Here is a 72,089-nt window from a genome sequence, read left to right on the forward strand (position 1 = left end):
ATGAAGATCCAAATTATGGGAAGACCCCTTATACAGAAAACCCCAGGTCCCGAGCATTCTAAAAAACAGGTCCCATACAGGTATCTGTATAGAATTTGTAGCTTACTTCTTGCTTGAATTTAGTTCCCTTTTTATTTAAACATTGTTACAAAATATTTTTTAGATTTTCTGGATAATAGATCCCATACCTGTCCTATCAAGTAGACTTATAAAGAAAATCCCAGAACCTTTTACAGTAGACTAAAATATGTTCATTAAAACTAAAGGCAGAGGGTGTTGGCGAGCTGGGCCAAATTTTGGATCTTGTATATGCACTTAAACCACTGCCATAGACTCAAAAACCAAAAATTCTGTTAAATGAAGGAAAACTAGTGCCCCTCTTACATTGCAAAATGCATTCAATCCTACAACAAATATATATTTTGTATGTGATTAAGAATATATAATGCCTAATATATATCACATTAATATCATTGTGTTCCTGCCACAGTTTGAGAACATCATGATAAAAAAAAAGTTTTTAAAACTTCAGTTTCTGAGATTAATCTTTTAAAAATAATCTTCAAAAAACTCAAATGCTAAACTCTGCCACCTAAAACATGCAAAAATGCTATAGCTTCAGCATTCAAGCAAGTTTGCCTTTTGTAGAGATTTATAAGCAGTTGAAATTTTACAGCCACATTAAAAATGAATGGGACAATGCCACGTTCATTTGCGATTGTGCAAGAAAAAAAGGGATTACAATTTTGTATGTACAAAGGAGCAATTCTTATTTACTTATTTTATGAAAAGAAAAAGGAACATTGTCTGTGGGTAAATATGGATTATATGATGTTTATGTTGGGAACCCTGCTGGGATTCATTGACATCATCATTATCTTTAAAAACATGAAACAGCCATACTCAAAGAAGAATTTGAAGAGGACATGGTTGTGGCCCATAGTAGTTTAGTTCTAAAAAGGACCCTGGTATCAAATTATTAATATATTATATGTAGTACAGGTACTACATGCATATAAAAAAACCAGGGATTGTATAGCACCATTCGCCCTGAGGGGAAAGAATGTATTATACTGGGTGTGCTGGTAGAAGAAAGAACAGAACCACATCAAAGATATATGTGATGTTGCTCTGCTCAGTTAAGACATAAGAAAGATCATATTAGGTTTCTGATCCTTTTCTTGAGCAACATCAGAAGAGTTCCCTGTTTTGCATCTGAACATGTTCCCAATGGTACAGAAGGTGGCGCTGTTGCTACAAAATTCATTATATAAGCAGTTTAAAAACAGCGTAATAGCTTTCAAACAAAACATAACAAAAACAACAACAAAATAATCATGTGAAAGGTAAAAGTGCTTTTAAGTACAATTTTGCCTTCATTGTTCAATTTATATTATTTTCTTTAACCAGCCTGTATATTTGTATGTTCATTCTCAAAGAAAGAAAATGCTAAAATACTAGTGGTTCTCTTATCTAACAGGAAGTCCCCATTAGTAGCATTTGACCAATTCATGATATTATCATTCAAATTCTTATAAGAGCCAAACTAAAGAACCACTGTCAAGATGTGGGCTTTTTTGACATTTGATTGTTGTGAAACTGTAATACTGCTGCTGCTTTCAGCAACCCCCAAATCACCAATACCTTTACTGTAAAGCATGCATTTTCATAATAGGTGCTCACTTTGCTATATTTCTTTAACTTAAAGGGGAAGGAAAGGCTAAATCACTTGGGGGTGGCAAAATGTTAGGTACCCCCAAGTGACTTAAATCGCTTACCTTGTACCCCGGGCTTGAGCCCAATAGGAGAGAATGGCACCAGCCCAGGGTACCTGCAGCGAGCGCTTCCTTCTTCCACGTTTCTTCTGCGGCAAATTCCCTGGGCCGGCGCCTGTGCATTAGAGCAAAAAGCCGACTTTGTTGGTGTCAAAGTTTGCATGCGCAGCGCGCCAACGGGGAAGAAGGAAGCACTTGCTACTACCCTGGGCTGGTGCAGTTTTTTTGGGGTGCATAACATTTTGGCAGCCCCAAGTGACTTTGGCTTTCCTTCTCCTTTAATGTAATTTTTGCTCAAGCTCTTGATCCATGTCATGCACCTCATAGAACCTGTGGGCTATGAGCCTGCAGGGTCATGGGAAAGTGACAGCCATTAAGAGGTTAAAGTAGTGTAGGTGCAGTACAGTCAGTTATTGGTTAAGTACAGTCCCAGGGGGACGCTATTTACATTAGATTGATTGGTCGTTAAGGAGGTCAGCTGTTAGTTACAGTCTAAGCCCGGGAAAACTAGGGGTATAAAAGCTGGAGATATTGTGGGATACTTACATTCGGCGTGGGACAGCTTCGTGAAGATCCAGTGAAGAGTCCGACCCGCCCGCCCACCCAGTTTTATTGTTAAGTTTTTATGAAAATGTTTAATAATAATAAAAAAAAAAAAATGGGTATTGTCGCAGCAATATGTTTTTTGTAACTGGAATCTTGTGCTTGGAGGGTAATTGTTACATGGATAAGGCGGCCTGCTGTGGATGTGGTTATCAGGGGCTGGCTGGTACAATGGGTTTGTTTGATGCGGTAACAATTTGCCAGTTATTTTCATTATTGTTATACATTAACATTAATAAAGCTGCTGCGGCCATTTATCCCCACCAATCAATGTGCATGTCTCATTTATTCTTTATTGAAAGGTGCTGTCTACGCTTCCCATAGAAAACAATATTCAACAATACTATTCATTTAAAGCTGTGCATTCTCCATTCATAGACACCTGGTAAGTTTCTACAAGGTCAGGCAGTTGTATAGTTTCTCCCTGTATGAATTCTCATTCATGTTTTTATATGGGAAAGAAATGTGGTAGTGCAGAGTGAGTGGGCATTTATTTCTATTGGTTGCCCATGCCCACCACTGCTAATTCAGTATTCTCCCTACCAAAGACTAGACTAGACTAGTGTTAAATACCTGTTATTCACTTACAGTCAATATGCTGTTTTATATTGGTTATTTTCAGTCAGTCAGGGTCTCCATTTCTTTTGTACTTGTGCTTTTACGTATTGTCTTTGCAGGAGGTTGTCAGCATCAATAAGTCAGTTTTGGGTCTTTGGTAAAAAAAATACATTATAAAATTATTTGAAACTGTAACAAGGATTACAAACCTGCAAGCCCAAAACATGAGAAGCACCCATCCCAGTTATGACATATAAATCTGCCCTGCAGTGGCCCAAACACACAATTGCTTGATTTTCTTTGACTGCTTAGAAATCTTCCCTAATTTCCTGACTGGTTCCTTTGTAGCAAACAATACACTTCCATGCAGCGATATCTGTACATTGCCATTTATTGTTTGCAACTGAAGCTAGGCCAAGGACAAATGTGATTTAGCCTGAATAAGGTAATAGATTGGCTGCCAGAACTTCCTGCTGTGCCAATTTTGAGAGGTTGATACTTTATATACAGCGCTATTTGCTGTTCAGATGAGCTTCAGACATTTCGAATTATTTATGATACAAGTTAGAGGATGCAGAGCAGAGGTCACCATTCCTGCTAAATGAGATCATAGCAGTGTAACAAAGACCTCAAAGTGATATACATCCCCTTTTATATTCACTTCTATTTCATGAACACATACACATATGTTCCTATCTGCCGTACAATGATAAATTACATTCTGAACCATCTGTTTAAACACCTCAGATAACTTTATTGTCTACAAATCTAGTACTGTATACATGTGCAAGTGTGGACAGGCTGACATAAGATCCAACAACTGGGGTCACACTTATAACAGGCAGCTACTTCATACACCAAACATCCTGCCTTTTGGAACATTTTGAAGTCCCATAGGTTATTAAGGAGAGTGCTGTGTATGATTCCTATGCAGAGTTTGTATTTCTGCTTGTCAATAACGTTATAATAACGTTACAGGTGTTTGCATCTTCTCTTGTTTGAGATAAAGTTGCTTAATTAATTATTTGCATAGAAAATGTAAGTTAAAAGTCTTGACAAATATAACCTCAATTCACACAAATATTGTGCCCAAGACAGCAACCAAAAACAGCAACAAAGTTACGGCGCACATCCATTGACTTAGCAGCCATGGGAGAGATGATCAAAATGAGAAAGATTGGGAGCTCCAGGTGACTACCATATTACCCAAATATGGTGAATACCATCCCTCCACGGGAATAATAACTGGGGGAGCAGATCTTGAATTGTGGGAGGGCCTGGTGGGCAACAGCAGAAGTGGTTTGTATGAAATGCCGGATTGCAGCAAATTATGTGCTCAAAGGGGGTTGGACTGAGGCCAGAAATTACTCTGTGTATAATTCATAACTGCGCTGGTACCTGGGGCTCATCACACTTGAGAAAGGGTCCATGTGACCCAAAACATATTGTGAACAGCTTAGAACTGCATTGCATGTTGCTCTCTCTCTCTATATTATATATATATAATATGCATATATATGCATATAATGTGAATCAGAATCAGAGAGGAATGTTTGCAAAATATTGGAGCAAATAGGAAAGTTAATGGTTTGAAACATCTAGAGGGCACAAATGCATATGAACCTAGTTTGGAGAATGTTAAGAGATCAAAATAAAGCAGTTGTTAATGGAACCAGACAAATGTATTTACAGAGCAGGTTTGCATAAAAAAAAAAAACAGTGGGTTGAAAGACCTGGCCACAATTATGCAGGAATTATGGGTAAAACACAGTAAATCGTATCCAAAATTGCACTTTGCACTTGTGTTCAAGACACCTCTGGCAGAACTGTAAATGGAATATACTAATTTTTGGCTGAAATATGCCTCTTTTGTGCAATGACAGGAGGTTCCTACACATTAAGGTCATAAAAATCAACTTTTGTTTCATTAGCCTTCATTATCCTCATGTCTTTAGTTGTTTGTTTATAAATTTATTTTTTATATGATACATAAATTCTATCTTTAAAAAAAATTAAATGGATTCTTGTTAGCTCCAACCATTTTATCAGACACGTCTTCTTTAATTCTAGTTTAACAATTGCTGACTGAAACAAATTTAAATTTTCATGCATACAATCAAATACAAATTGTATACTGCCTTTAAAGAATCATCAAAGCCACATAGAAGAATTCAAAATAACAAATCAGCAAGGAAGACCAAAATCAGTATTGATACTGTGGAATTTCACAACATGTAACCAAACCTAGACTTGTTTTGTTTTCTTCATAAACCTCTAATTGGGAACTATTCGCTGTGTAGTGTTCATTTAGTATAACTTGATATTTTGAAAAAGACAAATACAGGTATGGGAATTAATCCTTATTGAAGGCAAAACAATCCTATAGGGTTTATTTAATATTTAAATTATTTTTAGTAGAGTTAAGGAATCGAGATCTAAATGACAAAAAGATGCCTTATTCTGGATAACAGGTCCCACAACTGTATTTTATAACTTATAAAAAATGTTACTTTCAAAAATCCTGTGCCTTGTGAACCTTGTTTTCCTGACATGTACATGAGAGTGTATCCCTTATTGGACTTGGGTCTTCCTTTAACTGCATACTGGTCAAATGTCCATTGTTTAAAAATAATAATCATTAAATGTATTCAAGATGAGTCAAAGGAAGATTTAGGAAATGGTTTTAATGGAAAACCATCATAATAACTAAACTGGTTATTTTGTTCAACACAAAAAGGCAGACAGGAGGAAAGCAGGTGGACTTGCTCTGGTTGTTAAAATCAAATAAAGCAACATTAATCCAGGCGTGGAGGATGAGACTGAGAGCATCTGGTTAACTGTTGAAACTGGGAAGAAGGATATTTTTCAAACAGGCACCATCTATCCGCCCTGGGGCAAGATGAAAATTTAGATAGATTGTTAGTAGAGCAAATCATTATGATATCTATGAAGGCTGAGTAGATACTTATGAAAAGATGTTAATATGCCAGATGTGGACTAGAATGCTCTGCTTCCAAATCTGTCCATTAAGAATTCTAGACTTACATTGCAAGACATTTACAAGCATATAAAGGTATTCAGTCCCAATGAAGTAATACTACTGATGGAAATTATATGTACGTTGTACCTGCCCTCAAGTCTAGCAGCCAGTGAAGAGATGGCATTGCTGGTTCCCATAGAAACTCTGCTCTAGCTGTCTGCTCCTATTTTTTCTTTTAACATCTTCTCATGAGCTCAGCTTAACCATTACAGTGCTCAATCAAAGCAGAACTTTTTTTGATCGAAGTAAGTTCTGCCTGTGTAAACCTGCGTTCTTAATTGCATGAACTTTACAGTGCATATGTTTGCAGATGTAAACGTCACTGAAGATGTGTCAGAGGTAAAATGGGTGCAGGGTGAAACCTGCTATTTGGCACTGGCAAACGGAGGGGATATATGCAGTACAAATGATGTTGTGTGGGTTGGGGAGATGTGCCCATCTTATATGCATGGTAGGAAAATGTAGGTTTTACATGTCCTTTAAGGTATCAAAAGTCAGTAATAACAGCAGCAAATGTACTAGGTGTTTGAGATGTTGGACACTACACTTTTCTAGTTTTCAATTCAGTTGGCCAACACCTGACATTTGGCTGATTAAGCATTCCTCAAGACAAACAGCTATCCCTCCCTTACAGTAGTTCTACACAAAGAGAGAACACAATGTACAAGGGAGAAACAGCAAATATTGACACCCAAATTAAATAATAATGTCTGAGGGAACACAGACTTACAGTGGGATCATTATCATTTAGTTAGAGAAATACAGCAGATTTTTTTTTCTTAATTCTGATCTGATTCATTAATAAAAGTAATGATGTATAATTTAAAGCATGCATTGCTGGTACTGATTGTGGCTACAAATTTAAGGTAAGCATTGCTGCACATGATAAATGGGCAGAGCAGAGGATTTGTGTTCAGTCAATTTAAACATGGCACTTGCCAGAAAAGCTTAAGGGTTTTATATTAGATATATAGATACTTTGGAGGTAATACAATACATTTGGGCACATTCATCAAAGTACGACAGGTCAGAATACAAAAAAAATTGCATTTTTTTAAAGGTTACAACTTTTGCGTATTTTCTGTGACTTTGTGGTACATTTGCACAACTTTTTTGCCCTTTGCGACAAAATTGTATTGTTGCGCCGACTGCGAAAGTTTCAGATTCATTCAAGCTTCGGTATGGTGACTTTCCTTGGGCCAGGTTGGAGCTGCAGAGTGCCATTGAGTCCTATGGGAGACTTTCCTTGGGCCAGGTTGGAGCTGCAGAGTGCCATTGAGTCCTATGGGAGACTTTCCTTGGGCCAGGTTGGAGCTGCAGAGTGCCATTGAGCCCTATGGGAGACTTTCCTTGGGCCAGGTTGGAGCTGCAGAGTGCCATTGAGTCCTATGGGAGACTTTCCTTGGGCCGGGTTGGAGCAGCAGAGTGCCATTGAGCCCTATGGGAGACTTTCCTTGGGCCAGGTTGGAGCTGCAGAGTGCCATTGAGCCCTATGGGAGACTTTCCTTGGGCCAGGTTGGAGCTGCAGAGTGCCATTGAGCCCTATGGGAGACTTTCCTTGGGCCAGGTTGGAGCTGCAGAGTGCCATTGAGCCCTATGGGAGACTTTCCTTGGGCCAGGTTGGAGCTGCAGAGTGCCATTGAGCCCTATGGGAGACTTTCCTTGGGCCAGGTTGGAGCTGCAGAGTGCCATTGAGCCCTATGGGAGACTTTCCTTGGGCCAGGTTGGAGCTGCAGAGTGCCATTGAGTCCTATGGGAGACTTTCCTTGGGCCGGGTTGGAGCAGCAGAGTGCCATTGAGCCCTATGGGAGACTTTCCTTGGGCCGGGTTGGAGCTGCAGAGTGCCATTGATTCCTATGGGAGGCTTCCAAAATCATGCACAGAAGGATCAAAGTCAGCAAGGTTTTCCTGCATTTTACGATCGTTCAGATATATAAAAAATGGTTCTTTTGGTCATTATATGATCAGATATGATTTTTTTGGATTTTCAAATACAAACTTTTCGTACTTTAAAAAGCATGATACAAAAAAAATTGTATTTTATAATGCTTAATTACTGGGACAGAGATGTTCCAATACTATTCCATGATTGTCTTTGTTTAGACAACAAGTAAAAGATGGCTGAAAACTGCAATAAAACCCCAGACTGTGCTTTATAGAAAAGATGGTTACATGTACAAAATAATTCTTAATATTATGTAATATTAAACCTTTTTATTTGGTATTACCAAATAAACACCTGCCTCTTCCTGCTGCCCTATAACCCTCAAATTTATCTTCTGCAGCCCTCCAAAAGGGCCCACTCTGACACATGTGCGCTTATCTGGCCTTGGTTGCTCGGTGTGCATACTGTATGTACACGCACCATTAACTGCAGTGGTGCAGTATCCAGGAGATTCTATGTAAAAGGATCACAGATAGTAAATTTGTGGGGAATCTTGCTGTATCATTAAAGACCATATTTAACAACATAGCTATCTTCCCTTTTAAGATTTTTAGCACAAAATGTTTACAAGAAGAAATAGGGAAAATATTTATTATCAAGAAAGTCAATTCAATTATATGTGTGGCCTAGTTTCATGGTCCAGTGTCTTTTAGATGCAGTCATCCTGCCCTTGAAAAAATAAAAAAAATCTGGTTGTCCTGTAGGATAAAAGGTGGTATCTCATGTGAAGTACAAGAGAGATGTGACAAAGCTATCAAACTAGTTGACTTCCTTAATTCTCCTATGTGGCCACATATTTCCTGAGAACACTTTTTTTAAGGGATAAGAAACACTGCAGAATTAACAATGCAATTGAGCTCAGAACATTCAGCATAGGACATTGTAGTTTGCTGTTTTACAGAAGAACTCATACACAAACAACAATTGTATTAAATCTGCCTATAAGAGTTTACAGATGCGGTATCTAAAAAGAAGCAGACACACAATCTTGAAGTCTGGTCATTCGCTTTACTATCACCTGTAACCAGATTACATCATTAAACATCCCACTGCATTGCTAACAACAGTACTCATTTCATAAACACTGGCCAGAAGTCCGTAGTAACCAATCAGTGACTTGATTGTTTTGCCCATTGTTTTTTTGAATCATCCCTGTATGTTTAAAGTCAGATTCACAGATGGAGCAACATCAATAGAGAGAAACCACTGTAAAAACCCTTGCTACAAGCTGCTGCATCTGTATTACATATTTAGTTATATTTAGCCTGTGCCTGCTAAAATACTTGACCATATCCCAGGTCAGAGGATACAGCGACAGGGCTGGGAGCAAGGGATTTTAACTGAGCCACAACCACCTTTAATTGGATTGTTCACCTTGAGTTAACTTGTTATATGTTTTAGAATGCCCTTTTCTTAGCAACTTTTCAGCTGGTCTTCATTTTTTATTGCTACTTTGTATTACTTATCTTTTTATTCAGGCCTCTCCTATTCATCTTCCAGTCTCTCCACTACCTTATTTCCAGGAAAACTGTACCCTAGCAACTAGATAGCTGCTAAAAAATCTACAATGGAAAGCTGCTAAACAAAAAGCAATATAATTTAGAAACAGCAAAAAAAAAAAAAAAAAAATGAAAACCAATTGCAAATTGCCTCAGAATATTACTTTCTACATTAAACAACAGTTAATTTAAAGGTGAACCACCGTTTAAGACATCATAGCTTTCATTAGATATATTTTTATAGTATTACCAATCTTCCTCCATGTACAGTTAGGTCTCAGCACAAAAAAATGAATGCCAGCATGTAGAGTGTTTGGAAAAAAAAATCCTATCCATGATTTGATTGCAGTTGGTAGAGTGGGGTTTCTTTGTAAAACAAATATGATGCAAACTTACATACAGCGCCTGTTGGATTTACTTTAAGTAATACAATTTAATACATCTTAATACAATTTCTCAATTCAAAATATACAGCCAAAATTGGTCTCAAAACAATGATGTTAAACTTTGGGTGAATTAAAATCATTAAAAAAATGTAATAAAATGTAATGGTCCCTTCTGTGTGTACCTCTACACAGAGAGGACACAAGCCCAAAGTATAGAAGTCCACATGATATCACAATAAGCAAACTGTCCAAAATCAGAGAAGGGGTAGAATGGCTCCTTATGCTCTAAAAGAACAGTTTGTGCCCCTTAGCAGTAACAATCAGGCAATGTGCCTTCACCATCTCTATAGATTATCCATATTCCCTTTGGAAAAATATAATCATTTAATGATTGTTTTAATAATAATATTAAAAAGAAGCTTGAAAAAAAATATATAAAACCCAAAATATTTATACAGTCTGTGAGAACGTCCTTATTTTTCCTTCAGGGCCTTTCTTCAGAAGGCTGAGAATTTGGGAAAGTTTCATCTTATCCATGTTCTTGCTGTAGACATTTAAAAATATTCCAAGCACAACCAACAGTCCAGACCACACATACCTTTAAAAGCAAAAGGGTAATATAGTAAACATTAGCTTGTTTTGTAATCTTGTTGAAAACCTATTCACAAGCACCATTTGGCAATCTTGTGTGGTTTAACACAGACAATAAATGCAAAGTAGACCACTGGCTTTAGTCCAGCTGGAGAGGCTGATGGACTGATAATGTCAGAAAGGGGGTTCCTCAGAATCAATAATAATTCCAGAAATATAGGAAATACACTTGGTGGTGACATGCTGGGAAATGAACCTTAAAAGGAAGTGCTGGCATATCAAATATACAGGGAAGGTAGAGAACATAAGGGAGAGCTGACACAAACTCTGAGTGAGAACAAAAGTTGGATCAAGAAATTTGGAGGGAAGGTATAACTAGCACATGACCTAAGGAGGCAACGGAAGGGTAAGGGGAGCTGGCCCAGTCTTTTTATTTTAAACAGCAAGTACCCAACTAGATGAAAATGTGTTCATGTGTTTTTATGTGCTGCCTATTGTTCAGTTAGAGAAGCTTCCGGAATTCTGGAAGATGGCAACTTGAAAGGAAGACTAAGGGGCATATTTATTATGCTGTGTAAAAAACGGTGAGAAAATTCGCCACACATTGCCAGGCTTCGCCATGTAAAAACGGAGTAAAATCAGCGAATTTTTTTACGTGTTTTTTCTCCCACCAGAACTTATGGAAAATAACGGCGTAATATCCGGCGTTCAGATGGTGATCTTTTCCATTTATTTTACACAGCTTTTTACTCCATTTTTCGGCGAATTTGTTTTACACAGCATAATAAATATGCCCCTAAATGGTGACATGAAAGGAAGACCATGAGGAGCTGTAGCTGACATTTGTCACTCTTTCATGTCACAACCTAATATATAGTGGATGTAGCCAGCTGCTTTCACTTAAAGTTAATGTGACATTAGATTTTGTTTTTGGTATTTGGATTGGATTTTTTTTTATTTATCCAAATGTGGTTGTGCCTGCCCCTTGAATTCAGAAATGGCATGTTACCTTGGAGTTCCATGACCTTATGGAGTCACAGAATTTCAAGGTGATCTATAATATTCTTATATTTTGTTACTGGGGGGTACATTATTCATTATATATTTCAATGAATATTTGCTCTCCTTTGTAGATATACTTAAAATACATGCACACATATATACATAAACACACTTGAAATCTGAGGCACTTGAAACAAAAGAGAAGTAACTTACTGAAAAGTGAAGGGCTTAGCAAAAAACAAGAAGGAGAGAACAATTGTCATAGCTTTTCTTCCAGTGGTTACTGCAAGAAAAAAAATAAACAGCAAATTAAAAATAGAGAGCTACAGAAAACAATAGTATGGTTAACTGTTTACGTTACAGAATTTTTTAGTGCTCTATATGATTTTTGGCAATGAAATTCTAATCTAACAAAAATGGGCTAAGAGCTGCACCTCTTAAAATGCCATGCAAAAAGTGTTTGCACTTACTAGTAAGCAAATTTGCCAGTTGCACTACTTTGGTGCCTTGAGGCACTCTGACAGAGTTATGTTCTTAACAGCTGCCTTTATCAGGGATCTCTTTAAGTAATGCACTTGTAGGTGCAAGTGCATGTTTATTTCCCACCTGCACATTGCCTCTTCCCCCAAAGGTGATTATTTGTGTTGCAATTTACTGTATTAGTAAGATCTTTGCAGCTTTGGTACCGGGTGCAGTTTAGGCTGTCATTCAGGGAAAGAATAAAGGTAAAAATTACGTCAAATTGAGTTGATTGTTTGCACTTTAGCTCTAATATTTGTATTTTCCTGTAATACTACAAGTTTTACTCAGCATTGTGCACAGGATTTTGCATGGTAAGTCCTGCTGTAGCAATGACAAATTATGGACTAAACCAGACTATTTGGTTTCATTATTTGTGTCTAAAACCACAAATAAAAGCTTTGTATGTAACGTTATCTTATAGTGTATATATATATTAGGAATGCACCAAATTGAGGATTCGGCCTAGATTTGGCCTTTTAGCAGGATTCCTGGCCAAAATCACATGACTTGTTGAAAAGTTGTAAATTTTTCCCCTTCTTAGCCTAATTTGCAATCGCAAATTAGGATTTGGTTCAGTATTCAGCCAAATCTTTCACAAAGGATTCAGGGTTCAGCCGGATCCTAAAGTTGTGGATTCAGTGCATCCCTTATATATATTTGTGTGCTTAACATAATTTGTCACACAGAGTTATACACATACCTGTGACTGCAATCAGAGCACCAAAAATCTTAATCAAAGCAAGTACAAAGGAGATTCCAAAATAGCCAGTTAAAGAGAAAAAGAATGCATATCCGTAAGTCTGGAATGGATGCTGAAAGACAGAAAGGTGGGGTTACTGTACAGAGTACTGACAGTGAGCAGGATTTTTTTGTCTAACTCTTCTTTTAACAAATGAAATAAATTAGAAATAATATAATGGGATCTGTTATACATAGTTTATGATAGGTTTGCAGGAATACTATTATTTAAAAACAGATCAACTTATATATACAGTGCTTTATACTTAGGGGCAGATTTATTGTTGAATGAGCTCTGGAATCTTCAAGGTTCCCCAGTAGCTTGATCTATTTTGCAATATCAAAATGTTCTTAACTCTCATGGAAGTTTTTAAAAAATTGAGAAATATTTTTTGGATGCGTCAGTTTGTCAGAATGTGTTTAACTGCTTTAAACTGTTGATTGCTATTCTGCTCTATGGGGTGGTAATACACAGCTGATCAGCAGGAGCGCTGAGCATGTGCAAGTCAAAAGTGAGAGGCAGAAAAGATATCCTCAAGCATAGCTAATGTGTGATTCCTAAAGCCAGGTAGTCAACAGTAGTCGAGAGCTCCCACCTCTCTTTCTAATTATTTGTAAAATGACTTAGTCTAAACTAAAGGGGCCATTTACTAACGATCAGATTTTTTTTTCCAATTCGGATAATTCAGATTAAAAAGATAATTTGCCAGCTAAAACTTAAGTCAATGGCAGATGTCCCTTCCCTAGAAGATCTTTTTTGCTTTGAAACAATAGAATATTTCAGATTTTTGACACTGGTTTTTATGCAATCATTCGAAAAAGTTACAGTTTTCAAGCGACAAGTCAAAAAAAAAGTTTTTTTGCATCGTTTCCCCTTGTGCTTTTTTCGTTTTAGATTTTTTGATAAATGTCAGACATTCACTGAAATGAGTTTATTCAAACTTTCAAAAAGAAATAAATTAAAAAAAGTTAACTTTTTTGTAAATCTGCCCCTTAGCTCAAACATTAATAAAACACACACAATATATAAACTTGTGCAAATTGTTTACAATATGAATTGTTTAAATTGTGTTACATTTTTTTTACACACCTTAGCGCAGAATGCTACTGCAGAACCAAGTCCGCTAGTAATGCTCAATCCCAGCAAAATGTAAACAAATCCTATAGAATAGGAGTACAGGACCTGAAACCAATAAGAAAACACAGAACATGTAATACAATGCAAAAAGATGGCTACACAACATGCTTGCCTGTAGTCTGTTATGAATGGCAAAAAGCACACCATGCAGTTACCTGCACAGCCCTATAGATTCCCAGTATCAATAATATAATTATATTGGTTTACCATTTCTGAATTGGATCCATTGTGTAATTTCATTGCCTTTTCTTGAACATTTCCAATGACAGCATCAGCACAAAGAGCCAGCGATATTAGCAATACACCTTCAAAAAGAAAAGAAAAATAAGAGGTCACCTGGATATTTTATTATTGTTTTTAACAAAGCACTTAAGCTAAATACAACTGAGGGTTGGTTAAATTTACTGAATGATAAAAAAGCGTTCTGCTGAATTGCCCACAGCCACTTTTTCCTGAGCCAAACAGCCATGTCCTATGTTACATCCTTTAATTTTTGGGGAACATATTATTTAGTGAAACTTACTTTTTTAACACCTTGCTCATACAGGTATGAAATCCCTTATCTGGAAACCTGTTATCCAGAAAGCTGTAAATTATGGGAAGGCCATCTTCCATGAACTCCATTTTAATCAAAAAATTACATTTTTTTTTCTCTGTAATAATAAAAGAGTACCATGATCCTAACTAATATATAGTAATCCAATATATTGGATGCAAAACAATCCTATTGGGACTACTTCATGTTTAAATAATTTTGTAGTAGACTTAAAAATAGCCCAGGTCCGAGCATTCTGAATAACAAGTCCATTACCTGTACTGGTAATTCTGCCTCAACAATTTAGATGTTGAAGCATATCTGGTAGTGGAGATAACAGTATTTCATATCAGCTACAAAGAAGCAATATTATATAAGGGATATAGTTCACAGATCTATACAATGATTACTATGCTCCTCATGTAAATATAGGCACTCATTTTTACCAGAGTTACAGATACAGTGGCACTTGCTTGGTATATTTTATTTCTAAATATATGGAAAGAAGGAAATCAAAGTTCAGCCATGTTGCAGAGCACTCAAGGCAGCTTTTCACAATCACTGCTTTGTCACAATAAAGTATCAGTAGGTACATCGTACAATACCTGGGCTGAGCAAACAGACATCCCTATGAGGGCACCCAAACTAATCTCCATTTCAGACAAAGTACAGCCAGTGTGTATTCTATGTGCACAAGTCAGCCTGGCATGCCACTGTTAGCAGAAAGTATTTCCTAGGTAACTGGCACAACACTAATACACAATTTTCATTACTATTATTAAACTATTTATATATTTTAAAGATCTTTTAAAGTTCAAGTTCATATGACAGTTCCTCTTTAAAGGAAAACTAAAGCAGGCTAAAAATATTGTACATTATGTTTTGAGACTCTCAACCATTCTAAAGTGACCACAGCCATTTAGCACGGAAGATCTGTGCCTTCAAATATGCCATAGAAGCTCCTCATCTTTTTTTTCCTGCTGATTCACTGCACATGCTCTGTGCTGCATTCAGAGATCTGAGCTTAGGGACCAACCCACAATACACTGTATATATAGAATATAAATGTCACAATATGAGGCTGATTATTAGTAATTTATTCATGTTCATGTTACATGGCAGCCCTAAAACCAGTGCATTTCGCATTAGAGTATTTTTTTTATAGTCAACAAGAGATCCTCTGCACTCACACATTATGAATATATATATATGACATTAAGACATTCTGTGCATTAATTTACCAAGAAATGCCCTCACCTTTAAAGGAGAAGGAAAGGCTAAGTCACTCTGGGCTGGTGCTCCTGTTGTGGAAAACCGCACCAGCCCGAGGTAGCTGCGAGTGTGGGTCTCCTCTTCCTTCTTCGTGCGCTTGCGCATGCGCAGTAGAGTGATAAGCCAAACTTTAACAAAAAAAGTTGGATTTTCACTCTACTGCGCAGGGATTTTGACGACAGAAGGAAGTGCTCGCGGTAGGTACCCCGGGGTAAAAGGTAAGCGATTAAAGTCACTTGGGGGTGCCTAACATTTTGGCCTTTCCTTCTCCTTTAAGCAAAACAGGGATTGTTTGTCCATATATTGCAATATATATATTTTTTTTAATAATTGTCCCTGATGCATCCACTTATATTACAGGTCAACCTCATTTTCTGCTCGATAATTTGAGACCACTTCTAAGCTGAGCTTCTCAACAGCTGCCCAGAGCTCATTGACTGTGTGAGTGTCACTGACATTTTTGATAAAATCTAAGATGGGGTGCTCCTGTGACAACTGTAAAGACCTAGTTATAGAGCTGAAACTTTAGGCTTGTGCAGTAAGTTCAGTATATAAAATATGTCATTTCTAGCCATATTCATTTTTAGGGTTTATTTCTCCTTTAAGATGGGAGCACTTGCCTCACTGCAGAATAAAGAATATGCTCTGTGAATGAAAGACTTAATCCAACTTGATTTTTATGATAAGAATACTTGGCTGAGACAACATAAGATTATGTTTTGTTTATACTTGCTGAATACTTCAGGTTCCTTTAGGCAAAAATGTCATCTGAATAGATTTGTCCCTCACATTGTTCAAAGGAATCTGATTAAATTATGTAAGTAGAGCTTCAGCTGAAATCAGACTAGTTTATGTATCAATGTTTCTGAGAAATTTATGAGTAAAAGTCAAGTGAAGTCAATTTGGCATTTAGTAACTAGCATCCAAACTGCTACCCTAAGGCAACTGAATCCTTAAGAATTTTTCATTTGAAAGTTAATATAAAATAGAGAAAGTCCCATGTTTTCTGAAAGCCTCAATGCCTGAAGACTTTTCGCTGGTTTATGCATTTACCCATGCATATGCTAGTGTCAATATTCATTTAACATATGTTACCTTACATGCCGCCTCTGAAAAGAAAAATATGTGGCAATAAAGACAGCATTTGGGGTGTTTGGCCTTTATGACATTGTCTCTTTCATATTCTATATTAATAAGAATACAGTTAATATGCTTAAAAATTACATGATGAAGATAGTTAGCAAGTATATAGTGGTTCTTGAACCCTTCATTTCCTTAACAAATAAATGCACAAGCATTATGTTTTCGACTGGCTTTTACTTTTTTTTTTATCACAAAACATTTAGTTTATTTATACAAAATAAAGACTGCGATGCTGCCATCATGCAACAAAGGTTCACATGCAGTTATCAAAGAGGTTACTGACTTACTGTATAAATCACAGTATTTCTAATGTTTAATTGAATTATCTTTAAACATTAACACATCACATCATAGGGATGTGATTCATCCTTATCACTTTAGGACAAAAGTAAATAATATTTAAGCGTATTACAGGTATGGGAGCTATTATTCAGAATGCTTGGGACTTGAGGTTTTCTGGATAAGGGATCTTTCTGTAATTTGCATCTCTGTACTATAAATCTACTACAAAATGCCACATATTGCCCCAATTAACTGATTAATTATGGCCAACTGTTAGCCTTATGGCACAAATGAGTAACTACCATCCAAATACAAAGTGGTCTATGTTTTAAGGAAATAGGTTTTTGTGTGTGTCATAAGCACCATGTTTTCTGTAGCCTTAAAGGGGAGTAAAGGGCAGTGTTTTAAGATAATTCCTAAAGTTGCATTTACACTACCACTAACCATCTTAGACAAAATATAATGTGTGCCACAAACAGTATGTAAAGGCTACCAATTCCACCCTAACTCTGAGGATATAAATATAAAGTCAAAATGCCATTCTAGTAAAGAACAGAAATCATTTTGGCCACTGGGGCTACAGAGCGTGCATCTCTGTAAGTACAGTACTTTGGTTTTCAGATTCATACTTGTTTGCACGTCAGTTCTTACATACCTGTTAAGTTGAAATTGGGTGCAACTGTACTATCAGCTAGTGTAAACCATATAAGACCAACACTCATGCAGACAGCTGCAGCCACATCTGCAACATTATAGCGCTTTCCTGTTTAAGATACAAAAAAAAGTACATGATAGAAACTGGAGAGCATTAAAATCAAAGAGATTGTATGGTTTTAACTGTATTTACATTTTATTTGTACTTATTTTTAATTTAGGCTTTTAATTGTCTCTCTGCCATTCTACATACAAATTGCTGCCTGGTTTCTAGGGTACTTAGCCTGCAGTATTAACTACAAGCCTAAAAAAACAAAACAAAAAACCCTTCAATTCAAAATCCATAGAAAATAAAAAGAAGTCTAATTGAAACTCTATTAGTATACCAATTTATTTCAAAAGCTAATTTTAATGTAAAGTATTAATAACATGATTCATTATGGGAAATATGCCTGGGAAAATCAGAAATCAGTTCTTCTCAATGCAAGATACTAAACACACTCCAGTGCAGCAGCCAATGAAGAGATGCCACTGTCTGCTCTAGCTGTGTTGAAGAAACATGTTTTTTTCTCCTAGCCTATTCTTTGGAGCTCAGCTTAACCATCACAGTGCTCAATGCAAGCAGAACTTATCAAAGTATGTTATGCCTGTGTAAGCCTGCTTTCTTGACTGCATGAACTTTACAGCGTAAATGTGCTATTTGCAGATGTAATTGTCACTTGGGAAAAATGACCACCAGGTAGCAATGTAGGGTTTACATGTCCTTTACGTACTGTATTAAAGGGAACATATAGCTTTGATATTAAATTGCTACCTATGCATTTAACTCTTTTGCGTGGAAAATGTGCCAATAAATGTGTGTGCCAATTATGAGAGCTGTGGAGTTGGAAGCTATTTTGGGTACCTGGAGTTGGAGCTGGCAATAATGTACCGACTCCAACGCCTAATAAATTGAAATTGTAAAAAAAAAAAAAAATAGAATAGGTTACAATGTCCTATTTCACAGATAATAGCCATAATAAAGTACTTCTTTACAAGAATAAAGCCCATTGCGTACCTGTTTCACTAGTGGGAAGTCCAGCTGAGCTATTTTAAACGTTTTTTTTTGTCTTTTGTTTAAACTTTAGGTTTAAGGAATGTTTGTACTTTTTTTAAATAAATAAAATAAAAAGCCACAATGACATAGGCTTAGCTATAGATTTAGACCCAAACTTGAAAAGTATCTGCATTCATGTTGGCAGTGACAGGCTTGGAGGCAAATAGGGTAGTGCGTCAGTTTCCTAGCCAGTAGATCTTTGGTTTGTTCCCAACAGCAGACACCATCCTCATATAGCTTTAACATTGCTGAGCTTTGGCAGTTATGAAATGCCTTGTATGTTGTGTTCTTTCAATCAACTTGGAAAATACTTTAGTATATTTAAAACAGAGGAGTCGGAGTTGAAGGATTTACATACTGACTCCACAGCCCTGCCAATAACACTTGTATTAATGTGAAACACAAAAGGAACACTCCCAAATTCCATGGGAACAAGTGGAGCTGTGACTTTTGTGACCAACCTGCAACCCAACTTTTAAAAATGTATCTAATGGACAGGCTCGGGGAAAGGGGACAAGAACGTGATTACAGAGTTTGTAATTAAAACAACTAATTTTGGGCAATAGTATCACCAGATATTATTCATTCATTGCATACAAGATTGCAGGGCTTTTTAGTCATACAATTTATCTCCTTTGAATAAGTTCTAACACTATAGATATGAATTCCTAAAGCTAATGTGTAATGATTATGCAATAGTCCAACTAAAACCGCATGTTTTAAATCTTTATTATGTTATGCTTCTATGCTAATCAATCACATTGCACCACAAATATATTGTTTAAGAAATATTATGACAACTTCCAGAAATTGACCTACCTTGAATAAATATCCCTCCAATCATGACAGGGATCAGTTTACAGCATTTAAAAATAACCTGAGTAGGATAATTCAGATATCCCAGGGAAGTGTTTGACAGACCCATTGTAGCCACTGTTAGGAAAGCTATAATCATGTAGGTTTTTGCAGGTATTCTGTAAGGAAATATAAAAATCTAAAGACATCGAAAAATATCTAATAAAAGATGAGAAATGCACTTCTATGTTTGTGGTATGCATGATTATCTATTATAGATAAGATACACTTGTACTACAGTTATGCGGTGTCAGCTAATGATCGAGATCAGGGCAGTCTAACTGGAGGCCCATGGGCTGGATGTGGCCCTCCAAATGATTTTTATGGGCCCCAGTGTGCTCAGAGGCTCTATAGACTTCATTGTATGACATTATTCATTTTTAATTTAATCTTGCCCTTAAACATGCTCTATGAGAAATAACTGGCCCACTACATGTTGGACAGAACATATATAGATAATTACATATAACTGATTGACTTGGTTGATTAAGATACCTTCTTCGTTTATCCTGGGTCAGCTGCAGTTCTACTAATCCAAAGGCAGAGTAATATCCAAATTGCACTAATGTCAAGTACCAGCCAAAGGGTTTAAATCCTTCCACTGAAAAGATCAGCTCCTGAATAAGAAATATGAGCATAACAAGACATGTATGAATTCCAAAAACCCAGGAAGAAAGACTTCCCTTTACACAGTACTATATACACAAAAGCCAAGGCTACATTACATGAATAGTTAGCAAGGTGCTCAGGGCACACAACTTGTAGGTGCCCACCAGAGATTTTCCATGCTAAAAATACAATGTCAATTCTCCAGCACTCCTCCAGTTGCCCACCCCTGTAATCTATGGAAACTGTGTAAAGTTACCACCCTGGGCAATGCATACATTGACACGAATGTAAGCAATGTAAGATGGTGGCATGGCAATGTTTAAAAAAAAAAACCAAAAAACTGCAGACTGGTGCATTTTTCCTAAAGAGGACCACCAACCCAGGGAATAAAAAAACAATTACTTCACTGGGGAGTGCCTACCATATTGAAATATTTCCAGTGTGCATTAAATAATCTAATGTCATTTGTAAATGTAATTACAATTGAAAGAATATTTTCTAGTTTTGACTTTTGAAACAATGTAGCAGAAGTCAGTATTTCCGCTAGGTCTCTCAACCTGCTAATTTCTGTTCGATTGGAACCAGTAGTGCAGTAAATATAAACAGCCAGACAGAAACTTAGACCTACAAATAACTTAAAAACACTAAACATTTTTTACATTTTTTTATAAAATGTTGCATAGATTTACTTTTTTGTTATTATTTATAACCCATTTTTGTTTTAAAGAATTATTTACTTTATAAACAGACAACAATTCCTATATTCCTTGAGACCAGGAATGTATTGCAGTAGTAGTGGTAAACAGGAGTTAGCTCTATTCATTAGTGCTCTTAGAATAATGAAAGACAACTAAGGATTACTAGAACAGGCCAAATTTAGCCTAGATACATAGCACTCAACAAGGGGCTCATCCCTTCCAAAAACAAACAAATCAAATTTTTCTAAGTTTTTGTACTGTGCGTATTTTTGGCGACTTTTTCGTTAATTTGCGCAACTTTTTCGTACTTTGCAAAAAAAGCGCGACAATTTGTGCAACAAAATCATATTTGTAGCACCAAGTACGAAAGTTTCGGATTCATTCAAGCTTTGGTATCGTGACTTGAAACATGCACAGAAGGATCAAAGACAGAAAGGTTTTCCCGCTGTTTATGATCGTTCAGATACAAAAATTTCGTGACTTTTGGATCGCCAATACGATATTATCGTGACTAATACAATATTTTTGGAAGCATTTTCATGATATTTGCGATCATCAGAAATTATTGTATCTAATCCGAATTTTAACCATTTCGGGATTCAAACTTGTACTTTGATGCCCCTAAGTGTGTTTTTTTACACTGTCCAAAACAAAAAAAACCAAGGTAATGTTTCACCTATTGAACAAATGGATCACATTAGTCTAACACTATAGCCTGTAGCCAGTGCTTATTAAACACTTACTGTTCGTCAAACACAAATTGCAAGAAAAATCTTTAGAACAATTTGGAAATAGAAATCACATCTTACCTGTAAATATCCATATATTAAATAAAACACAAAAACACCGGTAACACAAATAAAAAATTGAACACTCTTTTGAAACTGGCTGAGATTGATTCCAAGCACCCGGATATCATCTACAGATTTAATATGTGGTGACATTGTGTCTGATTTCGAAGGGATGCTGATGGATATGTATTTTCTTGAGTTGCCAAATTTCAGATCCATGGTTTCCAATGGGTTTGTATCAGATCCTTTCAGTTCTACTGCCTCCTGCCCATCCAAGGCACTGGAAAAAAAAGAAAGAAAATATATTAGTGGAACCAATAAGACAGATCTCTTAAAGTTTTAAACTTGCAATGATTTCTCATCAACTTCTGTATACTGTATAATATTAAAAAAATAACAGTAACGGTCATCAATTATAATCAGTGCTTAATTACGTCGCTTGTGTGAGCTAATGCATTGGAACTTGAGTATTATAATGTAGCCCATTTGTAAAATATGAGGATGCGATCTGTATAAAATCACTTGACGTGTGGTCTTTTGCCTTTGTGTCAGTGATTCTTAACCTTTTTCACTTGGGACATATATTATTTTTCAGCATCAGCCTGGTAACCCAAAATGGGTTTACAATAAGTTAAGTACCTTATTTTAAATACTACTATGTATTGCAGGAAGTGCCTGTACTGTTTTTAAAGGTATCATAGAGACCAACCCTAAGCAGCACAAGGACAGATAGAGGCAGATTTACTAAAACTCAATTTTTTTTTTTTTTTTTAAAACCCACAAAAAACTCATTTGCACAAATAGCAGTCATTTATCAAAAGGTCTGAAATGAAAAAAAGTACAAACAAAAAGTAAAAAAAAAAGTACTCCGGAAAAGCCACAAAAACAATGACTTGTCACATGATAACTGAGACTTTGGTATTGTCACACAAAAGCCAGTGTCAAATAATCTGAAAACCTCTAAAAAAAAAGTATGAAGCAAAGAAAGAGCTTCCAGTTGTAAATGAGACATCTGCCATAGACTTCTACATAACCTCAACAGATTTAAGTTGAAGTATTTTTGGATTTGGAATTGTCGCAATTGTATAATCAATATGAGAAAAGTTGCGTTTTTTTTCCATGAAAAGAAAGAAAATATGAATGTTAGTAAATGCCACCCATAGTTTTGCTCTGACCCATAGGTTAAGAATCACTGCTTTATATCATCAAGGAATTTATAGGAACATTATCATCAGTATAAAAATATTTTCAGTTTTTGTTAATTCTGAAAAGAAAAAAATAATTATAATTTAAGAAATGGTAATGATTTTGTTTTTAGGGGAAAAAAAAACACATCTTGTTAATAATTGGACTTCTACCGAGCCTCAACTTCCACCCAATTAAAACAGCAAAGATGCAAAATAGTTTTATCATATGCAGTCATTTTTACTTAAAACGTAAAGGAAAAGCTATCATTGCTAGGTAGGTCTATGGAAGCTGTCTGTGCAAGAGTTTAAACGCATCTGATAAGTTCAAGGCACTTACAAACAAGCACATAGACAAAAGGCCAAACATGTAGATGCTGAAAACTATATTAGTGATACATTTTATTGTTCCACATAACTTCAAAACAAAAAAAGAACTAAGGTCTGACTCTTAAGGCAGTCATATAAGGACTGAAATAGAACGTATTTCACTGACTTTGGCTGTTGGGCAGAACGGACACATTCTTTACAAGAGGACATAGGCTGTACAGACCGCCTGACATCCACAGTACATAAATATCAGTCGGGATCATTGGGCCACCATTTATGGACAGAAAATAGTATGAAACTTAAATTGGTTCAGTTTTATTGTTTTGGCCATCTTTATTTTCTTATTTAATACTTGGAACAGTACCCTGTAATTACTGTGTTACTGTCACTTCTGGAAAGCCTGGTGCAGTATGAAAGCAAATTCTCTCCGGTGGGGATTTAACAAATATAGAGTAACAAAATTGGCTTAAGATATTAATGTTAAACTCTGTTTCATAAATATAGTTAATTTGGTATATTAGTTTTGTAAATTAGTTTGTCCAGAGTCATTCCAGAAGTTTAATTACCAAATTTCTCTATATAAATGTACAGTAAATCTTGTTTCAGGCTGAGATTGGTATAAGTGTTTTCAGCCATTATTGCCATTTTGCCGGAGCAAATTCAGAAAGATTGTGTTTAACTGGTGGAATGATTTTACTAAAAAACTTTGAAGAAAGAAAAGGCAGTAGGCGCAGGGTGGTAAAAAGGACAAAAGTTGACATCAGATACTTGTGAATATTTAATTTTGATGACTTTCAGGCATAATTTAACTTTTCATTCCAATTTAACACCAAACACCACTTTTGTAAATACCAGTAAGCACAGTAATTTTTTCAGTATGTGCACAAATAGACCAGTTACATAAATAAAGAGAGCCCATGGCTGAGAAACTTGCGCTCCCCTAGATAAACAAATCCCAGATTCCTACCTTTGCTGGGAGTTATAATAAAAGGGTGCACAACATAGCAAAACTCCCCTCAGGAAGTACAGGCTGATACAGTACTATACAAGCATGTGTATTATTATTATAAAGCGCCAACATATTCCGCAGCGCTGTACAATAAGTGGGTTTCATACATTGGACATATAGGGGCTGATTTACTAAGACACGATTTCGAATCCGAATTGGAAAAATTCCGATTGGAAACGAACATTTTGCGACTTTTTCGTATTTTTTGTGATTTTTTCGGCGCCTTTACGACTTTTCGGAAATTATCGCGAATTTTTCGTTACCAATACGATTTGCGCGAAAAAACGCGAATTTTTCGTAGCCATTCCGAAAGTAGCGCAAAATCTGGCGATTTTTTCGTATCGTTAAAACTTGCGCGAAAAGTTGCGCCTTTTTCGTAGCGTTAAAACTTAAAGGGCCTGATTCACTAAAGTAAAGTGTGATAAAAATTATCGCACTTTACTTTAGTAAAAAACGCAAAATAATTTGCGCGCGATTCACCATAGAATTATCGCGTGCGAAAAATCGCCATTTTCGCAAGGTTATTTCTCGCACAAGTTTTAGCGCATGCGTTAATTTCCGCACTGAAAATACGATCGCATGATTCACTATATCTTTTGCGCGCTAAATATCGGATTCGGCTATGCGAAAATTAACACCTACTACAGGCAGGCGAAAAATTATAGAAAAGTACAGTAAATGATTTTTTTGCAATAAAATATGGACTTACAGTGTTATTTATTCAAGTATGTGTCTTTTTACTCAATTTTACTAAAGTCTTGGCATGTATGGAATTTCGCTACTAATATACAGTACTATAGCGGTGAATATGTTGTCGCCAAAATATACTGTACTGTAGCGGCGAATATTTTTTGTATATTTTGGCGATATTTTTTTTCCGCGATTTTGTAATCTCGCGAATTGCGGACATTTTGTGGCGATTTTGTAATCTCGTGACATGTGCGACTTGGGGCCATTTTGTGTCATTCAGCCAAACTGAGAGGATCATGCCTGGGGTTTCTGACTTGCTACCAGGGGAGAGGCGCTATATAATCAGCGTGCTCCTGCGTGCAGGATATGACCACCCACCTCCGGGGGACTTAGGGGTCCACGAGAGGAAGAGGGCAATCCTGGCCGAGCTAAGAGAGGGTTTGCTCGGCAGGTTTGCCCTTGATGTGGGCCCCCACCATCTCCGGCGGCTGTGGTCCGACCTTAAGCACAGGAGCCCAGAACTGGTCGCTGAAATTGCGGAAGGTAATTATTGTACTTTATTATGCTTTTACAGTATACGTTCAGTAAAAGATTTAGCAAGTAATTTGAACTAAAGGTACAAATGTAAGAAATGTCAGGGATGATGAAAGTAACATAGTAACATAGTAAGTTGGGTTGAAAAAAGACATACGTCCATCACGTCCAACCATAATGCCAGTGAGGAACTGAAACGTTGCTCACAATAAACCTCTGAATATTATTTCACATCTTTGTGACTCAAAATCCTGTGTGTGCTGTCACCCCATGCCTGTCTAGATTTTGTTTTGCCACAGGCACCCAGGTGTTATTGTTCCTTATGGTGTGCAGCTTCCCAGCACTTCCTATTGCATATATATATATACACATCTATTTTCAAATACATATGCATAAATAAGTTTAAAGCAGGGGGGAAGCAGCAGGGAGCGGCCCATAGTGTGAGTCATTTGGGGGAAGGGCCACAAATGTTTTAGGGGGCCCTGGCTAACAATGTCTGTGTGTCCTTTGTATTGATGTGAGGGTTCACAGGGGGAGGGGCCATTGGGGGCGTGGGAGGAGGGGGGCCCAAAAAATGTTGTTGTGAGGGGCCCCGTTATTTATGATGGTGTATGAATGTATATATATATAATATATTACACAAAATAACATCTTGCAATATTATTTTACAGAACTTCAGCTGGCGCCTCCTCCCCAGGCCCAACCCCAGGCCCTCCAGCCTATACCGGCCCCCGAGGCCCGACCTGCGGCCCCCGAGGCCCGACAAATGGCCCCCGAGGCCCGACCTGAGGCCCCCGAGGCCCGACAAATGGCCCCCGAGGCCCGACCTGCGGCCCCCGAGGCCCGACCTGAGGCCCCCGAGGCCCGACCTGAGGCCCCCGAGGCCCGACCTGCAGCCCCCGAGGCCCCAGGGTCCCCCGAGGACCCAGCAGACTGGCAGGCCCCCGAGGCCCCAGGGTCCCCCGAGGCCCCAGACACTCCCCCCCTTGATTTCTCCCCCAGTTTCCCCCCACTTTCCCCCCCCCGCCCTTGAGTTCTCCCCCCAGGCCCAACACTCTCCCCAGGCCAAGCGCTGGGCACCAGGTTCTCCTGCTGATGAGGGTACATCACGCCAGACCGAAGATGTGGGGACCCAAACAACACCTGGGAGGACTGACCCCACACTTCGGTCAATGCAGGAGGGCCTGGAAACTCTGAAGGCCCAGGTGGCCGAGCTGCAGCAGGACATGAGGGAACTCAAGGGCAGCAAGCCCTAAGTTTTTCCCCCCCCCCCCTTTTTTTTATTTTAAATAAAAGTTTTTAGTTTTATACATTTGAACTGAGTAATGTGTCATTATTTATCCTTCCTTGATATGGTATTCTATACTTTCATGTAGTTTCCCCTACACTCTTACATTTATCAGTAACAGCATCAATATGCTATATGGGTTAAATGTTTGCAAATATTCTGGCATCAATTTTGCCTTTAGCCCATTTTGCTGAATAGTAAAACTTGCGCTAATTAGTACGTAGCGTATTTTCTGGCGAGTGGGATAACTGCCAATCCAATTTTTTGTTGCCAGAATAATTGCAATTTAATAAAGTGCCCATAACATATTTGCCATTTATTCTGTGTGTAAAATCTCCCACTTAATTTAAGCCACTTTAGCAAACAGACCCCTAAGTATTTGGCTAAATATTCTTAAATGCCCCCCCCCCATTTTATTATCTCTAGCACTTTTTTTTTTTTCTTACTTAGATTTTTATAATTTTTGGGGGGGGTTTTTTGCAAATAAACTTTTATACAGCACCTCTCTAGCACTCTGTGCTCTCCCAGGGCAAAATATCGCAACTTTCTTGCGCAAGTTTTAACGCTACGAAAAATCGCAACTTTTTGTGCAAGTTTTAACGCTACGAAAAATCGCAACTTTTTGCGCAAGTTTTAACGCTCCGAAAAAATCGCAACTTTTTGCGCAAGTTTTAACGCTACGAAAAAATCGCCAGATTTTGCGCAACTTTCGGAGTGGCTACGAAAAACTCGCGTTTTTTCGCAAAAATCGTATTAGTAACGAAAAAGTCGCGTCAATTTTCCGAAAAAATCGCAAAATACCGATCATTACGAAAAAAACGCAATCGGACGCATTCGGCCCGTTCGTGAGTAAGTAAATGGGCCCCATAGAGTAACATATAAAGCAATCAATAACTGATACAAGAGGTAAAGAGAGCCCTGCCCAAAAGAGCTTACAATCTACAAGGAGAAAGGGTTGAGACACAAGGTGTGGGAATGGGCATGACAGTTGTGAGAGGTGTGGCACAGGTTATTGCTTTTAGCGGCACACTGAGGTTGTGTTAAACTAGATTAGGGTGAGCTTGGCAGAGTGGCATGGCAGAAGAGGAGCGGTTGGAGAGGTGTATGAGCCTGGCAGCAGTATTCATTATGGACTGGGGAGGGGACAGTCTTTGGAGGGGAAGGCCAATTAATAAGGAGTTACAGTAGTCCAGGCGAGATATTATATGAGAGTGAATAAGAATTTTGGCAGCATCTTGGGTGATAAATGATCGTATTTTGGAAATATTTCTTAGGTGAAAGTGACATCATTTGATAAGTGACTGGATATGAGGAGTGAAGGACAGGGCAGAGTCAAGGATAACCCCAAGGCCCCGGGCCTGGGAAGATGGTGGAGTTGTTAACCTTTATAGGTTACAATGTGGGCATTGGATGGGGGAAAGAGAACCAATTCAGGTTTAATTTGTTGGGACATCCAAGTGGAGATAGCGGACAGGCAGGAAGAGACACAAGTTAGAAGCTCTGGTTTGAGATTAGGAGAGGAAAGATAGATCTGAGTATCATCAGCATAGAGGTGGTACTGGTATAGAGAGAAAATAGTAAGGGGCCTAGGACAGAGCCTTGAGGAACCCCGACAGAAAGAGACAAGGGAAAAGATGATTTCCCATTGTAAGAGACCCTGAAGGATCGATCTGAGAGATAAGATGAAAACCAGGATAAGGCAGTGTCACGAAGGCCAAGAGAGCAGAGAGTCTGGAGGAGAAGAGGGTGATCCACAGTGTCAAAAGCAGCAGAGAGTTTGTGTACACCCCAACAAGGACATACGACTAGGCATAGAATATAGAACAAAGTATTAAAGGAGAAGGAAAGGCTAATAAAGTGTTAATCTCAAGCTACAGACATACCTTCAGTTCTCTCAATTGTGCCCTTAAGTCTCCCCATATTTGGCCTGTTCAAACTATCAGAAGCCTAACAGGTAAAAAAAACGCTGAGCTCTGTAAATAAAACTCTCATAATGCCTCGCTCCTGCACCAAGACAAGGACCCCTGTACATGCCCAGTTTGCTGTATAGCTCAGATCACACATTCCTAAGGGAGCAGGAGGGAGTTCTTAGCATTCTTATGAAAGGGGGAGCAAGAGAGGGAAGAGAGGAGAGCTGTACAGACTCTGGCACCCAGAAAAAAGGAGACAAGAAATCCTGTTTCTTTTGATAGAGGGCTCAGTGCAGCGTTTCTGTAAGTGCTTATGGTTGTATTTACATAGACCTTTCTGATAAAGCTTACTTAGTTTTTACCTTTCTTTCTCCTTTAATACATTTGTTGATATTCTAATTTGAAACTCAACAGAAATGTTCTTGAAAAACCAACAAAACTAAAAAGTAACAACTGGGTGAAAAAGTTGAGTGATTTTTACCTGCCACTCATATCAGCACCAAACAAAATGCAACTAAAAAAACAATATCCACACAATACATACCCTATTGCACTATGCACCAAAAGGGGATCTAAACGTGGAGCAATCTGCATTACCCCAACACCATTCTGATTCATAGGTCCCTTTGCATGGAATCTCAGTTGGGATTTTTAAATTGAGTCTACAAAAAAAACAAAACACAAACTAAAATGTAATTGTAAATATTAAGATAACTAGTTTATAATAATTTGCATATAATTGTTGCGGCTACTCAAAACCTATGGGCCTAGCAATGCTGCTTAATAACAAGAGCTGTATTTCAATATTTGGGTTGGGCACTATATAGTACATAATGTACATCCTGTTTTAAAATATAATGATATTATTAGTCACAAGGAGTTTCATTACCATGTAAAAGCACAAGGTTGTAGGCCAAGTGACTTCTAATATCCTTATATTGTACAATAGGGGGTTACTTTATTTATTATAATACACAGTGAGTAATTCCAGTGAGCCATGTGCCAGAAATTACATCACTAAGCACTGTTTATAAGCATATCATTTACAGAATATTCAAGGCTCTTATAAATATCTCTCCAGTGTAAGCCCCTGACATTTGGTGGGGCTCCAGAAAGCAGTATTCTTTGCCACCAAAACCAGTAGCTTTCTGGCTGTGGCCCTATATTCAATAAGAGAATGTATATCTTTCATTAACATATACACATTGACAATTATCATCTTTATAACATATTCAAATAGACTTGTTGCCTCTCTTGTTGGAGAGCCAGCCACAAGAGCTTGTCATTCAAAGTCCATATGAGAAGTGGCACACCTTTATAGTAATCATAATGTATGATAATGTGCCAATGGATATGATAAACATTACATCCTGGGGCGCCCCACCTGACTACTTCCAACCAGTCCCTACAGATGTTAGGAGTAGCCGTCTAACACATATGGGGGGACCACTAGGACACCCCTAAAGCACTGAAAACAAAAATGGTAGCAGCACAGCTGATGACTACACAGAACAAGAGGCCAACTGGCCGGATCCCATCCCTCATACACACTCTCAGTTCACCTTTCAGCAGTGGCAGCGCATCACTAAACCGGCCCGCTGTCAGTGCCACCCATGGGTGCAGCTGTACCGGGGCCTCAGGGAAGCAGCAGCCCGGCCACAATGCAGGCAGCGGGGAGGCACAGTGTTGATTCTGCCTATGGAACACTCAGGCTGACAACCGTTTCCGCGTTGGTGACTTCAGGCTGCGTAGACGTGTTTGCATCACAGGGCTGGAGGGGGAATGGGGAGGGGCCGAGGTGCTGAGCTCTCAGCTTTACAAACGCTTGTGAATTTATTGGTATTGGTGGTGATAGTGTATAATAATCTTCAGAACTGGGCTTTACAGAGTAACCATGATCAGACGTTTATTGTAGAGAATTGTTTAAGAAGGTTTGTATGATTTAGGAATGCATATTAATGTGCAGAGCGGTCAACTTCATTAGGGCGCTCCTAAGGAAACGAGCAGGTTGCTGTGCAAACATTCTGGGCTAGGCTTCCGGAAGCTGACATGGGTCTATTGTGTTCCAGAATTGTAGAAAGCATATTAAGTACCGCAAATGCTTGATCTGAGAGCCTGCAAGAAACCAGTATCGCCAAAGGCAGTGTTCAGCAGTCACACACTGATTATGGGGCACACTAACACCCTGCTAACATTTATACCAGTGTCAGTGACGTTAAAGAGGACCTGTCACCTTAAGAAATAATTCTAAATTGTTTTCTATTGTGTTTGTCAAGCAAAATAAACTTTACTTACACAATATAAATTCTTTTAATCTTATTGTATTCAGCCTTGGAATTCACAATTCCAGCAAGCAGGCTGGCGCCATTTTGCAGACACTGTTATCAAAGCAGGCATTGTATCCTGCCAAAATCTTATTTCTGTGCCAGTGTAGGGGACCTGATGCCCATGTCCATGCACTGGTTACACAATTACATGGTGAGGAGGGAGGGGGAATGTGAGGAGAGCAGCAGCATCTAAGAAGTTCTGAATTGAAAGTGAAAGTAAATGTCTGACCCAGAGGCGGGGAAGGCAATATATGACTGACAGCTGGGATTTTTAAATGCTTTTATATTGGGTATGAATATGGTAATAAAAAAATGAATTTGGGTTTCATGTTTAATTTGAAAGGGGCTTTTATACAGCTTTTTATGTCTGGGTGACAGGTCCACTTTATCCCTGATTTGTCTCCAGGACACACAGCAATTTCACCTATTCACAATTAGAAAATATAGAGTAGGTGATACCTTTAGTTGGCTAAGTAGTAGGCTAAAAATGAGAGCTTTCGGCACTACTTAGGTCCCTGCTTCAGGTATGGTAACTTGTTCATGATCACGTGTTCACACACTTTGCTCCAATAGCACACTGGGGATCCAAACCCAATAACGACCTGCAGACTCACATGTATGTTACCTGTTGACAACCATTATTCCTCAAGTAGTACACTGGATCTAAACTCAGTGTAGACCTGCAGGCACACACTTTGCCCTTGGTGCATAGTGATAGTTCACTAAGTGGCAGATTTATCAAAATGTGAGTTTAGAGCTTAATACATAAAAACTCACCCATGTTCAATTCATTCCTATGGGATTTTTAAAAGCATATTTATCAAATGGTGAACTTCACCTATTGATGAATGTGTTTCTAAAAATCCCATAGAAATGAACAGAAGCTGGATAAGTTTTTATGTATAGGGGCAAAGACACATGATGTAATTAGTCACCATGAATTTAATTCCCCCGTGTGTCTTCGACCTTAAGCTCTAAACTCACATTTTGATAAATATGCCCCTAGTCTAAATCTAATATCTCAGAAATCACTAAAAACAGAAAATTATATTGCAAAATTACCAAGAGGGTCCATTGTTTTTTTGGGGCGTAGATCCCCTATAACTGTTTAATTGCAACTTAAGACTCTGTTTTTGAAGTACATTGTTCTCTATAGGGAATAAATATTGATTGGCAACACAAACTACTTAAGAGTTGCACCTGTACCTGTCATACGGGTTAATTATAAATAGAGTAACCCTTCAACTTTTTATATCTTTACCACAATGATTCACTTTACTGCTAACCCTAAAAAGTATTTTCATAAACAAGTAAAAACAAAAGTCACTGAGCAGCCCTTACAATATATAGAGGCCCACAGGCTACATGCTCTTATAATTATATGGTTAGAGATGCTCTCTGTGACTTTTATACAAGTTAATTATATATATATATATATATGTATGTATGTATGATGGGCCAACTAGTGTTGTCATATGTTGTCTTTATTTGTCACATGTTCTTATTGTATTAAAATGATACAAAGGAAGGGCTAGTTTGGAAACACAAATTTTTAGGGTTTCTCTTCTCAAAGTCCTGGGTAACTGAATATACAGGAACCAACTGTATGAAGAATTGGGAGCTCATGCATTTTATTTAATACTAGATATGAGATTAATTCAATGTTGAAAAGACGGTATGCAAGGCAGTATCAGGAAAACAGATGGGTCACTATACTTGCTAGGCTTGCTGTGCCAACCAGTTATCTTGTGCTCTTATTACAGAAAAAGCACATAAGATGAAACCATTTGAAACGTTTTAAACAGCCTAGCACGCACTGAAATGAGCATGCAAGACATATGGTTGGTGAAAAAAATTGGTTATAAGTTATTGTTTTTGTTCAACAGTAAATACAGTTTTATGACTTTTCACGCTAAACCACACTCTGAAATATTATCACCGTCAGCTCATTTTCCCTTATCTGACAAAGTCAAGCCCTCCTCGCTAATCCTGCTCTCTATTTTCATGTTATGTACATTAAGGGGCTGATTTACTTACCCACGAACGGGTCGAATGGAGTCCGATTGCGTTTTTTTCGTAATGATCGGTATTTTGCGATTTTTTCGGATTCTTTACGAATTTTTCGTTACCAATACGATTTTTGTGTAAAAACGCGAGTTTTCGTATCCATTACGAAAGTTGCGTAAAAAGTTGCGCATTTTTCGTAGCGTTAAAACTTACGCGAAAAATGCACAACTTTTCGCGTAAGTTTTAACGCTACGAAAAATGCGCAACTTTTTACGCAACTTTCGTAATGGATACGAAAAACACGCGTTTTTACGCAAAAATCGTATTGGTAACGAAAAATTCGTAAAGAATCCGAAAAAATCGCAAAACATACGAAAAAGTCGCAAAATGTTCGTTTTCAAGTCGGAACTTTTCCAATTCGGGTCGGATTCGTGGGTTAGTAAATCAGCCCCTAACTATTGTACTGTTTCTAGTAACAGGACCAACCCACCTATCATAGACTGGTTTAACTGGTCCAGGGTGTCAGGTTAATATACTCATCTTCCTATGATCCTCCATTAGGGATATATGAATCTCGCCCAAAATGAGTTAGTCACGCTTTTATTTGAATAAATTACTGAATAAAATGGAGTCTCGCCTGAATTTCACCCTGGAACTAGGCTAGAACCATTCAGATCCACTCAGGATATTAATCAGACAGCTTTATTAGAGGTATACATTAATACAAAGTATTATATAGTAGCTAATGCATTTTGAAAGCTTGTGATGTTGGGGTACCAGCAAAATATAACTTTTATTTTTCAGCCAGCTGCTGGTTAGAACAATGAAAGAAACAATTTGATTTGTTGCATGAGTTACTGCCCAGGGTCAAATTTGCCCAGTGTTAATGAATGACCCACACTGTCTCAGCACAATAGCCCCAGTGGTCAGTGTCGTAAAGGTGGCCATATACGGGCAAATTTCAGCTGCTGATTGGGATCCTTCAGACCAATTCGACAGTTTATCCGCCCATGTATGGGCACCCCTGATGGGCCTACCCGACCGATATCTGGCCTAAAATTGGCCAGATCTTAATCAGGTAGGTTTGATTTTCTCGTTGAATCCACATACTTATCATTTTAATTCATTTGTTCGTCCTAGGGTAAAAGAATCTAATTAGGTGGGCATATTGGGGGACGATCTGCTCATTTGGGGACCTTGCCAAAAGAGTGGATTGCACAGTGCATGGGCACCTTAACTCTTTGTGACTTCCTTAGCCTAGCACTAGCAATGCTTGTGACAGAAGAAAGATTATTTCCTTGTTCTGCAGAAAGATCTTAGACTCAAACTTGTCCTACAAATGCAGTAATTCTGTACCAGTGTGCTGTAAATAATCTTTGTTCTTTGATAACAACTAATTTATGTGTTTGTAGCATATATCTAAGATACCGGTATCTACATAGGGCCTTTATAAGGATTTGAATTATTCTGTCACACCATTTTTACAGTATGTAGCTCCATAAACAGGTCAGCTTAGAGCCGGTACTATATTTAATCATTTAACATATAAGGCAGCAAGTAAGAATATACTTCAAAATAGCCTTAAAAGTAAAGCCTATATTTCACTTTTGTACTAAAGCTGTCCCAGATTTCTGCAGGTATATTAATCCAGTAGCTAATCAGGACTGATTACAGTGGGTTCCTGGATCAGAGCAAACTTTGCTCTTAAAGTAATAAATTGCTTTTTAAATATAAAAATTGTGAATTATTGCTTTTGTGACAATTTTATTCTAGAGGCATATATAGTGTGTGAATGTTTCTGGTTGGTGTTTTCATGTACTTTTAGTTTAAGACAATTCAACAATATAGCTGTTTTTGCAATGACAGCATGGACTGGAGAGCTTGTTCACGAACATAGGTGCTATATAGCAGTGCAGTTGTCCATAGTAACCAACAAGCTATTATTTGGAGAAAATTAAGCAAACGTTTATAGGATGGACTTCATATTAAATTCTAATATAATTTTCAAGTTCTGTTCATGGAATTTGTATTCTCAGTAGAATGGGGACAGTGGTCAGTAGGATAGGGTGGGCAGTGCTTCAGATTTAATAAAGTAGCGGTTCTCAACCTGTGGGTCGGGACCCTTTCACAGGGTTGCCTAAGACCATCGGAAAACACATATTTCCAATGGTTTCAGGAATAATTTTATGGTTGGGGGTCACCACAACATGAGGAACTTTATTAAAGGGTTGCGGCATTAGGAAGGTTGAGAACCACTACACAGACTGAGATTACAAGGCTGTTTGCACTTATATGAGTCTGTATTGCAGTGATGTTGCTAGCTGTGAGAGTTTGGGGAAAAGGAAAGTGTGAGAATAAGGCAAAGAAAAACAAGGGAGGTGGAAAAATAAGAATGATAGAGAGGACTGGAGAACATATGAAAACACTGAAGGGGATGAAAGGTTATGTTGCAGAGTGAAGGGACAAGAGAGAGAGTATAAGACAATAGAGGAAGTCAAAAAGAGTGGAAATGGAAATCAGGAGGACAAGAAGAAATAGAAATATGGATGAAAAAAGGGTATGAAATAAAAGAGATATACTAAAGGGCAGTGGAGAATAACATTTATGAAAGGGACAAAAGTTTATAGAAGAGCAGAAAATGGAGGGAGATAAAGAAAACTGACAGGAAGATAAATGCAGAAGAAATGTGCAAACTGCAACCAGATAGCAGGGTTCATAAAAGAAACAATTGTAAATAATCAAAAAAACAAAAATAATAAAGGCTTTATTAGAAATTGTAAATTATAACAGGTAAGGGTGCAACTACACCTTCAATCAATTACCAGCCAGTAACCAGTAATCTATAACAGTAGTTCATCAGCACAAAGTGATTAACTAACATTTGGCTGTTGTACTGCAGGTCTGAATTCTATTAGCCTCATTGACAGAGCAGGAATATGCTATGTTATGGTGATGCATAAAGATCTAAGAAAATGGGAACAGTCACACTGCCAAACCCTCACTAGCAAGCCTCGACAACCTGTCTAATGCTGATAGATATACCAAGGCATATTGTTAACTTTAAAATTAAGTAGCTTGCAGTTGCAAGGAAGTTGGTCTCACTGCCAACTATCACAGAGCATAGAAACATTTATTTTGTTTTCATGTAGAGGCTTAGTCATTGCTATATTTTATGATATCATCCTTTATCTTGCCTTTATTCTTAGTTTGATAAGTCCATATCTACATTTACTACATATCAAATGTGCATGCACACTTCAGTGGATGTTTTTTTCTACAGATGGGGCTTAGACTCTCCCAGGCAAAAAATGTGTGTATTGAGGGTTATTGTGGATGATTGAACATTCATCAGGAATAATTTATAGAATACTTGTTTGGTGCCTAATCTTTGCAATAGGACCAAAACTAGAAGGAGATTATATTCTCTATCTCTGTTACACAAAACACATTATTGAAGGTCTGTTGTGGGATATAAGTAACCAGCTTGTAAATATTTAAAGTAATACTGGCATGGAAATACATGTTTTTTTTTTTTTTAGAACGCTTCAGTTAATAGAGCTTGACTAGCAGAATCCTGCATGGAAATCCATTTTCCAAACACAAACAGATTTTTTTATATTTAATTTTGAAATTTCACAGGGGGCTAGAAATGTTCTTCCTTTCCCAGGGTGACACAATCATGTGACCTGTAGTCTGATAAACTTTTTTTTCACATTGCAACGAATGCTGTCATGCTTTTGGAAAACTCCAGCCATGTTTCCATGTGGTTCTTTTAAAAAATTATTTTTTTTGTGCTTATGCAGAACTCTTACACATACCTGAAATTAAGTATGGTGGTGGCAGCACACCGTATTGAAGAGCATTGAGTATTGAATTCTCCCACTCCCCCTTTGTTTTTTGTTTCTTTTAACTTTTTTTGTGTCCCCACTTCCCCTTCTCCCCAACCATATTTCCACACCTGCTCCCCATGGTGTCCCTTCATCTTCTCAACACAAACATGTCACAGACTTATCATAGTTTGATGCTATGATATTTTCAGTAAACATTATAATATGTTAGCACCACAATCATGTGCAGTTAGGTGATTCAAATGTTTTAACTTTAGCAAATTCATGTGAGTCAAAATGCAAAGGGATTTTCAGAAGTTTTGTTGTCCACGCTGCAGGTGATTTCACGTGGGCAATAAAACGTCCTGCATTTTCTACTTCTAAAAGAGAGGAAAAACAAATACTGTAGCATAATATCCCATTTGTCATACTATTGTTTCAATAAAGAGCAGCTTCAGTATTCTGCCTACAACCTAAAAAAACTGGTGTACTGTACTGGATAATTAAATAGTGAGATTAGCAGAAAGGAGGGGCAGTAAACACAATGTTATAAGTTGTACATTTATTATTAATACTAAATAAAAGCTTTAATATATTAAAACAGGTGATGCTGTGGTGGCTATTAAGACCAGTATGCAATAAAGAGGCACTCTCAGAAAAAGCTTTTTACATTTAATGCCAAACAGCAGATGCTATGTAATATGCAGATTCTGTCTGTTACTAGTTGTGCAATGCATATGTACCTTATAGGGTTGATGGTAGCCTGGCCAGTGTTCTGGTAATTACGTATTTGATGATTCCTTTCAGAAGATTGTTTTGTATTGCTAGAAGACATTTCTGGAAAAAGCCAGTTAAAAAATAACCAAACAGCAGCTATCCGAAGCCTGGCATTTATTTGTACTTCCTTGTTCTCTTCTTGAAATTGTACAGATCAGCTGACAAGGAAATGTTTACCTAAAACGAGCTGATCTTATATACATCCTGTTTCCAGGTGTTTCAAAAGCCAGGCTCTCAGAGCACTAAACCCGCAGGTACAGGAATCAGTGTTTGTGAGAGAGGCAGTGATCCAGGTCTGACACAGAAGAAGCCTTACGAATGCTACCTATGTTTAGTTGTTTCCTTGATGCTTTAGTAAATGTCTGTGTTTATCTGTCCTGATAAAGATCCCAAACGTCACTTCTCAATACTATTTTCATTGTGGAACTGAACAAACACAGGCTCATGTAATTGATTGAGCCTGTATAAACAGATTAAGTAGCCCTTTCCTGCATTCAGAGAAATGTTAGGGTAATTTCAAACAGGAATTTTGAAATACAGTGTGTTCCAGTAGCATTTACATAGTGTTGACAGAGCATTGCCTTACCTTGACAATACCACCCCAACTTTTGAATAGTTTTAATAACAAGAAAGCAGCACACTGGATTTATGTTGAAAAAAGTTGATTTATTGGCATATAGACAAAGTTTTGGGCCATGCATAGCCCTTTATTAAGTCGTAACAATTCTGCTTTTGTATAGATTAAATGGTGTACAGGTGGGTGGGGTGAGGGGGAGAGGGGTAAAAACAACCCAATTAGTTGTACTTCTTTTAATCAGAATCAGTGTCCATTTGTAAAGTCTATATTAGTCCTTTGTAAGTCCATTTCCATCACAACTTTGTTTGCACAAAAAAAAATCACAGGCATAAGCAATAAAAGCAAATAGTAACAACTTGTCATATTACCTGAAATGCATCCTGGCTTAGTCATCCTGCATACATTACCCATCATTCCCTCTGTAATCTTTCAGTGTATGCAGATGAAATCTTCCGCATTCAGGGTTCGTTGATCAATATATTAAATTTCCTTAAGAGAGCAGAAAAGTTAGATTGTTAATTACAACAGCTTAAATGACCTGTAACACTATGCAATAAGGATGGGCTGTAATGTCTAAAAAAGGAAAACTAAACCCCCAAAATCAACATATCTTATTAAGTGTCCTATTAAAGTATCTTACCAAACTAGAATATATATATCAGTAAATATTGTCATTTAACATCATCTACCTTGAGGCACCATTTTGTGAGGGTCTGTATGCTTCTTTAGAGATCACCTGACAGGAAATAATGCAAACTGAACTCTGAATTGAAACAGGAGGACGTAAGGGAGTAAAAGGCAGAACTCTGTGAATTAATTGCTCATTGCTCACATGACCTAACATGTATATGTGCCATAGTTTATTTGTGTGCACTGTGAATCAATGATCCTAGGAGGCGGCCCTTAATTTTTAAAATGGCGTTTTTCTATTTAGAATACCCAATGGCACATACTAATAAAAAAGTATATTTTTCTGAAAATGGTTAATTTAGATAAAACAGGGTTTCACATATAAGCTGTTTTATTTAATATATTTTTTAGAGACCTACATTGTTATTATTATAGTGTATTATAGATTTATGTTTTGAAATCCTGTATCTAATAAATATACTAAACCCATAGGAATGAATAGAACGTGGGTGAGTTTTTATGTATTAAGCGCTAAACATTTTGGTAAATCTGCCTCTAAGTATAATACTGTTTGATTTTAAAACATTTACTCACCTGAATGTGGGTAATAAAATGATTTCCCTTTAGTGACAGAATTACATTGCACACAATGGAGTCTTGGAAATGTACCAAACGTTTGTAAAAATATTGTGCTGTCTGTCCTGATGGTACCAACATCTGCTTTGACTAGCCGATCTTTTAGGCTCTTTGCTCTCTTGTATGCAGATATAGGGGATTGTTGGAAACTCACTTCATCTGTTGGACAGTTCTGTACAATATGCCAGTTCTTATAATTTGACCAATTTGTTTGCTGGCTGTGTTTTAGCCACTTACAAATACCTCTTGTTACTGTCTTTTGCAATTTTTCGTTTCTCTTGGTGGAGTTCCTCTCTAGTTTTGGTTTCTGTATTATTCAATTCCCTATTAAGGAGCTCAGTGTCAACCATTTTGTTGATGTCAGTGCTGTAGTCATTCGGGTCACTAATTGAGTCATGAGTTATGAGTTTTTTAGATTATGGGGGGAAACTTCTTCTTTTCTGTATCACTTATGGGCACATTTCCTAAGACACGAATCTGAACCGAATTGGAAAAATTCCGATTTGAAAACGAACATTTTGCGACTTTTTCGTATTTTTTGCGATTTTTTCTGCGTCTTTACGACTTTTTCGTTACCAATACGATTTGCGCGAAAAAACGCGAGTTTTTCGTAGCCATTCCGAAAGTTGCGCAAAATCGCCCGATTTTTTCGTAGCGTTAAAACTTGCGCGAAAAGTTGCGCCTTTTTCGTAGCGTTAAAACTTAAAAGGTGCGACGTTTCGCGCAAGTTTTAACGCTACGAAAAAGCGCAACTTTTTGCGCAAGTTTTAACGCTATGAAAAATCGCCAGATTTTGCACAACTTTCGGAATGGCTACGAAAAACTCGCGTTTTTTCGCACAAATCGTATTAGTAACGAAAAAGTCGCGACATTTTTCCTAAAAAATCGCAAAATACCGATCATTACGAAAAAAACGCAATCGGACGCATTCGGCCCGTTCGTGGCTTAGTAAATGTGCCCCTTAGTCTTCAGCTCTTGTTTATCCCTCCTTATACTGACATCCAAAAAGTTTAAGTAAAAGTGTGGATTTGTATAATCTGTATGTTCTAGAAAGTGTTTAATGGCTTTAATTCCAGATTCATGTCTTACACATCCAGGCTTACAAGGAGAATTTCACGTTTAGGTAAAATGAAATTCTTTAACACTAAGGGGCTGATTTACTAACCCACGAATCCGACCCGAATTGGAAAAGTTCCGACTTGAAAACGAACATTTTGCGACTTTTTCGTATGTTTTGCGATTTTTTCGGATTCTGTACGAATTTTTCGTTTCCAATACGATTTTTGCGTAAAAACGCAAGTTTTTCGTATCCATTACGAAAGTTGCGTAAAAAGTTGCGCATTTTGCGTAGCGTTAAAACTTACGCGAAAAGTTGCGCATTTTTCGTAGCGTTAAAACTTAACGCTACGAAAAATGCGCAACTTTTCGCGTAAGTTTTAACGCTACGCAAAATGCGCAACTTTTTACGCAACTTTCGTAAAGGATAGGAAAACTCGCGTTTTTACGCAAAAATCGTATTGAATCCGAAAAAATCGCAAAACATACGAAAAAATCGCAAAGTACCGATCATTACGAAAAAAACGCAATCGGACTCCATTCGACCCGTTCGTGGGTAAGTAAATCAGCCCCTAATTGTGATTCAATAAAGTACAACTAATTGGGTTGTTTTTACCCCTCTTCCCTTTCCCATCACATTGTTTAGAATTGGTAAAGGGCCCTGCATGGTCCAAAATGTTGTTTACATGAGCCAATAAATCACCATTAGGCACTGCCCTAAGGCAGTTAGGTTGTTTATCAAGCACCTGGTACCTGCAAAAAAGGTTTCCTGTCCAAGATGAGCACTCTGTTCTTTTTGCAGCATTAAAATACAGATATGGAATCCCTTTTCCTTAAACCTGTAATCTAGAAAGCTCTGAATTCTGGGAAGGCCATTTCCTATAAAGTCTATTTTAAAGTATATTTTTAAAAATGATTTTCTTATTCTTGTACTTGATGGTAAATAATCTGCACCAATCCTTATTTGTGCAAAACAATCCCATTGGGTTTATTTAATGTTTAAAATGTTTTTTAAATCTATCCTGAGCACACCCATTTACCAGGAACCAGATAGGTTCCTCATCTTAAACTCATCAACTGTACATTTTTCAGTATGCACCCCTAAGGTCCACTGTTTTTCTCATCATTGGGAGATATTTAATCTGTGTAATCAGTAGTAATGAAAAACCTTTTATATTACTACTGATGGCGTGCTTTTGACACTATTGATTTGGCATATTGGCTGGCATAAACTTTGACACTTCCCTTCATTTTCTGATCATAAAAATGCCTTATGCTAACCTGCCTAGACTACTGCATCCTACTACTCAGTGGCCTCTGCCCTTATAGTTTATATTAACTAAATTACTACAGTTTTCTTACTCCTGTTAGGGTTGCCACCAATGTTGAATCCAAATCAAGCCAGATGCAATTCAATGAAAAAACGGTCTGTTACATAAAAACTCTGTTAAAGTGTATGGGAACAACTGCAACTGAATTAGGATATAAGATTTTTCCAACTCAAATTTAATCATCCATAAGTATTCACATAAAAATCCATAAAATTGCGTTGCTTTGAATCTGGCCCAAAAACTCTTTCACAAATGGCAAAAAACTGTGAATTAGGGGAATCTCACCCATAAGTTTTCTCATGGTAAACCATAAAATAACAATTTCTTATGGAATTTAATCTGGCCCAGTTTTGCAGTACCATTTTCCCCATGTAGTTTACTTAAATTTACTTATACTGTAGGTATGAAAATAGTGTAGGGGTTATTTAAAAAGTGCAGGATAGGATTCAAAGTGCAAAAACAGGTGCAGTCCACGTGTTGCATACTAGTGCCCTGCTCTGTACTTTTCTGATTTGTTGTGTATCTCTGCACTAAGGTTCTTTGGACTAGAACAAAAATAAAGACCAAAAACAGACTCATTTGTATAAAGTGCTCTGTAATTAGTTTGGTCTTTTCAAAGTGCTGTAGTTCTGAACATATTGTGTTTTGTAAAAAAAAAACAGTGCCATCTTCAAGGTATCAAGATATCGCATCCTGGTAATGGCACTGCTGATAATAAATAATCAAATTTTGTTTTTAGTATTCCTTTAAATAGAGAACATTGTCACCTGCATGCTCTGTTTGTCCAGATGGAGTTTGAACCAATGATTCATATTTGTTTAATTTAACTTGATATGCTTTCAGTCAAATATGTCTAAAATACAAGAAATATAGTACAGTGATTTATAACAGATGTAAAAATGTATCTGGTTCAAGTGCAAAACTGCAAAGCAAACAAATGAACTTGTCTTTTATTGGTGTTGCTCGCCCTCAAAAAAACCCAGTGCCATATTTTTCAGAATAATGATGGACCTGCACAGTCTGATAAATTGAATGCAGATTTCTGAATTAAGCTTTTATTTCTTTTTCTCTTTTGAGATAAGGTTCAGTCATATGTTGGTCTGGATTTAATAAATTGCCATGCTGCTGTTTGGAAAGCACTTGGAAAAAACACATGGATTTCAATTTTAGATATCATCAGGAAACTGTCTGAACAGCAACTGTGTGTTTATAATTGGCCTTTAACCTCCAATTATTCTCAGGCAGTATGAAAGTGAATTTATTATCGGTGATAGCCAGGCATTATTACAACATCCATAGTTTTGTTCCTTTCAAAACAGATGCACATTTGAATGTCTACTTGACTGCATTATATTTCTAAATATAAGAACAGATTATTGATAGTTTAGATGTATTAATAATCCCAGCTGCCCTGCTATCTATTATTTTACTCCCCCCCCCACCCCACAGTGCTATAAATAAAAAACGTGATTGTGATCGAGATTCACATTTTTCTGTTTATTTTCCGTAAAATCGGAAAAACTTGATTGTGAACTTGCTTGAATGCTGAACATACACTTCCTGTTGAATTCTAAAGTTTCCTAACAGGTTTTAGTTGGCTTTATTTTAATTGTTTTAAATTATTACTAATCAGAATGGATACATCCTGGAAGATTGTGATAAACAAATTGGGTCTACAACAACAGTTAAAGGAGATGGAAAGGCTAATAAAGAGTTAATCTCAAGCTGCAGACATACCTTCAGTTGTCTCAATAGTGCCCTTAAGTCTCCTCATATTTCTTTCAGAAGATCAGAATCCAAACAGAAAGAAAAAACGCTGAGCTGTGTAAAGTTTCCATAATGCCTCACTACTGCACAGACACCCAGACCTAGGGGCTGATTTACTTACCCACGAACGGGTCGAATGGAGTCCGATTGCGTTTTTTTCGTAATGATCGGTATTTTGCGATTTTTTCGTATGTTTTGCGATTTTTTCGGATTCTTTACGAATTTTTCGTTACCAATACGATTTTTGCGTAAAAACGCGAGTTTTCCTATCCATTACGAAAGTTGCGTAAAAAGTTGCGCATTTTTCGTAGCGTTAAAACTTACGCGAAAAGTTGCGCATTTTTCCCGTAAGTTTTAACGCTACGAAAAATGCGCAACTTTTTACGCAACTTTCGTAATGGATACGAAAAACTCGCGTTTTTACGCAAAAATCGTATTGGTAACGAAAAATTCGTAAAGAATCCGAAAAAATCGCAAAACATACGAAAAAGTCGCAAAATGTTCGTTTTCAAGTCGGAACTTTTCCAATTCGGGTCGGATTCGTGGGTTAGTAAATCAGCCCCCTAGTGTACATGCTCAGTTTGTAAGACTATGGGGCCGATTCATGAAAACACGAGTTCGAATCCCGAATGGGAAAAATTTGTATTGGATACGATAATTTCTGAAGATTGCGACTTTTTCGTCGCCGTCGTAACTTTTTCGTATCTTGCGCAAATTTTTCGTTGGCGTCACAACTTTTTCGTATTGACCGATCGTAAACGGCAGGAAAACCTTTCCGACTTTGATCCTTCTGTGTATAATTTTGGAAGCCTCCCATAGGACTCAATGGCACTCTGCAGCTCCAACCTGGCCCAAGGAAAGTCACGATACCGAAGCTTGAATGAATCCGAAACTTTCAACAGCAGAGAGCTGCGTCTCTTTTCACAGAGAAGTCAGTGCAGCGTTTCTGTGAGTGCTTATGGCTGTATTTACATAGACCTTTCTGATAAAGCTTACTTTTTACTAGTTTTTACCTTTCTTTCTCCTTTAAGATAGCTGCCCTTCACTGATGCATCGGGAGACCTAACTGAGTTAGGTTAGAGATGCATAGGCATTTTTTTCAAACCTGCAACCTTAAAATAAACTTCCTATGGGCTAGATATCAATGGGTGAACTTACACTTGTTCTTTTTGGCCTATGTGCAGTGTTCTACCCCCTGGAGAGCACTTTCCTATTACACTGAAAAGTTACATAAAAGTTTCTTTATGCATACTCCCTCAAAATTCAGCTGCTGTTTCAGATGGTGGGTCTTGTAGTCTACCAACTGGCTATCTGCAATTCTAAATAACTACACACGGGGGCACATTGACTAATCCACGAACGCTCCGAGCGTTCGATCAGTGTATTTTCAGCGACTTTTTCGTGCCTACCCGCAATTTTTTTGTATTTTGCGACAAAATTTCTGCGACAAAATTATATTGTCGCGCCGAGTACGAAAGTTTTGGATTCATTCAAGCTTCGGTATCGTGACTTTCCTTTGGCCAGGTTGGAGCTGCAGAGTCCTATGGGAGGCTTCCAAAATCATGCACAGAAGGATCAAAGTCAGAAAGGTTTTCCTGCATTTTACGATCGTTCGGATAAGAAAATTTTATGACTTTCGGATCGGTAGGTTAGCAAAACAGTCAGGTTTAGGAACTTCAAGTAACAATTACTTACAAAAGCAGCCCTATCAGTGCAAAACGATCAACGTAATTTATTGGTCACTTTTTGGGGCATATTTATCAAAGGGTGAGATTAGAGCTTACTACAAAAAAACTCACACAAATTCTATTTACTCCTATGGGATTTTTTTTTAGAAGCGTATTTATAAAATTGTGAGCACTGACTTTCAGTTAGTTAAGTTTCTAAAACTTGAATAAAACGTGAAGCCAAAAATGAGATGTCGCTGTAATACCAGAAATGTATGTTGTAAGATGTGTCTTACAATAAAGACACATCTTACAATGTATTTCTAAAAGGTGAAACTTTTAAAGAACACTGGGTGGTTTTATTTTCAAGAATCGGTCTATGCCCTAGATCTTTGTGATTTTAGGCAGGTCTCCTCTTAGTACTCTAGCCAAATAGATAAAATGTTATCTGCATGGGACATTAAAGGCTAAATCCATGTTGGGCAAAATAAATAGTGTTACATGACAAGAAAAATAAAGTCTAACGATTCAAATGATTACTTTTTGTTGTTTTCTTGTTTTCATATTAATAGCTTGATCAGATTGGTCTTGAAAATGCAGCAACAATAATTCATTGTTTTCTGGGAAAGCCTACAGCATTAAGTTAGTATAAAATTACATATAGCTTAATATATCTGTACAACACCTTTAAACAAGCTTCTCTAGACAGGAAGGCTATCCATCTTATAAATCTATTATTCCATCGTACATCTTGATAGCCCAGTATTGCTCCTAGCCATGTTTAAGCATTAAATAGTGCATTATTATTTCACATAAATCAACCAGAGAAGTGTGAATTCATAAATTTTGCATTCGCAGAGACAGTATTTTAAACGTTTTATGACTTGTTTGGTACTAAAAACAAGAGCCGGTACACAAATCAGGCTAAGATTTTCATAAAAATCCCCTGACTTTATTTCTTTGTGAAATTTTATTATTATTTGATATTCAAAAACTATTTAAAATGAAATGACATTATCTTATTTTACCTTTTGTGTGCATTTTTCTATTCATGAAATAGTTACTGAAAATTACATTTGTATGCATAGATCTACTCTCACTCATCTATGATAATATAACAAGACATTAAATTCTAATAAGCACTCTTCCATTAGATAGACATTTAGCACAACAGAGAGTCTTTTGGATGCATTTAGTTTATTCAATGAACTGTGAAGTTGACTGCCCTTTTCTAGAGAAGAAGTGATCTTCCTTGAATGAATTAGGTTGTCATTTACAGCTATGCAGGTTGCAACACACTAAAATTCAACGAGACTCAAGTTATCTATGCTCCAGTATAATGGAAAAGTCTGTGACAAATAGCAGGAGAGACAAACTAAATAAAATGCAGTATTTTCATACAATTCTATTTTATTAGAGCCATGCAAAGATTTGTAAGTACAACGAACAATTCCCCATATTAGAAAATATACTTTGATAGTCAGAAGGCCATTTTGTGCTAAATAATCTTGTTGGGTACAATAGCTGATAATTACTTTTAAAGTTGTCATCATAACTCATTTCCCCAGTGATCTATGAACAAATGGTACCTTTTAACTCTCCAGACCTTGCTTGAAGTTGACAGGACACCTTGGTCTTGGTCTTGGACAAGAGAGATAATCAGCTTTGTCATTTCTCTTGTTAAATAATCAAGCTGCAGTGGCCCAAATACTCTATCTCTCTCTTTATTTGAAGCATTTAATACAGTGTCCCATGTAATGTGTAAGGTCCTCTCTAACACTTGCATCCTCGGTAGTGATTTCAGTGGTTTGTTTGAAGATTTTAAATGGATGGAATATCACTTTCTGGTAAAGGATATACCCTACTGTACATATCACTGTATATACAGAGACATCCTAAGCTACCACCAATCAAATACATGTGTTTCAGTCCTGCTTTGTCAACAGAACTATGTATATATATATATATATATATATATATATATATATCTTGCTTGCAGATGTTATTATTTTAAAGGTGTTAATCTATCATTTTGCATCTGCAAAAAAAGATCTTACCTGACCCGATTTTTCTGGATGCTTTGTATGATTTCAGTTACATTACTTTTAATACTAGTCCTAAGAGACGCACTCATTTTCGCCGACTTTTTAGACGCTTGCGCAACTTCTTTGACGCTTGTGCACTTTTTTGTACTCTTGCGCGACTTTTCCGTACGCATGCGCAAAAAAAACCGGAAAGGTTTTCCCACTGTTTACAATCGTTCAGTACGAAAATTTTGTGACTTTCAGATCACCAATACGATATTATCGTGACTAATACGATTTTTTCGTAAGCATTTTCGTGATATTTGCGATCTTCGGAAATTTTCGGATCCAATCTCTCCTCTTATGACCGGTAAAATCTGAGATGCAGAAAAAAGCACATGGTGCAGTTTCAGGCATTAAATGCTGTTCAATCCTATTAAACACTGAACTGGATTAAAATCAGAGTTGCCTGGCTTACCATCTGATCTGCAGAGGATGTATCTCCTACTTAGAAATATTATAGTCATTCAATGATTGTAATATTCAAAAATATTAAAAACTTTACTCTACTTTTCTTTACTAATGAAATTAAAATTCTATTGATTTTTAGAATTATTTTCTTAGAACATACCACATCTGCAATATATAATGTTGAATTGGTTCCTTAACATTCCATATAGTTATTGCTATGTACTGTAGATTGGCAGATGCTTGCAACCTCAAAACATTTTCCGAAGGCAGAAAACACACAATTTTGCCTACTGACCAAGAGATTCTCAAAATATCCTGCATTATCCACTACTGGAATCCTTGGACTGAAAATATAAAAATGTTAATGAAAAAAATAGGGTTTGGAGTATTTGTGTTAAAGAGACACCAGAAATTAAACCTTTTTTTTTTTTTTTAAATCTATCATAATATTGCCTTTACATGCTATTTATAATATTGGCATAAAAGTACCTGATTCTCTATTTTCCTCTATGAGGGTCAGGTTGGCAGAACAGTCAGGTTTAGGAGTTTCAAGTAAAAATAACTTACAAAAGCAGAAAAAAACAAGCAATATGACCTATAGGTAACTTTTTATGTACATTAATATTTCGAAGAGTAGTTTTTTGGTGTCAATCTTAGTTTATCTCAAACGTATTCTTATCATATTTTGTTTTGATTTGTACTAATTATATCAGATTCTTTGATGAATTCATGCTGTAATGCCACCATTCATTTTCTACATTTAGTAAATGAATTTGTTTTTGTAGCAGTGGAAACTGTTACAGTACGTGGCATTATCCTAAACACGCGTAATGTTATGCACTGAGGTAGATTTTAATTTTCAAGTTATAGTTTAGTGTCACTTGTGAAAATTACTTTCCTGCTTTAGCATCATTATCTAATACATTTCACTGGAGCACAATTCAAAACTAATTTGAGAATAACATATTTATCACCTGGCAAGAGAATGTAAATTACTGTGAAATCAACTATTTTTTGTTCTCCCTCCCAATTGTATATCCAGCAAGGAATGATGATGGCATTAGAAGGTCTTTATCAGCACATGTTGATTGTGCCTGTGGCCTTAACAATAAGAAAACAATAGAGCATCTACACAGAAATCTTTGAAAAAAATAGCTGTGCTGACTCCTAATTTAATTAGGAGTAGCAGTAGCTAAGTGACATTCCAATGCTTTCCTTTGCAAGGTGTTTTATTTAATAAATAGGACCTCGTACCAACAGAACCTAGCAGAATCTCAGATTTGTTTGTAAAGAAAACTGAAATCTCTAGTTATTCCTTTTGGGCTTTTATTAGACAGCATGTTCTAGATTCACATGATCATCACTGGAAGATCAATATGTTTGATAGAAATTACAAAGACAGAAAGAAAACCTAGCATACTAATCCCTGCAGCAACATAGAGAAATAATATTAAACATTACCACAGGCAAGCAAAGCTACCGAATAGTCGTAGATTAATACAGTAGCTGCTGTGATCATCAATAAAACTAATGATTATAATTGTGCTATTAGTGAGTAATGGTGGCAGCATGTTTTTTTTCCCAATTGATTTTAGTATGGGCTGTCTGAAAACATTAATCTAGTGAGAGATAGGGAAATGCAGAGAAAGTCAGGCTAAACAATGGTAATATAGTTTATTTTATAGATTTGAAAGAGCACGAAGGGCAAGTAATAAGCATTCTAAAGAAAAAAAGTTAAAACATTCAGGTGCTTTTTTCTAGCATGGAATGATGAATATAAAACTCCCTCCCCCCCAAAAAAAATGCTCAGATAGGTTTATGTATACTGTATCTTTAGTTCTAAAAAAAATAGAGGGTGCAACAATGACAGGGAATTCAGGCTAGGAGTCTAAATTCTAATGGGGTTATGCAATGTAAGACACTATAGGGCAAATTTATCAAAATGTGAGATTAGAGTTTATCACAGAAAAAAATCACCTGCTTTCTATTGATTCCTATGGGATTTTTAGAAGTGTATTTATCAAATATAAACTCATTAGTTTAACCCATTAATAAATATGCTTTTAAAAATGCCATAGGAATGAATAGAGTGTGGGTGATTTTTTTGGATGTGCTTTAATCTCACGTTTTTATAAAAAATCTGTCCCTTTGTTTTCCCTGTAGCAGAAACCCATAGCATCCAATCAGTGGGTAACAACATCTTACTGGTTGCTATGGTTTACTGCACGTGCACAAACTTACTGCCTTTTATGACTTATGGGGATCTGTCCCTTGCTGAAACAAATCTGAACACCCTAAAGTTATGTGACTTTTAAGCACTTGACTTAATACAATAGTTGTGTTGGGTTTAAAAACCCAACATACTGTTCTTCGACTTTAGCTTATTCTTCTGCTTCTTCTTCTTGTTATTCTTAGCGCCCCCCATTTTCTAAACGCTACTCCTCCTACAGTTTTAGGGGTACAACACCCAAACTTGCCACATTTCTTCACCCTATAGCGGAGCAGGTTGCTTATGCTTTTCTAAGCGATCCTGCCCCCCGTCTTTTTTTGGCGTCGCTCCGAACCCCCCATTTTCCCATTGACAGGGAAGATTTTCAAACTGCTGCCACTCTTACAGATTTGAAGCTACACTCCTCAAACTTGAATAACATAATAATGGGGTCACCCCGAATGAAACAGTGACATTTGTTCGATGACCCAAAAGTGGGAGGGGCCAACAACAGCCAATCAAATTTCACCCATTGACTTTTATGGGGAAATTGAAACTCCTGACAATCTTACAGCTTTGAGGCTACACTCCCCAAACTTGAATCACATAGTTATGGGGTCAGCCTGAATGAAAATATGATAATTGTTGAATGCCCAAAAGTGGGCAGAGCTGTGAACAACCAATCAGATTTTACCTATTGACTTGGCACAAATCCAACCTGCTGCCATTCTCACAGTAATAACACCGGAGTCCCCAAACTTTGCAGGGTTAGGCACCAGGTAACTGTGGTTCAAGAAAAAGTGGGCGGAGCCACCAACAGCCAATGCGATTTTACCTATTGACTTTCAATGGGGAAATTCAACCTGCTGCCATTATCACAGTATTAACACCAGGGTCCTCAAACTTTTCACAGTTGGTCAATAGGGGACAGCAGTTTTAGGTTTGAAAAGTGGGTGGAGCCACCAACAGCCAATCAGATTTCACCTATTGAATTTTATTGGTTTGATGCCAGGGATCCCAAACTTTGCACAGTCAGTCACTGGGTGACTTCATACTCAAGGTTAGAAAAAGTGGGCAGGGCCACCAAAAGCCAATCACATTTCTTTCATTGTTTTCAGTGGGGAAATTTTAACTGCTGCCATTCTCACATGTTTAATGTCACGGTCCCCACACGTTCAGGTAACTGCAGTTCAGAGTTAGAAAAAGTGGGTGGAGCCACCAACAGCCAATCCGATTTTACCTATTGATTTTCAATGGGGAAATTCAACCTGTTGCCATTCTTACAGTATTAACACCAGGGTCACTAGGGGATTGCATTTTTAGGTTTTAAAAAGTGGCTGGAGCCACCAACAGCAAATCAGACTTCACCTATTGATTTTTTTGGTTTAAATTTAAAATGCTGCCTTTCTCACACTATTTATGTCAGGGTTCCCAAACTTTGCATAGTCAGTCACTGGCTGACTACATATTCAGGGTTAGAACAAGTGGGTGGAGCCACCAACAGCCAATCCATTTCCACCCATTAAATTTCATTGGTTTATATTTCATTATTAAAGTTTTAATTCCAGGGTTGTTAAACTTTCCAGAGTTAGTCATTGGGTATTTGCCGTTCAAAGTTAGAAAAAAGTGGCCGGAGCCACCAACAGCCAATCACATTTCACCTATTTACTTTCAATGGTGAAGTGTAAAATGCTGTCAGTCTCACAATTTGCAAAGTTGGTCACTGGGGGACTGCAGTTCAAAAATAGGAAAAGTGGGTTGGGCCACTAACAGCCAATCAGATTTCATCCATTGAATTTTATTGGTTTAAATTTAAAATGCTGTCATTCTCACACTATTTATACCAGGGTGCCCACTGTTTGTCACTGGGTGACTTTGACTCAAGGTTGAAAATAATGGGCGGGGGCACCAATCGCAATTTACCTATTGACATTTATTGGTTTAAATTTAAACTGCTGCTGTTCTTTAACTATTAATCCTAGGGTCCCCAAACTTTGCAGAGTTAGTCACTGGGTAACTGCAGTTCCAGGTTAGAAAAAGAGGGTGGAGCCACCAACCGCCAATCAAATGTCACTTTCATTGACTTTCAGGGGGGAAATTCAAATTGCTGCATTCAGACACTATTAAAACCAGGGTCCCCAAACTTTGCACAGTGGTTTTTTCGATATAACTGTGGTCCAAGGTTAGAAAAAGTGGGCGGAGCCAACAACAGATCATATTTTATTCAGTGACTTCACATTTTTCAACCCAACATGAAGTTTGTTCTCAAACTTCCCTTTCTAGTTTGTTTTGCTAATGCAATTTTTTTAGAATTTGCTAATAATTGTTAGTGATGAGTGAATCTATCCCATTTCGCTTTGCCACAAAATTCGCCAAACGGCCGAAAATTTGTGAAAATGTGTCTGTTTTGCGCCTTTTTCCTGAAAAAATTCACCAATGGTGAAATGAAAACTTTGCTACGAATCCGTGCCTCATCACTAACCAATGCATATGGAAATTGGTGGTTTGATTTGAGTTGATATTTGGCTGAATTTTAGCTAGAGGATTCAGTATTTATCCAAATTTAAAAATTGAGGATTTGTTACATCCATACTGTGTCTAGGCAGCTGTTATGTATATTAACTGAGTATGGGCATAGGGGTTTCTTTATAACACATACCTACGTATACATCTACCATGTAAAGATTTTTACATTTAGTAGGATTTTTATGTGACAGATTTTTCTCTTTCTTTTTTTCTATTTACAAGGTAAAAGATTGGAATTTAAATTTACACTACACTTCTGTTTGTTTTATCTCACTGACACATTAGACAAATAAGTATTAACTAATATTTGTATTTTACATTTTTTCACAATTCGTTTTTTTTTTTGCTCTAAAACTTGATTTCTTTGCGCAACCCCCCCACAAATCCTTCATGATTTATTAAGCGAGAAAAACCACAAAAACCACTATAACAAAACATCACAATCTAAATGTTGAGGTCATGTAGAAGTCAATAGGAGTTGTATTAGGCAAACTGTAACAATCTTTATTTAATTTGGGGTTTTAGAGGTTTTTGGTTTTTTTTTCATTTGTAAGTACACAAAGATTTATAGGAAACATAAAAACCATAAAAATTTGTGGTTTTCATGTTCTTTCTGTTTTTGTACCATACATTAATTCATTCATACTTTTTCAATTTGGACCTTTTAATAAATGACTAGACAAATTGTGGTTTTGGAGAAAATGAGTTTATTTGTGGTTTCAAAAGACTACTAAGAATGTTGGTAAATGGACCTCCCTGATTATAGATGGATTTGTGCAAAGGAAAGTTCAGATCCCAGCACTTCAACAGGGTCAGTGTAAGAAAAACTAAATATTGTGAAATGAGTGATAACGTTTTCCAGAAGGCATGCAAACTAAGAGAAGTAGAACATAAAGAAATGAAGGGATTGCAAGGACATTATTTAGAGTGTTTTATTATATATCTTAACTTCCAAGGTATCAACTGGTAAAGGTTCCAACCCAAAGTACAATCCTGCAAATAAAATCTAATATAGTTACATTACACTGAAGCCCATTGTCTGCCCAAAGCTGTAGATTGGAAAGTTAGAATACAACTTACAAATTAATGCTTATTTGCTGTCTGGAATATTTTGAGAACTATTGTTGGGTCAGTGTTATGACCATCATACACCTGTAAGCTTCTTTTTAAATTAATCGAGTGTGATGCTTCAGTATTAGGTGGGGGTTGGACTTTGAAAACCTCTAGTCTAAGGCACGTACAATAGTATACTGTATATAGTAGTATAAAGTAGTAGTTTGAAATTGTAGGAAGAGATGAATATCAGCATTTATATGAGAAAAATCTTAAAATGTATTCAACTTGAACTTTCTAGAGGGGGAATGCAAAGTATCTCATGGTTTATCATATGAAAACTCATGGACAAGATTTAATTTGAGGAAAAAAAAAATTTCTCCTAATTCAGTTCCAGTTTCTTCCCATAGACTTTAATAGAGTATTCATGTGATAAACAGTGAGATAAATTTTCTCATTGAATTGCATCTGGCTCTATGGGAAAATCGAGAATTGAATAAGGGCATAAGCTTTTCTCAAACTGAATTTGTCCCATATTTCTCTAAATACTGAAAAAAATATATTTTTTTGTACCCTGCACATGATCTGCCCCTAAATGTAATCAATAGCAGATTCTGGCTTGTAGCTTAGAAGAATACTGGTCTTCCAGACATTCCACCCTAGTGACCCATACACAATAAGAGGGAAAGCTTGTGTCATACTTATCCTGATTTTCCTTTCCTGGACGAATTCCATGTTCCTTGTTTCCGGGCCTCCATGTAACTGCTGGGTCTGCTTCCTCTATAGATACTCCACTGATTCATGCGGTATCTGGGTAGATCAGAGCTAAGTGGAATTTTGATCTGAATCACAAGTAATTGATTGGTGAAATTTTTATATGAATAAAAAACATGATTAGGTGACATTATTCCACCAAAAAAACACAGTGTTCCTCAGTTTGTTGGTCACAGGGTAGGTTTAACTTTGAAAGTAGGCAGCTATTTTCTATATTATTAGATTAGGTATGTGGTCTTGCTGAATATATTTTTATAAGAACTTTCAATAATTGAGCTTTTGATGTTAAGCTCAGTTTTAGTTGTTGTCTGTGCATTGTATAAAAGGAAAACAATAAGAACTGTACATATTCATAACAAGATGAAAATTGGACTTGGAAACATAAGCGGAATGTGCTGTGGTGCTAATTTTAAAATATGTGTTAAATAATTGAGAATGGCTGTAATAAAAACAAGATGTAATAAAAATGTCCTAGTTAAGAGACCATTTTATCAATCTGTTTAATTAATCATATATTCTAAAGGAAACTTGCAGGGAACTCATTTGGTATTACTGGAAATAAAATATTTCAATAAGCGAGAATAAAAGCAGTTCACTGTTCTTTATATCCCTTGCTATTAATAATAGTAGATCTTAATTAAGTATTTGAGGATGAGAGAGAATGAATATTACATAATTTTAAATGAAAATCTGGGCACTCCTAGTGTGTTTGATTTAATATTCACTATTAGCCATTTACTATTTATACTTTTTTGGCCTTCACTTGTTTTGCCATTCAAATTATTGTTATCAAGTATTTTTAGTTTTTAAAAGTGCCAACAGATATCATAATGTTTTGGGGATATTTAACAAATACATTATACAGGTATGGGATCCCTTAACCGGAAACCCAATATCCAGAAAGCTCAGAATCACGGAAAGCCTGTCTCCCATAGACCCCAATTTAATCAAATAATTTAGATTTTGAAAATTGATTTCCTTTTTCTCTGTAAATATAAAACAGTGCTTTGTATTTGATCCCAACTAAGATATAATTAATCCTTACTGGATGCAAAATAATCCTATTGGGTTTTATTAATGTTTTTTGATTTCTTAGTAGACCTAAGGTATGAAGATCCAAATTACGGAAAGACCCCTTATCCGGAATAACCTTGGTCCCGAGCATTCTGGATAACAGGTCCTATACCTGTATATATAATACTGACCAATACATAAGGTTAATATCACTTATATTCTTAATAAAACTGTGGCTCTTTATAACCATCATACAATAAAGATAGTGTTCATGACATTGTTTTTGTATATAGGTTTGTCAAGTGTATATATTGTGATGTTATATTACCCTAGGTACAGTAACCCCCCTAAATTGCCCTCCATCAGCATCCCTCATCTCTCCCTCCTCACAGACTCTATTACGTAGAATTTTCAGCTATATGAAATTTTCAACTGAATGAATTACTCAGGAAAATGGGTTTCCTACTACACATAAAAGGAAAATTTAGATAAATGAGAAATGGGACAAACTATTTAAAATTCAATCTCATATTTTTTAAAAAATTCAAATGAAATAATTCAGCAAATAAAACAAAGGCTGCATTGGGATGGAGTAGTGTTTAGCACTTGTCAAGAAGACATTAGCGCATTTTTCTTTTGGCGCAAGTGTTCCACCCATAATAATGCATGCCACAGTGGGGACACTGAAATTAACACTTTAGGAATGTTACAGAAGGGGAATGTCAAAGTAGGGGGTCCATTTAGATAAGTAAGTCAAATAGCATGCACAGGTAAACATGGGAGGGGTTGTTTATTAAGTGAAGGACAGCGTGCTATCCACCATGTTTTTTGCACCTTAAAAAATTCCTGCAGGTCTCTGGGCTCCAAAACAGAGCAGAAATTACATCATTGCCCCAATAAATATTTAGCTGTCCCACCTCACACCCCATATACCTCCCCTAAATTAGGGTGTGACACCTTGTTTTTAATGTAATTTTCCTCAACATTGCAGTTCACTAAACATTTCCTGTTGAACTGAACATTCTAGTTCACTATTCTTTCTATTGATAATCCAATTTCACTATGCATTCTATTTGCCAGTTTATCTCATTGTTAGTACATATTCAGTTCAATTCCTTTTCAGTATACTTTTAGCTAAACATTCTACTTTCCTAAACATTCCATTTCATTAAACATTTCCTTACAATTAGTTTACCCAAGCATTCTGTTTTTTCTGAATGTTCTCTACCTGATCATTCTACTGTAGAAAAATATTTTTTGCCAAAAAATTTCATTGTTTTTAAATCCAGGCTAGGTATTTCTCCCTTTGTTTCTGCAAGGCATAGTTATTTTTGCCAAGGCATGTGTAAATAGAAATTGTGAGTTCGTAATGAAGGTAAAAGGCATCTTTGCAAGCGTATATTTATGGATGGTATGTTACTACAGTAACTTGTAGCAACCAATCAGCAGGTAGAATTTACTTGTCACCTGTTTCAAAGGAAACATTATTGGTTGCTATAGTTTACTGCTCCTGGGCAAACTTAGTTTTATTACATACAGAGGTTTATCTTTATTTTGCTACAGTCACACTTTTAACAAATGCTTTACATCATTTATATTTTATAGCTTATTTAAAGTGCCATTTCTGTTAATTTTTTTCAGTGTATACTATGTGCAATTTTGCCCAAATTAGCATGCTGTGGCTTTTTCAATCATTTTAATCTCATTTATTCATGGATTTATACTTTTTCTGTCACTATTAGTTAACAAAGAACAAAAAAAATAGTTACCTGCTAAGACCTGTATAATTGATTACCCTTTGTGCTGAAGATTAGTAGAATTTTGCCATCATATTGTCATTATGTTTGATTGCTTGGGCCTACTTACAGTAGGTGCTTAGAGCCACATTTATTAAATACATTAGACTGAATCAGTAAAGACTTGATTATTACAAGGCATTTGATTTCAGGTGGACATGGTGTTAAAATGCTGCCCATTCTTTTTTCACATGGTTCTGTTACATTTTTTTTATGGAAAATGCTGTATTACTGTATATATCTATCTTATATATTTTCTTTCTCTTATTTCTTATTTTTTCAAAGAAATGTTTGGTTATGTTATACTTGAGCAAAAAATGTATGATTGCGTTTTTTCAGTTCGGTTTAATCAAAATAGAGACAGGGCTCATTAACTCAGGTATCCTATATAAGCACAACTGCCATGATAAGATACATTTTAGAAGTGATATTTTCTATTTCATTTGATGTTTGAAGAATGCCAACAAATTCAAGTGGACAGCTTTATATTTTATTGTAAAAATTATTTATTTAGCATTTTTTATACTTTATGATTTTTTTGTGAAAACAAGAAATGTACTGCTTTACCTAACAGATTGTTATAATTTTAATGGGATAATGTAAGATAAAACATTAAGCACCTATATTTTAAAACAGCTAACATCAGTGGATTCAGAATAGGGAATGATGATCACTTTCAGGCTAAATATGGATTTTTAGTAATAAAGGCTGGTTATAATAGAAACGAAATAAGCTTAAATTTACTATTATGCATTGTTTAGAAACATTCACATTTTCTGTACATGCTGTTATGACAGTAAATTCACTCTAATCACTCTAATGAATAGAGTGTCAGAATGTAGGGAAAACCAAAAGGATACATCAATATCATCTTCAAACTTTACTGAGTGGCACACTTAAATGTATGTACATCTCTTATTTATGCCCGGTGTTAAATGTCAAGCTGGGTAGACAGATAAATCAAGACTCTTAAGCACACGAGCCGGGGTCTTTCCTGAGATTTGAAACAAAAAAGTACAGCAATGGAGAGTGGTCAGAGGGCCAAGTAGCAAATTAGGCAGAAGAAGAGTCAAATGGATCCGGGTCAAGGCAGGCAGCAAAGATTCAAAAGTTGATAGACTCAAGGTCAAAAACAGAAAGATTAAAGTATAACAGGAATGCCAGGTACAATGTAAAAACATGATAATCAAGCACTTTCTGAAGTTTGTTTGACCCGTTTAAGGTGTCAGAGAAATACGGTGTGGTGACACAAACATACCTATCAAAATTGGTACACTGGAGTGCAAAATTACATTTGCGTTCAAATAGGTGCCAAATCCAGAAGCATCAGTGTCAGCACATACGTGCCAGTAATCGCACAACACAGACCCATTAAGGTCCCTTACACCAAACATTTGGGACACATAGCATTTGTATTCACTTATTGTGATCAAAGCAGAGATTAATTGTCTTAACATTGAATTTAACTACTGGCCATTAATGAAAACTACTAACATGCATATACCTGCAGTTAGATTACAAAGTTTAAACTGTAGCACTTATGATAATTAGGTATGAGCAAATGTTTTCAGAAGGCATGGATTTGCCCTTGGCGAATTGTTTCACAAAACTTCCGGGAAAATTTGGCACAAAAAAATTTGTTGCGTGTTAAAAAAAATCTTAACCCGTGTCAAATTGTGTGCGCTTGCGGAAAAAAAACCCGCGAAAAAAACACGTGGGCAACAAAAAAGTCGCACGACAAATGCGTATTTTCCTCCATTTCACGAATATTCCTGTTGTTTCAGAAATTTTTCGGCGAAGCTAAACGGGACAGATTCGCTCATCACTAATGATAATGAATTTTGTTTTAGGCTTCATGGGCAATTTATATGGTTAACACTTGATAAAGGGACAGTGAAGCTCAAATAATGTAACTTAAATTAATAGCACCTACAGGACAACCCTGGACAGCGAATTAGGGCGCATAAAGGTTCATGAAGTTTTAGCGCTTGTTTCTGTTGTACAAAAATGAATGAAGATTTCAGACATTAGTTAAACATTTATGTTTCCTAGAGCAGACATTCTGGTTGAACAAAGGGAAATGCCTGATTGTTTTGGACTAATTAAAGGTCATCACTATAATGTTTATTTTGAATCTGTGAGTTCTTAAGGTGGCCATACATGCACCGATAATATCGTACGAAACCTCGTTTCGTACGATATTCGGTGCATGTATGGTATGTCGGCGAGTCGACCGATATCGCAGGAAGCTGCTGATATTGGCCGACTCGCCGATTGGACCAGTTTGAAAATTTTGATCGGGCACCATAGAAGGCGCCTGACCAAAATCTCCCTTCAGCGCTGAATCGGCAGAAGGAGGTAGAAATCCTATTGTTTCTACCTCCTTACCTGCCGATTCAGCCCTGAATGGCGTGGCGGATCTGACGATGTTTCGTGCGACTGATGGTCACACGAAACATCGTCAGATCGCCACGTGTATGGCCAGCTTTAGCCTCACTCACTTCTTTGTTCAGTGAATTTATCTAAAGGTTTAGTTTTGTAGATGGCAAACAAGGGATTATATTAAATGTAATTCCAAATAAAAAAGAAGAATTTCTTGTATGTCAAGGTAGAATACATAAGACTGAGTATTGGTTTGAGTTTGATTTGGTTTAATTACCTAAGAATGTGTAATAAACCCATAGGGGCCCCAGTACAGGCTTCCCTCCTGAACCGCATGACCTTAACGCAGAGCTGCACAGCAGTACTGTGAAGGCCATCCAAGATTATGAGCAGTCAAAGCTGGCCTGGGTCCTGGATATAATACCAGTGGAGTATTGAAAGGATGTGAGGGTTGCCAAGCCTGGCTGGTAGGCACACCTCACTATGTGGACTTGTACTAGGCCCTGAAGTACAAGGACTTCTAGGAGTCTGGGTAATCTATTTGGAAAGGGGGCCTGTGGAGGGGTCCCAACATGTTTAATATGACTTTCTAATAAAGTATAGCCTATTTTTACTTATTGAAGTAAATATACAGATGGACAATATATCACTTAGAGTTCTAAGACCTGTTTACACACTTATATTTCAGTTCAAATTACTTTTGTGCGTGCCTGGTGTTTTAACCAAATGAAAAAATATTTTTATATAAGAAAAAAACAGTAGGCATTGCACTGCGTGGTTACTTGCTTTTGAGTAGCTCAATATTAATAGAAATGTCCATCCAAAATAGCTGTCTTTATCTGAGCATCTAATGTTTTACAGATTTCTGGTGGTTTGAATAGCGTGACCGTGACTAATTACAACTGAACTCTCTGTTGTTTCACTTCCTGACTTCTCTAATGAAGACATTGTGGGCTATAGTTTTCAGACAAGGATGCAATCAAAGGAAATAATCATCCAATAAGAGAATAAAAGGAAAGGTAAGCTAAAGGGATACTGCCAGAAGAATACTATTTTTAACACTGCTTACATGATTCATACTTGTTAGTTTGAAATATTTTTTAAAGGACGAGTAAACTAAAAAATAATAGGGGTAGGGGGTGGGCCTCTTTGTGAGGCACCCCCTCCAGTGATTACACTGGACAGCTGAGGGGAAAGCCTTTCCTCTCTAAGCAGCACTGCTTGAGCAGCTCCTCAGAGGCTTCTCAGTGGACTGGTAATTAGTGTCATCATCTTCTTTGCTTGGCAGGACCAGGAACTGACAGGAAGTGCTAAATCAAACAGGTTTCATTTGCTTGTTTAGTGCCAGAAATAACACAAATAACAATAAACAAAATGTATGTTCAGCACAAGCTGTATTCATTGAGACCATGTTGAAAAGGGGTTTATGCTGCCCCTTAAAGTAAATTAGTTAATAATAAAAAACTGTTTATATAGGGCACAATGGAAAACAGTATTCCAGATAATAGATGCCTTGCCTGTATTAATTTTTTTGCTGCATTATGCACTTTCTTTATGATGGTGTAGAGAATATTAAAGTCATAAAAACAATTAAAACAGTATAAAATACACACTGTAATGATTCTTAATTAGTAATTAATGTGGTAATACAAAAAGTACTCTATAGTGAAATCACTGAAAGATTATGAATTATTTTAGTGATTTAATTCTATGATGCCCTGTAGGGGTTGCCAGTGCTACAGTAGGACTAGCATGGATGCAACCTTTGCATTGCATTTAATAGGTAGTTGAGAAAAGTCACCCTTATAGTTCACTGTATTTTTCCCCCTTCTGCAATACTTTCTGGGTATTTACTGTGCAAAAAGTATAGTTGAGTAAAGCAATTGTTTTCTTTTTTCAATTAATTAAAGGGATTTGTGTTTCTTTTTAAGATCCTGGTAAATGCCATTTAAACCTTTACACTGCTCACCATTCTGACTGAGGGTGACGTGAAGCTATCATTGATTTTAATGTGATGTATTAAGCCAAATGATTCTGCAGCATGTAACACATAGAATGATTGACAATGTGGATAAGAATAGTATTACAGACTGTTGTTTAATAATTTTATCCAGTACAACTCAATTAGACAACCAACCATCTAAAGCAAAAAAGAAAAAAAAGAATAGTTATCAACTAGTCTCCTTTTGGTACATTTGTGCCGGTAGTTTATCCTCAGTGACAGAGTCATCTACTACAGTTCCTCACTCGATTTTTCTCTTTGCAATCTGGAAGAACAGATTCACCAGTGATTGTGCTCATTTATAAAAGCATCCAGAACAAAATTGAACCCCAAGGCTGATAAACTATAAAGATGCTGATCAGATCTGAGCTGAATTGACGATGCTTTGAGGCTTTCTCGGCTAAGGATGGCTCCAGAAGACTGATAGCTTTATAAACACAATTACAAACACCACAGCTCCATCGAATGAATAGAGAAACATAAAATATGATGCGTGCCCTTTATTAAGTATAGAGTGGTATTTTGCTAAGATTTACTAAATTTCTTTAATTTATTTACTGCCGCATTGTTTTTTTTTGTGTGTAGAAAAGCTAATAAGATGTTGGATTATACAGAACAGTACTATAGGATGGTATTATATCATGCTGTTATGGAAGAAATAGATTTTATTAGCAAGATTTATTGGCATCTGTAAAAAACATAAATAATGTTCATTTGTTATATTAATGTGATAATTAGATATATTCAGGTTCTACTTGGAATTTTTTATTTCCCCCTTATTCAGCATATTCAAAATATTAATATTTAATAAAGGACATACTTGTTTATGCAGTGACTTGTAATATTTTGTTTAGAAGTTACCCTTTGTTACAACAAAGGTATATTTATTTCTCTTAAAAATTAGTTTAACTCAGTAAATAAAACTGTATCCTGTTGAACAGTCCAGCAGTAAAGTTGGCAATTATGTAAAGAAAGACATTTCAAAATTTTTTTGCAAAAACTGCACATTGGTTTCAAGAAATGTCATCACAATTATTTATCTGTCAATAAATCATGATCATTTGGTAATTTATATTCAACTTTATGACACGATTTGTGAACCTTCAATAGATAATCAATCATCAAATTTAGCAAATAGGATTTGGTGCTGTTTTCTTTATTTACAGAACATGTTAAAGGGGCATTTTATACATATATACAGTTCTACTTAACATGATGGCTATAAATAGAACTAGTCTTGAAAATGTATTCAACCTAATTTTTTCATTCAAAAAACTGATATGTTCTTAGGTTTTTGGTATTAAAAAGCAATTATGGAAAATTATTTGTTTTTCAATTGTCCCCACGACATTTTGTTCAAATGTTGGTATGGAGCTCTGTATAAACAAAACCCTGCCTTTTTATGAGCTACAGCCTTTGTAAGGGTGAAGACACACTGAGCTACTAGTAACAGCTACTGAACTCCAGAAAATATCTTGCCATAGACAATACTAGAAATTGCTTCTTCTAAAACACACATAGAGACAGTTATCAGTAAATGGTCAGCATTGTCTGTTTTAGTAGCCACGACAAGTAGCTGCTACTAGTAGCTCTGTGTGTCTTCACCCTTAGGCTTTTATAAAAGTAGAAGCTCATTATACAGAGGGTCTATCAGTTGTCTGGTAATTTCTGTTAATAATTGCCTTTTCCCAAACAATGACTCAGTTAGAAAATGAAAGTGTATTTATTTTTTGTTTAGTGCAAGGAGTTAAAATCATAGAAATGTTTTAATTAATACGCAAAAATATATATTTAGCACAAGCCCTATTGATTGAACTCACGTAGAAAAAAAGGGTAAACTGCTTACTTAAATAAAATGCAAACCTATTGTAGAAAACTTTTTACTTCCTGACATGGAATCAAACATCAGAAGGGTGTTGTATAGGTATTAGGTACTACAAGCCAGGTGTACAAGCCAAGTTAACAGAGCAAGCAACATGCTCATTCCACTTATTTTATTTTTTTATGCCCTTGGCCTTGAGAGCTAAGGAAGAATCCCCTGTGAAGTTTTTGAACTACAACAGCTCCCAGCAATTAACCCTTGATTATATGTGTGTACAGTTAGGTGAAGCTAAACTGCTATAAAAGGTTAGTGATGAGGGTTATTGCTATCAAAATTATTCTAAATCCCTGGTTAGAATTCAAACTTTTTTGTTTCAGCAGTAGACACCATCTACAAAAATAAATGCCTGACAATAAACCAGGGAATATTGGAACAGATTATTTTACACTCATAATTGTGCAATCTGACATGAAATGCTTCTTAGCACAAAAGCTGCAAAAAAGATGCAATTTCTTCACTTTACCAAGTATACAGAATATTGAACACACGAGTCTAAAAAAAGTTGAATATATCCTGAGAAAAACCATGATGTTTCATTTAATATGTGTCCTGTTGCCATCATTGGGGCCATTTACAAAGCAGGCAAAGGTCAGTTTTCAAGCCAGCTGAAGGTACAAGTACAACTAGAGTGCTGCAGGCTGAACATCCATCATTTAAGTAGTCACCTTTTAATCTTGTCACCAGCATGAAAGCAGGGCAATAGGTTACAACATTTCAAACACCGACTCATTGCTAATTAATATTTTATATACTTTATCCAAAACTACCACTCATATATTATAAAAGATAATTTGGCCTCTGCTGAAAATCATAAAGCATATTACCAGTCATCCTTGGAAATAAAACTTACACAATAATGCCTAAAGAATATATTAGAGTTTGGTAAGCTCACATATATATTATACAGAGAACACACAAACGAGCATGTTGATTGAAAAATACATTTTAAAGTCTAAATTCTCCGAGTAGCTAATAATAGCAAATAGTCTTAGTCACAATATCCCAACCGGGAGTGCATGGAACAAAGAAATCATTTTAGTCATGAAAAGAGAATATACATTGTTAGTAAGCTTTATGTCCATGCCAAATATAAAACATATTTTATTATATAATGTGACATAATAAGTATAAAGAAATGCAACTCTGTACATTTTATGGGTATCATTGTGTCTTGATACTTTAATGGTGTGACCTATTGGTAAGCAAAACTTAGCTAACTGCATGCATACAAAGTTGCATGTGTGAAGCTTGTTCCATATAGGTGAATTTTACACACATGGTGTTTTCAATGGTGCATCTCACAGGGGGTAGTTCCCCCTGCACATACCATTGCATGGCCATACATGCCTGTGCACAGCGCCGGATTTCTAAACGACGCGCCCCGAGGCCGCCCCAATTCGGCGCCCCCTACCGCCCCCACCCGCCGTGCGAGCGCGCATGCGCAAACCACCTCCTCCTTCCCTGCCGCCGCGCTAACGCGCATGCGCATGCGCCAAAGTTAAAACTCCCATACGGAGCAGTGGGGAGAGGTCCCCATTGCTCCGTATGGGAGCAAAATTTTAAAAATTTGCGTGCGGCGGGGCGGCATGCCGCCCCTATGTTTATGCCGCCCTAGGCCCGGGCCTTTGTGGCCTCGCCACAAATCCGGGCCTGCCTGTGCACCAGATGTTCTGGCAACACATTTTATTTTTTGTCTGTAACTATTGTGTATTCCAGCACTGCTTGTGAAAAGCCAGTGATTGTGTGGCTTACTGCTTACAATGTGTTTTGATGATAACCCCCCCCCCCCCCACTAAACTATAGTGAATGTTGAATAAGCCTTTTCTTAACTGCTTCTCTAAGGGAAATTGATTCTTGCATGTGGGGAGATATGAAATGCTTTATTGCCAACTGGCACAACTTTGTTGCAGTTGGAAAATAATGTTGAGGTTAAAATAATGCATTAATACATCAGCCCACAGTGATATTGTTAATGCATTCCAGCCATCAGACCTGATCCATAAAAAAATATTTCTAGTCTTTGCCTGATTTAGGACCTCAGCCTGATATCTACCATGTTTTTTTCTTTTCATGTGCCAGTAGGCTTTTTGCACATTGGTACAGTAAAAAAAATATTATTGCAACAGGGTGCTCAAATTGACTTTCAATGGAGCAGCTAAGGGAAAAATGTATTAGGTTTGCCTAACACACACTTAAGGGGGAATTAACTGACAACCTGGCAAAGGGCAAAAATGAAGTAAAAGACACCTGCATTATAAGAATAAAAATGAAACAGTACATATATAATATATTTATGCATATACTGTATGTGTTGTTATACCTGAATCTAAATTTGCATTTGCTTTTGTATGCCTTAAAGGACTCCTGTATTTTCCATCTGTCCTATGGCAGGCAGTAATGACTGGTAGAGTTGAGAAACTCGCCTCAGTGGCAGCAAAACGGCGCCAGAAAAAGTAAGCACTTGGGGGCGAGGGGGGTGGCATCGCAGGAGCAGCCCTGGATAGTGGGGCTTGTTTTTCAAAGCAGCACTTCTTTTAAAGTGAGAAAATCAGAAGCAAATTAGCATGTGTTTTTTTCCCAGTATATCATTGCAGAAGATTGATACATCATTTGGAGGCAGATTTATTAACATTTGGATTTTTGTGGTTTTAGAGTTTTTAAAACCATGAATAAACTCTTTTCCACTAAATCTACAAAATATGTACTCATTTATTAAAAAATCCGAATTAAAAAAGCATGAACTAATTAAAATTCCAAACAAAAAGGAAAAGAACACGAAAACAATTTTCATGGACTTACAAAGGTAAAATTCCAGAGAACCTCTAAATCCATGATTAAATAAAGATTGTTACAATTTGCCCATTTGCTTCTACATGACCTCGAAAGCTTTTAATTGGTGTATTTTTATATTTGCGTTTTTCATAGTTTTGACGCATAATTAGTGGTGACATTTAACTTACATTGTGAATAGTGTTCAAGAGCATTTTTGATGCAAATGAGCCTTAAGGTCTCTTAATGGGCAATTATTTTACTTCTTCATTTATGTTTACATTGTTTTATGCTGCCTGTTTTCATTCACCAATAATACCACCTTACAAAGGGCATTATTCTTATGTATTCATATTTTGAACACTATTGTTATTCCTTTTATAATTATTGAGACCAAAAAAATAGATATGTAGAGGAGAAAATGGAAATAAGCATGAACATAGAAAGAAACATGGAAATTAAACAAAATGGACTAATTATTTAATTAGCTAATGTCTGCTTGGTTAATGACATATTAATGAGTTTTTGAAATGGTCATATCATTTGACATGAAAGACCCATGTGTGTAGTACAGCATTAACTGGATGATTTTTGTAATATGTCCCAAGAGAACCCAATATAACACTTAAAATCTTATCAGCTGAATTTATTGTACATCAGAAGTGTGGTAAAATATTTATAATAAGTTGTATCTGTCATTCCAATGATGCAGATAACTAATAACTAATAACTTCATGGTTTAAAGAAAGTCTAGTTAATCATTTTGTACTTTCCTACAATTAACCAATTGCTATCTCAATCTTTGTATAGCTTAGTTGATTTTACAGAGAACCCTGCATACAATGTTTCAGGCATGAGTTTTACATTCTAATTTATAGTGCCCGAGGAGTAGAAAGATAAAGCAATTTGCACAGACACATAGGGGCACATTTACTAATCCACGAACGTCCGAAAAGCGTCCGAATACGCTTTTTTTCGTAATGATCGGTATTTTGCGATTTTTTGTCACAACTTTTTCGTAGCCGTTACGACTTTTTCGTAGCATTACGACTTAAGCGAATTGTCGCAACTTTTTCGTATCCATTGCGCCGAGTACAAAAGTTTCGGATTCATTCAAGCTTCAGTATTGTGACTTTCCTTTGGCCAGGTTGGAGCTGCAGAGTGCTATTGAGTCCTATGGGAGGCTTCCAAAATCATGCAAAGTCTGAATGTTTTGCCCGCCGTTTACGAGCGCTCAATACGAAAAACAACAATTCGCGCAAGTCGTAACGGCTACGGAAAAGTCGCAACAATTTATGAAAAAGTCGTAACGGCGACGAAAAAAAACGTAAAAAATACAAGAAAGTCGCAAAATGTTCGTTTCCAATCCGAATTTTTCCCATTCGGATTTGTGGATTAGTAAATCAGCCCCATAGAATTTGGAGAGAGATTCAAACCTACTGATCCAGTAAAGAATGAAGAAAGAATTCGAATTTCTAGCACAATTTGAGGCTTTTTGAGCTAAAATTCACGATTTTGAATAGGGGTTTTTGAAGCTTGAACTTGTATGTAAAGATTTGGCATCGAAAAGCTGGTGAGTTCATGAAGAACTCAATTGGTGTTGTCCTAGCAAAACCTAAGCAATTTTTTTCAACTTGAATTTTTCAAGTTTGTGAAAGTGGATAGATTAATTGAAAATGATTAGCAGAATGCAAATAGAATGTGAATGCACCGTGTTTAAGGTTTTTTTCCATTTTTGAGTGATTGATTACCTCAGATTCAAGTTTTTTTATTTTAATAAATAGGCGCATGTTTCAGTTTAAGTATTTAAGTTTATTTTAAATAAAAAACTTGGAAATGCATAAATTTGAATTTGAATAAATAGGCATTCCTGGATTAAGACTAAAGATTAGCATTGTTTGTGTGGTATTAATTTGGCCTAATCCTGAATGAAATCCTGCATTTTGAGCACCCCTTAAAAATGATCATATTTTTATAAATATACAACATTGTAAGAGAGATATTTTGCCAGACAAATAATTTGCACAATGTATATTTAGAAAGCTACACAAAAATGGGATTTGTGGAAGCAAGGCTAAATAATATATAAGTACAATGGAAGTGCAACTGATCTGGCCAAATTAATTACAAGCATACAAAAGAGAGGGAGGGATTGACTGATGCACATACCCTGGTCCCTTGGTTCACTAGTGTTTTAGTATCTGTGCAAGTGCACGTATTTACAAAAAGAGGGTTTTTCAGTAACAAACTTGTAATCATTAAAGTGACAAGCCACCATACCACGTTAAAGTAAACTTTCAGCTATATTTTTGAAGGCTGGCACTTCCAAAATGGTACCATTTCTTGGGATACGTGTCTCCTGACCAGAGCATTGGTTTAAGTCACAGGGCTTAGTCCTCCCCTGCCATTAGCTTTTATTGGAGAGAGATTGCCAAGACCACAGCATTTGTTCCACAGGCTTAATCCTTCCCCACTTGTGGCTTTTGAAGGAGAGAGACTGCTCAAAGCAACACCCATAAGATGGCTATTTAAAGGGACTGGTGTGGGGTACTACAACCACATAGAAGTTTGCCATTTTCACTGCAGAGCAACTCTGCTAAAGCACAAAAATACATGAAAAGGGGGGTGTGGGAGCACTCCAAAGCAATGTAACAATATATAAGTGCAATGGAAGTGCAACTGCTCTGGCCAGATTACCTACAAGCATACAAATGAGTGGGGATTGATCAATGCACATTACCTGGTCCCCTTTTTCACTGTTTATTTAGTATCTAAGCAAGTGCATGTATTAAAAAAAAACAGGGTTGCTTGACAATTTTACGATCATAAATTTGTAACTAAAAACCCCTGTTTTTGTTAATACATGCACTTGCATAGATACTAAAAGACGAGTGAAACAGTGGGCCAAGGTATGTGCCTTTATTAATTCCCTCTCTTTTGTATGCTTCTATGTAGAAAACTGCAGGGATTAAAATCTCCAGCAAATACTGTTGAGGAGCTGTACTATATATTGTAATCCAAAATGGGCAATGGCTAATGTGCTAAACATTAGTCTTCGAGAAGGACTTTACCTTTGCAGTGACTTATGCACTGTCATGGCTGAACTTTTTTCAATCCAATTAGTAATGCTTTAAAAAAACAACCTGTATTCATTGGCACTAATGTGTTTTCTATAGATTTTGATGACAAAAATAGTGATATAAATGTTGTCAAGCTGTTTCACTGCTTCAAGGCACAATGTAAAACTGTAAAAAGGTTGTATTTAAAATTATTAAAAAAGGATTTAGCAAAGGTTCTTCATTCTCTTATTCTTACAGTGTTCTTTCCCCTCAGGTTGAACTGACAAAGGTATATGGAATCAATTCAGATATATTAAATTAGTTCCAGTACCGTACAAAGTAAGGAATTGGTATGTATACCATTTTATTTCATTTGAAAAAGTCCTACATTCAATTGCAAATCAGATTTCAAAATGTGTTGTTGCATTGTAAAAACTCAGCAGTTAGATGAGTAGCTGAACATTTTTCTCATGTCGGAAGTTTTCCTAAAGTAAATGCACATTTCTTTGCCCGTCAGATTTTGTTGTACCGAACTTTTGATCAGCATCAAATCAAATGCCAAAGTAATGTTTTCTTCAAATCGCCATTTGTTTTATTCCAGTTTCTCCTACTATTAATTTACACAAGCAATTTATGTAGCAGTTTTTGTTGGATTCCATTTAAAATGAAATATTAATGCAGCACACTATTTTGCCTAATCTGTTTATATACAGCATTATAGGGATGAGTGGACATAGTATAGCTGGCAATTTAGCTAAATTGTTTTAAATTTGTATAAAATAACTTGCAGACAGCAGTGTATTAAACCACCTGATTTTATTATCCCACACAGTTGCTGTGCAAATAAGGAGCAATATATAAATTATCTGTATAATGACAGTATATAATTATATAAATACGTTATATAATTATTTTCTATATATATTATATATGTATGTTTAGAGATGACCAAATGTCAGCAAAAATCTTACATTCTAAATATTAAATAATGTATTTCTAAATTGGATATTTTTGCACCATGGGTTGCAGGTGTCAAAAACAGGTGAACAGAGTTTCCAAATGGAACTAAAGCTATGTATGTAAATATGTGCTCTTTAAAGGAGAATGCAAGTCAAAATATAAAAGCATACTGCCCAATAGTCCTCCTATTGTTTAGTAAAAACACCACCCTTTTGGCTCACCTAATCAAATATTTACTCAGTCACACTTACTTCACATTTTCTAGAACAGGCAGCCATCTCTAAAAAGGTATTCTCCCTTCCTTTCCCTCCTTGCTTCATACTGCACATGTGTTTCATTCCCTCCCCCCCCCACCTCTGCCAGATCCGCTTCTGATTGGCTGGTGGGCATGTGTAGCTCAGAAGAGGAGACAGGATCAATTTACACACATGCTCAGAGAATATCCTACAGGAAGGGGAGAGAGATTTCAGTGATGTCACTGTAGTCTTCACACTGCTGTAGGCCACCAGCACCATATCTCAGAGAAGCAAGCAGGGATCTGGGAATTTAGATATGCAGTAAGTACTTAAAAAGAATGCCTTTAGACTTACTTTTAATTTATATTAACCTTTCATTGTCCTTTAAGCTTTGGTAGCTTTGTAGTGTGCCAGCTTGTGTGGAAAGCTTGCAGAAATAGCCATCCCAATTAGCCAATAAATATGCTTCATAGACCTTTGTAGCAATCCCCAAAATGAAATAGCCTCTGTGATATCAAAGTAGACCATTTTTGCTGCAAGGGGGCTGTTAATATTTCTACTTATTGGCTTAAATAGTTCACCATCCTGATAACAGCTAGAGGGGTATTGTCTCTATATCTGGTGTGTTTGCAGAGATTAGCCAGAAAGAAATTTCTATTTGTCATATTTTGCAATATACTCAATAATATGGCTATTTCCAGATTTGACCATAATGGAAATTTATTTTTAAGTTTTGACATACCTGGCACTATTGCTGCACTTGTGTGAAGTGTAAACTTAAATAAAATAATAAATAATGATTCCAATATACATGGAGACCAATTTATGGTTTTTATGTTTTTTGTAATCATTTTTGTGGATTTACAAATGAAAAAAAAACACAAATTAAATGAAGATTGTTACAGTTTGCCTAGGACAGCTTCTATTGACTTCAACATGACCTTGAAAGCTTATTGATGGCTATTTATACATTTACATTTTTGTGGTTTTGAGGCATAATAAATGCCAAAGAAATTAGTTTTTTTTTTTTTTATAAAAAATTTGAGGCTACAGTTTTATTACTTTAATTGTTACTGTCTATTACCTATTTTTCTGTTATGTCCCTCCCCTATTCATATACCAGTCTCTCATTCAAACCGCTCACTGGTTGGAACAAGATAACTGCTGAAATTTTAAACTGGACTAAAAAAAAGTTTGATAATAATAAAAATAATTTGAGTATTTTATATATATATATATATATATATATATATATATATATATATATATATATATATATACTCAAATTATTTTTTATTTATTATATTTCCCAGAATCAATGAATTTTTCCATACAAGCCCTAAAACTGTCTTCAGTCTTTAATACATGGTTCAACCAAAAGTATGGATGGCAAAGTGGCTTTGCATCATAGAAGACATGCTCCTGAAAGAACCTACAGCATTTTGAGAGCTTAAGTGCCTTTTTGCAACAAGCCTGTTTGCTGCCCAAAGAGAATAAGTGTTTAATACATGTGGGGAGGCCCATTTATCAACATTTTAGAGGTTTGTAAACCACAACTAAATTTCTGCTAAAGCCATATGTCTAGTAATATATTGTTAAAAGACCTGCCAAAAACACCTGCCATTGACTTCTACGCAATCTAGACAGCTTTTA

General features: G+C 36.5%; 1 protein-coding gene across 4 annotated transcripts; it reads right to left on the reverse strand.

Annotated features, from left to right (window-relative positions):
- Positions 1 to 8,909: 8,909 nt before the first annotated feature.
- slc35b3 (solute carrier family 35 member B3) lies at positions 8,910 to 37,735 on the reverse strand. 4 transcript variants are annotated; one of them, XM_031903935.1, is made up of 11 exons: positions 37,582 to 37,647; positions 29,222 to 29,339; positions 21,751 to 22,012; positions 20,130 to 20,251; positions 19,599 to 19,753; positions 17,685 to 17,792; positions 14,005 to 14,102; positions 13,750 to 13,842; positions 12,622 to 12,733; positions 11,613 to 11,682; positions 8,910 to 10,404 (listed from the first exon to the last, which is right to left on the reverse strand). In XM_031903935.1, the coding sequence occupies exons 2-11, from the start codon at positions 29,293 to 29,295 to the stop codon at positions 10,257 to 10,259; spliced, it is 1,242 nt and encodes a 413-aa protein (XP_031759795.1). In that variant the 5' UTR covers positions 29,296 to 29,339; positions 37,582 to 37,647; the 3' UTR covers positions 8,910 to 10,256. The 4 variants fall into 4 exon arrangements, with proteins under 4 accessions (XP_031759795.1, XP_002932716.2, XP_031759794.1 ...); XM_002932670.5 differs by lacking the exon at positions 37,582 to 37,647 and adding an exon at positions 30,240 to 30,480; XM_031903934.1 differs by lacking the exon at positions 29,222 to 29,339 and having other exon boundaries at positions 37,582 to 37,735.
- Between the last annotated feature and the right edge of the window lie 34,354 nt (positions 37,736 to 72,089).

The sequence above is a fragment of the Xenopus tropicalis genome, chromosome 6 (assembly GCF_000004195.4).
Source record: "Xenopus tropicalis strain Nigerian chromosome 6, UCB_Xtro_10.0, whole genome shotgun sequence".
Lineage (NCBI taxonomy): Eukaryota > Metazoa > Chordata > Amphibia > Anura > Pipidae > Xenopus > Xenopus tropicalis.

Bases quoted from the DNA above. Each gene is read 5' to 3' on its own strand.
- slc35b3 (XM_031903934.1), bottom strand. From the start codon at position 37,673: ATGTCTTCTAGCAATACAAAACAATCTTCTGAAAGGAATCATCAAATA. The intron at 17,793-19,598 runs GTAGGTCAATTT...TATCTTAAACAG, and splicing joins TGGAGGGATATTTATTCAAG to GAAAGCGCTATAATGTTGCA. The intron at 12,734-13,749 runs GTGTGTAAAAAA...TCTGTCTTTCAG, and splicing joins CAGTAGCATTCTGCGCTAAG to CATCCATTCCAGACTTACGG.